Source organism: Salvelinus sp. IW2-2015, linkage group LG5 (genome assembly GCF_002910315.2).
Source record: "Salvelinus sp. IW2-2015 linkage group LG5, ASM291031v2, whole genome shotgun sequence".
In the NCBI taxonomy this organism is placed as follows: Eukaryota; Metazoa; Chordata; class Actinopteri; order Salmoniformes; family Salmonidae; genus Salvelinus; species Salvelinus sp. IW2-2015.
The window spans coordinates 30,622,500-30,694,588 of NC_036844.1; the positions used below are offsets into that span (position 1 = coordinate 30,622,500).

The 72,089-nt window shown below is 44.0% G+C and overlaps 1 protein-coding gene and 1 long non-coding RNA gene across 3 annotated transcripts in view; one reads left to right on the forward strand and one right to left on the reverse strand.

Moving 5' to 3' along the window:
- Window positions 1–6,863, forward strand: part of LOC111964300 (actin-binding protein WASF3-like) — an 8,881-nt gene extending 2,018 nt beyond the window's left edge. For both annotated transcript variants that reach the window (XM_023988144.2, XM_023988145.2), the window contains exons 3-9: window positions 1,393–1,527; window positions 4,626–4,779; window positions 4,868–4,985; window positions 5,178–5,359; window positions 5,491–5,724; window positions 5,840–6,141; window positions 6,272–6,863. In XM_023988144.2, the coding sequence (XP_023843912.1) occupies window positions 1,393–1,527; window positions 4,626–4,779; window positions 4,868–4,985; window positions 5,178–5,359; window positions 5,491–5,724; window positions 5,840–6,141; window positions 6,272–6,429 (1,283 nt within the window). In that variant the 3' untranslated portion in view covers window positions 6,430–6,863. The remainder of the gene's footprint in view (window positions 1–1,392; window positions 1,528–4,625; window positions 4,780–4,867; window positions 4,986–5,177; window positions 5,360–5,490; window positions 5,725–5,839; window positions 6,142–6,271) is intronic.
- A 20,184-nt stretch (window positions 6,864–27,047) lies between these two features.
- LOC139027779 (uncharacterized) lies at window positions 27,048–57,737 on the reverse strand. Its single transcript, XR_011479941.1, has 5 exons — window positions 57,477–57,737; window positions 56,612–56,753; window positions 56,406–56,476; window positions 27,227–27,290; window positions 27,048–27,083 (listed from the first exon to the last, which is right to left on the reverse strand). It is a non-coding gene; the product is annotated as an uncharacterized lncRNA (long non-coding RNA).
- Window positions 57,738–72,089: the final 14,352 nt, after the last annotated feature.

Genomic DNA, 72,089 nt, shown 5'->3' on the forward strand with positions numbered 1-72,089 from the left:
TATTTCTTTCATCACATTCCCCGTTGGTCAGTAGTTTACATGCACTCAATTAGTATTTGGTAGCATTGCCTTTAAATTGTTTAACTTGGGTTAAATGTATCGGGATTGAGGTCAGGGCTTTGTGATGGCCACTCCAATACCTTGACTTTGTTGTCCTTAAGCCATTTTGCAACAACTTTGGAAGTATGCTAGGGGTCATTGTTCATTTGGAAGACCCATTTGCGACCAAGCTTTAACTTCCTGGCTGATGTCTTGAGATGTTGCTTCAATATATCCACATAATTTTCCTCCCTCATGATGCCAACTATTTTGAAGTGCACCAGTCCCTCCTGCAGCAAAGCACCCCCACAACATGATGCTGCCACCCCCATGCTTCACAGTTGAGATGGTGTTCTTCAGCTTGCAAGCCTCCCCCTTTTTCCTCCAAACATAACGATGGTCATTATGGCCAAACAGTTCTATTTTTGTTTCATCAGACCAGAGGACTTTTCTCCAAAAAGTATGATCTTTGTCCCCATGTGCAGTTGCAAACCATAGTCTGATTTTTTTTATGGCGGTTTTGGAGCAGTTGCTTCTTCCTTGCTGAGCGGCCTTTCAGGTTATGTCGATATAGGACTCGTTTTACTGTGGATATGGATACTTTTGTACCTGTTTCCTCCAGCATCTTCACAAGGTCTTTTGCTGTTTTGGGATTGATTTGCACTTTTCGCACCGAAATATGTTCATCTCTAGGAAACAGAAAGCATCTCCTTCTTGAGCGGTATAACGGCTGCGTGGTCCCATGGTGTTTATACTTGCGTATTATTGTTTGTACAGATGAACGTGGTACCTTCAGGCGTTTGGAAATTGCTCCCAAGAATGAACCAGACTTGTGGAGGTCTACAATTTTTTTTTTCTGAGGCCTTGGCTGATTTCGCCATGATGTCAAGCAAAGAGGCACTGAGTTTGAAGGTAGGCCTTGAAATACATCCACAGGTACACCTCCAATTGACTCAGGCTAATTGACATCATTTATCAGAAGCTTCATGACATAATTTTCTGGAATTTTCCAAGCTGTTTAAAGGTACAGTCAACTTAGTGTATGTAAACTTCTGACCCACTGGAATTGTAATACAGTGAAATAATCTGTAAACAATTGTTGGAAAAATTACTTGTCATGCGCAAAGTAGATGTCCTAACCGACTTGCTAAAATTATAGTTTGTTAACAAGAAATTTGTGGAGTGGTTGAAAAACACTTAGGTTGGAGTCATTAAAACTCGTATGTAAACTTCCGACTTCAACTGTATCTCTTTGCTCTTTTCTGTGTAGTATGAAGTGTACTTCTCCATTCATCTTGTCCGACCAGTTGGACACGGTGAAAGTCTGTAGTAATGACTCCTCTCTGTCCTCAGGTAAACATGCAGAGGATGTCTTTGGAGAGTTGTTTAGTGAGGCTAACACCTTTTACCTGCGTGCAAACGGTCTCCAAGACCGCATCGACCGCTTGGCCGTCAAGGTCACCCAGCTGGATTCCACTGTGGAAGAAGGTCAGTTGGTGTCAGGGGATAAGGGTAAAAAATGAATCTCTAATGTTGAATGAGAATAACCAAGTCATTAGTTATCCTCCAAATCAAATTTTATTTGTCACATACACATGGTTAGCAGATGTTAATGCGAGTGTAGCGAAATGCTTGTGCTTCTAGTTCCGACAATGCAGTAATAACCAACGAGTAATCTAACCTAAAAATTCCACAACAACTACCTTATACACACAAAGGAATTAAATAATATGTACATAAAAATATGAATGAGCGATGGTACAGAACGGCATAGGCAAGATGCAGTAGATGGTATCGAGTACAGTATATACAGATGAGTAATGTAGGGTATGTAAACATTATATGAAGTGGCATTTTTTTAAGTGGCTAGTGATACATTTTTTACATTATTAAAGTGAGCTGGAGTTGAGTCAGTATGTTGGCAGCAGCCACTCAATGTTAGTAGTGGCTGTTTAACAGTCTGATGGCCTTGAGATAGAAGCTGTTTTTCAGTCTCTCGGTCCCTGCGTTGATGCACTTGTACTGACCTCGCCTTCTGGATGAAAGCAGGGTGAACAGAACAGGCAGTGGCTCGGGTGGTTGTTGTCCTTGATGATCTTTATGGCCTTCCTGTGACATTGGGTGGTGTGGGTGTCCTGGAGGGCAGGTAGTTTGCCCCCGGTGATGCGTTGTGTAGATCTCACTACCCTCTGGAGAGCCTTACGGTTGTGGGCGGAGCAGTTGCTGTACCGGACGGTGATACAGCCCGACAGGATGTTCTCGATTGTGCATCTGTAAAAGTTTGTGTGCTTTTGGTGATAAGCCGAATTTCTTCAGCCTCCTGAGGTTGAAGAGGCGCTGCTGCGCCTTCTTCACCACACTGTCTGTGTGGGTGGACCAATTCAGTTTGTTATGTGTACGCCGAGGAACTTAACTTTCGACCCTCTCCACTACTGTCCCGTCGATGTGGATAGGGGGGTGCTCCCTCTGCTGTTTCCTGAAGTCCACGATCATCTCTTTTGTTTTGTTGACGTTGAGTGTGAGGTTATTTTCCTGACACCACACTCCGAGGGCCCTCGCCTCCTCCCTGTAGGCCGTCTCGTCGTTGTTGGTAATCAAGCCTACCACTGTAGTGTCGTCTGCAAACATGATTGAGTTGGAGGCATGCATGGCCACGCAGTCGTGGGTGAACAGGGAGTACAGGAGAGGGCTCAGAATGCACCCTTGTGGGGCTCCATTGTTGAGGATCAGCGGGGTGGAGATGTTGTTACCTACCTTCACCACCCGGGGGCAGCCCGTCAGGAAGTCCAGTACCCGCCCCCACAGGGTGGGGTTGAGACCCAGGGTCTCGAGCTTGATGACGGGTTTGGAGGGTACTATGGTTAACACCTTTAAATGTTTTACGTCGGCTGGAGTGACGGACGTTCCGCAGGTTTTGGTAGCGGGCCGTGTCAGTGGCACTATTGTCCTCAAAGCGAGCAAAGAAGTTGTTTAGTCTGTCTGGGAGCAAGACATCCTGGTCCGCGACGGGGCTGGTTTTCTTTTTGCAATCCGTGATTGACTGTAGACCCTGCCACATACCTCTCGTGTCTGAGCTGTTGAATTGCGACTTTACTTTGTCTCTATACTGACGCTTAGCTAGTTTGATTGCCTTGTGGAGGGAATAGCTACACTGTATTCGGTTATGTTTCCGGTCACCTTGCCCTGATTTAAAAGCAGTGGTTCGCGCTTTCAGTTTAGCGTGAATGCTGCCATCAATCCACGGTTTCTGGTTGGGGAATGTTTTAATAAACGCTGTGGGTACAACATCACCGATGCACTTGCTAATAAACTCGCTCACCGAATCAGCGTATTCGTCAATGTTTGACGCAATGCGGAACATATCCCAGTCCACGTGATCGAAGCAATCTTGAAGCGTGGAATCAGATTGGTCGGACCAGCGTTGAACAGACCTGAGTGCGGGAGCTTCCTGTTTTAGTTTCTGTCTATAGGCTGGAAGCAACAAAATGGAGTCGTGGTCAGCTTTTCCGAAAGGAGGGCAGGGGAGGGCCTTATATGCGTTGCGCAAGTTAGAATAACAATGATCCAGGGTTTTACCAGCCCTGGTTGCACAATCGATACGCTGATAGAATTTAGGGAGTCTTGTTTTCAGATTAGCCTTGTTAAAATCCTCAGCTACAATGAATGCAGCCTCGGGATATGTGGTTTACATAGAGTGAAATTAAGTTCGTTCAGGGCCATCGATGTGTCTGCTTGGGGGTGAATATATGCGGCTGTGATTATAATCGAAGGGAATTCTCTTGGTAGATAATGCGGTCGGCATTTGATTGTGAGGAATTCTAAGTCAGGTGAACAGAAGGACTTGAGTTCCTGTATGTTGTTATGATCACACCACGTCTCGTTAATCATAAGGCATACACCCCCGCCCTTCTTCTTACCAGAAAGATGCTTGTTTCTGTCGGCGAGATGCGTGAAGAAACCAGCTGGCTGTACCGACGCCGATAGCGTGTCTCGTGAGCCATGTTTCCGTGAAACAAAGAACGTTACAGTCTCTTATGTCTCTCTGGAATGCTACCCTTGCTTGGATTTCATCTACCTTGTTGTCAAGAGACTGGACATTGGTGAGTAGTATGCTCGGGAGCGGTGCGCGATGTGCCCGTCTCCGGAGCCTGACCAGAAGACCGCTGCCTGACAGAAGATCGTCTGCCCCTTTTACGGCGTTGTTGTTTTGGTTCGCCGGCTGGGATCCGATCCATTGTCCTGGGTGGTGGGCAAAACAGAGGATCCGCTTCGGGAAATTTATATTCCTGGTCGTAATGTTGGTGAGTTGACGTTGCTCTTATATCCAATAGTTCCTCCCGACTGTATGTAATAAACCTAAGATTACCTGGGGTAACAATGTAAGAAATGACACGTAAAAAAACTAAATACTGCATAGTTTCCTAGCAACGCGAAGCGAGGTGGCCATCTCTGTTGGCGCCGGAATAATGGACCCGTCCTCCTTGTCTCTGGTTCTGCATGGCCCATAATGTTTATTATTTTCTATCTCAGTATCTTCTAATTGCTTACCTTTCTATCAATCTCACATTCTCTGTTTTGATCTCCAGTCTCTCTGCAGGACATCAACATGAGGAAGGCATTTAAGAGTTCCACAGTCCAGGACCAGCAGGTGGTGTCCAATAGCAGCACGTCCAACCCTGTGGCAGAGATGTACAACACCAGCGACAAGCCTCCTCCTCTCAGCATCCTCTCTGCCTACAGGTTCACTGTGTGGATGCATCACAATCACCAGACGAGCTTTAACCTCAAGGTCGTGACGAATAGCTAACTAGTCTCTGTTTTGACACAGAGATGACCACACTGATGGGATGAAGTTCTACACAGACCCGTCCTACTTCTTTGACCTGTGGAGAGAGAAGATGCTGCAGGACACGGAGGACAAGAGAAAGGAGAGAAGAAGACAACGGGTGAAAGACTCTTAATATCACACTTTTAAAAAAAGACTCTTGTATTTTGCTTCTGAACAGCTAATTTCTTCTGAGCAACTTGTGTATACAATATCCTGTAACTCCACACCTATTTGCAAAATGACCTCTCTCTCTCTCTCTCTCTCTCTCTCTCTCTCTCTCTCTCTCTCTCTCTCTCTCTCTCTCTCTCAGGAGCAGAAGCGATGTGTTGACAGCACACTTCAGCGTGAGGTGAAGAAGGTTCGTAAAGCCCGAAACCGCCGTCACGAGTGGAACATGATGGCGTTCGACAAAGAGCTCCGCCCAGACCATCGCCACCCTCACTCTCTCCACCGGGGGGTGTCGTCTGAGGGCTCCCTCTCCCCGGAGAGCAGGTCAGTGGTTCCATCCCCCACTAGGACTATATTCATCTCTCCTGAGCAAAGGATTCCTTCACCGTTTGTTTTTTAAATGGCATATTAAAATGTTATCAGTGTAGAGTTAATTATGACTTTTTGTTGTCTAGATATGATCTGCCAGACTACCCAACTGCTCCAGGCCTTCCCCATGCTACATCCAACCACACCCTGGCTCACCCCTACCAGCCTGCAGACATCCATGAGTCTGTAGAGCATGAGTACCACAGCATCGGAGTCGGCTACAGAGAAGGGACTCTCAACCACACACAGTACCCCAACCCTCTGCATCACCCCACTGAGAGAATGAATGGCACTATAACGCTTCCACCTGCAGACTACAGGTATTGTTACTGTAACAATAAGAAATCTGTAATATAGATTAGTGAATCTGATTTGTTTATACTAATTGTTACCTCAAATGTAGAGTTCTAAAACTGAACATCTTCTTTCTCTCAGTATAATGGAGTACTATGCCAGTTCTGGACCACCACCTCCTCCTCCCCCAGCCCCTCTTATCCCATCTGCACAGACAGCCTTTGGCTCTCCCATGGTGTCCCCCACCCCACTTACTGGATCCTCAGGCTGTTGTCCCCCAATGCTATCTCCCCCAGGACCCCATATGATTCCACCTCCCCCAGGTCCTCCACCACCAGTCCCTCCCGCTCCCCCCCAAGTGGCAGGACTCGGTGATTGGAAGAGACAGGACACCCAGCCTGTCACTGGTACACGAAGTGACCTTCTGTCAGCTATTCGCATGGGTAAGTTTAGCTGTACTTAGATGTTTACCATTCTTCTGGAGACAGCAGAGGTAAAAAAATATATACAAAGAAGTATTTGCACAGAAGTTCATGTTTAGACTGTGTGTGTGACTGGGTTTGTGTTGCTCAGGTATCCAGCTGAAGAAGGGGCAGGAGCAGCAGGAGCAGCAGGCCAAGCGGGAGCCTGTGGGGAACGACGTGGCCACCATCCTGTCCCGACGCATCGCAGTGGACTACAGCGACTCAGAGGACGACTCCGAACTGGAGGACAACGACTGGTCAGACTGACCCTGACACCGCCCACACACGGTGACCAAACACCATGGACACATCTCTCCTCCAGCCCAACTATCCCACAACGGATATGATGTGGTACAGCTGTACAGATGAATGAGAGTCTCATATGCGGTCAGGGACACTGTTTTTACAGACCGATGACCATATTATGGTTCATAGTGATTAGTGGGCATAGGCTGAGGACACAGTTTCATTTTAGTTTTAGCCATTTTGTCCAGTAGGTGAATGAACTTAATGTTAAGGCAAATTAGTTTCCTGATGAACTGAGATTCAGCTGAAATCACTCAAAGGTATGTGGACCAAATAACCAAGTGGCGAATTTCCCCCTTTTCCTACTGTACCTACAGAGCTGTCAGCTCTTTTACTCAGACACCAACATGATCATTTCATCTAAATAAATCACCAACACTGTACTCTCAATGTCACTAATCATCATTTATATGATTTTATCTGAATTTGTCATCTTCTTTTGCTTACTCCCATGTTTGTGTCACGACCTGTGTCAATGTGTACACTCCTGATAAGACAATTACCGTGTAGGCTACTTATTGTCTTATGCCCTTAAATGTTAACGTCAATAAAATTCCAACATACTTAGCTGATCTTCATGTGACTTCTCATCACCTCTGAACTGTCTTAGTCGACCATTAGAAAGATGAGGTTCTCGCTGTAGCATATGAGACCGTCTCTGAACAGACATTCCAGCTCGACTGTTTAAAATGGGATGGAGTATAACCAATGACACACATTAGGAATGGCTTGTCAATTCCTCGTCAAATGTATTCTAGAGATATATTTGAGATGATATGCAAGCTGACCCGAGTGACACTGTGCTCATGTTTAATGCACCTTATACTGAACAAAAATATAAACAACAAACGTTAGTTCATATGGCAACTTAAATAAATTCATTAGGCCCTAATCTATGGATTTCACGTGACTGGGAATGCAGATATGCATCTGTTTGTCACATACCTTAAACAAGGTAGGGGCGTGGATCTGAAAACCAGTCAGTATCTGGTGTGACCACCCTTTGCCTCATGCAGCGTGACATCTCCTTTGCATAGAGTTGATCAGGCTGATTGTGGCCTGTTGTCCCACTTCTTCAATGGCTGTGCGAAGTTTGCTGGATATTGGCAGGAACTGGAACATGCTGTCATATGTGGATCCAGAGCATCCCAAACATGCTCAATGGGTAACATGTCTGGTGAAAATGGAAGTACTGGGACATTTTCAGCTTCCAGGATTTGTGTACAGATCCTTGCGACATGGGGCCGTGCATTATCATGCTGAAACTTGAGGTGATGGCAGGGGATGAATGGCATGACAATGGGCCTCAATCTCATCACGGTACCTCTGTGCATTCAAATTGCCATAGATAAAATGCAATTGTGTTTGTTGTCCACAGCTTATGCCTGCCCATACCATAACCCCACCACGGGACACTCTGTTCACAACGACATCAGCAAACTGCTTGCCATACATGCTTTCTGCCATCTCCCTGATACAGTTCAAAGTGGGATTCATCCAGCATGCCAGTGGCCATCAAAAGGTGAGCATTTGCCCACTAAAGTTGTTTACGACGCAGAACTGCAGTCAGGTGAAGACCCTGGTGAAGATGACGAGCACACAGATGAGCTTTCCTGAGACGGTTTCTGACAGTTCTTTGGTAGTGCAAACCCACAGTTTCATTAGCAGCCTGGGTTGCTGGTCTCTGATGATCCCGTAGGTTGAAGAAGTCGGATGTGGAGGTCCTGGGCTGTCATGGTTAAGTGCAGTCTGCGGTTGTGAGGCCGGTTGGACATACTGCCAAATTCTCTAATACGATGTTGAAGGTGACATATGGTAGAGAAATTAACATAACATTATTTGACAACAGCTCTGGTGGACATTCTTGCAGTCAGCATGCCAATTGCACTCTCCCTCAACTTGAGACATCGGTGGCATTGTGTGATAAAACTGCACATTTTAGAGTCGTGTTTTATTGTCCCCAGCACAAGGTGCACCTGTATATTGATCATGCTGTTTAATCAGCTTCTTGATATGCCACACCTGATAGGTGGATGGACTATCTTGACAAAGGAGAAACGCTCAGTAACAGGGATGTAAACAAATTTGGGCACAAAATTTGAGAGAAATAAGCTTTTTGTGCATGGACAATTTCTGGGATATTTTATTTCAGCTCATGAAACATGGGACCAACACTTTTTACATGTTGCTTTTGTATTTTTGTTCAGTGTAGATTGATTCATTCTTAATGTTGGGATTAAGATATGAATGATAGATTTCTCGCTATCAACAAACTGCAAATGTTTATCATGCTGAAATGTTATGACAACTGTAACTATCAGGGAAGAATCCACTCTATATGATGACTCCTAAATAGTTATGTACTTGAAGAGAGGAAACCATTTCCTGTATCATTCGGAATGGGATTGCCCACTGCTGAAGGTACTCTGTATCTTTACTGCTGCCAGACTGAACAGGTAAACAAAGAGACACAATTTAGGTCAGGAGTAGACATGAATGAAGAGTGACAGTGTGAGTAGAAGACCTCAAGTAGACTGCAGACTAGTCAAGGACTTCATACAGCGTGAGCTGTCTAATGTACTGACTGTATGGACAGGCTCCTATGACAATGACACCTGTGCATGAATTCTATATGAGGCGTCAGTAGGGTTGCACATTTTGGGGAATATTCAGAGGTGGAAACTTTCCGTGGGAATTAACAGGAATATGGGAATTAACGGAAATATGCAAATTAATCATTTAAATGTAGCTGTTTTTTGCACTGGATATATTTACTGTATCATATGGAGACAAACTTTTTACCTTATCATAAGTAGACATAATTGCAAATGATTAAATCCTTCCAATAGAAAAACAATTGTTACGAATTGAACTTTAATTAAATGAGTTGACTCTAAACGACAAAAGGGAATATTGAATGATCCCCAATTATCCATCACATCTCCCAAAAACTTTTTCAACATACATCTGTAAAATGCTAGTTTCTAGACTAAAGGTTTGGTTGTCTTCCTGTCAGGATTCTGTGTCTTCTCCCTGGACCTCCTCATTGTCCACCTCTTGAACATCAGACTGACCTCATCTTCACTGTCACTTTCCAATCTTGTTGAGGATGGCTCGTTGTCAGGCTCAAAAAGCCTCATTTGCCCCGATGGCCACCAATTTTTCAACCCTTGTATTGGTCAGCATGTTACATGCTTTGGTGTGTGTGTTCCCAAGCAAGGACCAGTTGCGCTCTGAGGAGGCTGGTGTTGGTGGGATTTGGAGGATGATGGAGGCAACAGGGGAAAGAGCCTCAGATCCAGAAAGTCCCTTCCACCAGGTGGCTGATGAGATATGTTGGGACGACTGCCATATTGCATCTCCATCCCAAAGCCCTTGCTTGAAAGTGCACTTCGCCAGACTGCCAAGAACCTTACCCTCATCCAGGCCAAGGTAGCGAGACACGGTAGTGATGACACCACAGGCCTTGTTGATCTCTGCACCAGACAGGATGCACTTGCCAGCATACTTGGGGTTCTGCTTCAGGCAGAAGTCTTCACGCTTTTGATGTATTTCAGAACTGCAGTTTCCTCTGCATGAAGCAACAGTGAAGTGGACAGGGCAGTACGGATTTCTTCTCTTACATCTGCAAGCAGTCTGAACATCAGACAGGATGGATTTGTCACCCTCAATCCATGCAATGGCTACTGCTATAGGTTTCAGGCTGCTTACCACGCTCTCCCAAAATACATCATCCAGGAGGATCCTCTTGATGGGGCTGTCCATATCGGCAGACTGATATGGCCATTTCTTGGAGAGACTCCTTCCCCTCCAGGAGACTGTCAAACATGATGACAACACCACCCCAATGGGTGTTGCTGGGCAGCTTCAATGTGGTGCTCTTATTCTTCTCACTTTGCTTGGTGAGGTAGATTGCTGCTATAACTTACTTGATGACCCTTCACATACCTAACCATTTCCTTGGCTCTCTTGTAGTGTATCCATTGTTTTCAGTGTCATGATGTCCTTGAGGAGCAGATTCAATGCATGAGCAGCACAGCCAATGGGTGGGATGTGAGGGTAGGACTCCTCCACTGTAGACCAAGCAGCCTTCTTGTTTACAGCATTGTCTGTCACCAGTGCAAATACCTTCTGTGGTCCAAGGTAATTGATGACTGCCTTCAGCTCATCTGCAATGTAGAGACCGGTGTGTTTGTTGTCCCTTGTGTCTGTGCTATTGTAGAATACTGGTTGAGGGGTGGAGATGTAGTTAATTATTCCTTGCCCACGAACATTCGACCACCCATCAGAGATGATTGCAATACAGTCTGCTTTCTCTAGGATTTGTTTGACCTTCACTTGAACTCTGTTGAATTCTGCATCCAGCAAATGAGTAGATAACGCATGTCTGGTTGGAGGGGTGTATGCTGGGCGAAGAACATTCAGAAATATCTTCTAATACACATCCCTGTGAGCATCAGAGGTGAACCAGTTGCATACACAGTTTGAACAAGTCATTCATCAGCATTTCTCTGACTACGTTCCTCCATTGAGTCAAAAACACTTCTGATTCCAGGAGGACCATGAGCTGTTGCTATCGATAAGTTGTCGGATTCATCATTTTCACCCCAAATAGAAGTAGAGGGACTTTTGTCAGAGGTTGCTTGTTGTGAGCGCTGAGGGAACTTTATGCACTTGTCCAGATGATTCTGTATCTTTGTTGCATTCTTCACATATGATTTGGCACAGTATTTGCAAATGTACACAGCTTTTCCTTCTACATTAGCTGCAGTGACATGTCTCCACACATTAGATAGTGCCCGTGGCATTTTCATGTAAAGATTTAAAAATAATGTTTAAAAAAAAATCAAATTCCATGTACAGGTAAATAGTTAAGCAGTTAGATTAAATAACTCCTTTTGTAAGAAACGTTTTAAAATGAAACACTCCTCAGTTAGCAGGCTCAAGCAAGCTAAAACCCACATGGTAGCAAAAACTAGTTATAAATGATTTAAACACACTTTGCTGTAGGCTACTATTTACTAGTTAACAAAAAAATGGTCATATAAAATATATTCACCCCACCCAGTATTGTAATCAAAACTTACCAGAAAGCAAGTAGTCCTTGGCTCAGACAGTAGTGTAGGCTCAATGGCATCTCATAATACCCCGACTACACCGCTTCGTTGCGTGCGCAAGCGTTGCAAAATACATTTAGAAATCTATTATTCGATTATTGCACCCACACTGCTCGCACGCGTCAACGAGCGTCTGCGTTGTCAAGGGCTAAAATGGAAGATCTTTCTATTTCTTACGCAGATCGCATTGCAAGTCCTGCCTCTCCCATTTCCTCATTGGTTTATAGAAGCAGGTACCCACGTGCCATCTCCTCATTGGTTATACCCACTTGGGTGATTGAAAGACGAACTGTGTTGCCAGTCGTCGTGGTAATACTATGAAAGTTTAGATGCCAATCACCATATAAGTTCAAAGATGAAAAAGCTGGGAAGGAGGAGAGATGACAAGAAACGATTCGGTTGACCGTTTTATGTGTGGATTAATTGTCGGAGTAGAGGACCTTGTGCATTTCAGGTAAAATAGCTAAATGTTTATATCCCAGGACAAATTAGCTAGCAACAGCAAGCTAGCTAAATAGGACAAATTAGCTAGCAAGTGCAAGCTAAATTGCTATAAATGTTTAATGCTTTTTGACCTGTCCCCAAATTAATGTCATTGGTTCAGAGTTTGTTTTGATATTTTAACCTGCGTGTCGTGATCACGTTTGGTGATCACGTTTGACTTGTATTAACAAGTCTCCCTACAGGTACACAATGTAAACTCCTGCCATCTCTCCACTCCTAATGCCTCTTCCGCTGTGGGAGGGGTAATCCCTCTAAGCACAGACAGACCTATACAAGTATTAGGTAACTCTGAGTGCATATTGCACACTCAGATAGCGTGAGACTCTTGGATAAAACGCAGATACAGACCTCTGTGTTCACTTTTTGATGGAATGTGCCTTCCACTGTACTCCTTTGTTACAAAGATGAGGATGAGACATTAACTATGTTCAGCTCTTGTTGCTGGTTCTGCTGTGGAGGTGGTGCACTGGTTGTACCATTGTTAAGCTGGTAGGTGCATCAGCTCTGTGGAGGTTGCCAACCTATAGGTGAAAGTGCTCATAGCCATACCGCTTCCGTGTTTGGCGCTGTTGGACTGGGCGTCCTGCCCGTATGTGTCACACCCTGGCCTTAGTTATCTTTGTTTTCATTATTATTTTAGTTAGGTCAGGGTGTGACATGGGGTATGTATGTGTTTTTGTAGTGTCTAGGGGTTGTTGTATGTGTATGGGGCAGTGTCTAGTGTAGTTGTCTATGGTTGCCTGAGTGGTTCTCAATCAGAGACAGATGTCTTTCATTTGTCTCTGATTGGGAGCCATATTTAAGGCAGCCATAGGCATCATGCGTTTGTGGGTAATTGTCTATGTCTATGTTCTATGTTGCATGTGTGCACTTAGTTCTTCTTAGCGTCACGATCGGTTGTTTTGTTCATTTTGTAAGTGTTTGTTTTTTCCTTCATTAAAAGAAGATGTCTTATTTTTCACACGCTGCGTTTTGGTCCTCCATTCAAAGTCAAGACGATCGTGACAGAATTACCCACCAAAACGGGACCAAGCAGCGTGTCAAGCGGCAACAGGAGCAATGCACACAGGATTTATGGCAATGGGAGCAGGATCTGGGCTACACTACGTGGGAGGAGATCGACAGGTGGGCGATCGACCCAGGGCGAGTGCCGGAGCCCGCCTGGGATTCTCTGGCGCAGTGCGAGGAGGGATACCGGCGAATGGAGGCAGCACGAAGACGCGGTAGGAAGCCTGTGAGTCAGCGCCCCAAAAAATTATTGGGGGGGGGATGGCTAAAAGGGAGTGTGGCGAAGTCAGGTAGAGACCTGCGCATACTCCCGTACTTACCGTGGAGAGCGAGAGTACGGGCAGACACCGTGTTACGCAGTAGAGCGCATGGTGTCTCCTGTACGTGTTCATAGCCCGGTGCGGGTTATTCCACCTCCCTGCACTGGCAGGGCTAGATTGAGGATTGAGCCGGATGTCATAAGCCGGCCCAACGCATCTGGCCACCAGTGCGTCTCCTCGGGCCGGCTTACATGGCACCAGCCTTACGCATGGTGTCCCCGGTTCGCCTACATAGCCCGGTGCGGGTTATTCCACCTCCCCGCACTGGTCGGGCGACGGGAGCATACAACCAGGTAAGGTTGGGCAGGCTCAGTGCTCAAGGGAGCCAGTACGCCTGCACGGTCCGGTATTTCCGGCGCCACCTCCCCGCCCCAACCCAGTACACCAGTGCCTACACCACGCACCAGGCTTCCTGTGCGTCTCCAGAGCCCTGTTCCTCCTCCACGCACTAGCCCTATGGTGCGTGTCTCCAGCCCAGTACCACCAGTTCCGGCACCACGCACCAAGCCTCCTGTGCGTCTCCAGAGTCCTGTGCGTCCTGTTGCTGCTCCCCGCACTAGCCCTGAGATGCGTGTCCCCAGCCCGGTACCACCAGTTCCGGCACCACGCACTAGGCCTAATGTGCGTCTCCAGGGTCCAGTATGCCCTGTTCCTTCTCCCCGCACAGCCTTCAGGTGCGTGTCCCCAGCCCGGTACCACCAGTTCCGGCACCACGCACCAGGCCTACAGTGCGCCTCAGCCGGCCAGAGTCTGCCGTCTGCCCAGCGGCGCCTGAACTGCCCGTCTGCCAAGCACCGTCTGTCCCGAGCCGTCAGAGCCGTCCGCCAGACAGGATCAGCCCGAGCCGTCCGCCAGCCAGGATCAGCCCGAGCCGTCCGCAGCCAGGAATCCAGCCCGAGCCGTCCGCCAGCCAGGATCAGCCCGAGCCGTCCGCCAGCCAGGATCAGCCCGAGCCGTCCGCCAGCCAGGATCAGCCCGAGCCGTCCGCCAGCCAGGATCAGCCCGAGCGTCCGCCAGCCAGGATCAGCCCGAGCCGTCCGCCAGCCAGGATCAGCCGAGCCGTCCGCCAGCAGATCAGCCGACGTCGCCAGCCAGGATCAGCCCGAGCCGTCCGCCAGCCAGGATCAGCCCGAGCCGTCCGCCAGCCATGAGCAGCCCGAGTCGCCAGCCAGCCATGAGCAGCCCGAGTCGCCAGCCAGCCATGAGCAGCCCGAGTCGCCAGCCAGCCATGAGCAGCCCGAGTCGCCAGCCAGCCATGAGCAGCCCGAGTCGCCAGCCAGCCATGAGCAGCCCGAGTCGCCAGCCAGCCATGAGCAGCCAGAGTCGCCAGCAGCCATGAGCAGCCAGAGTCGCCAGCCGCCATGAGCAGCCAGAGTCGCCAGCCAGCCAGGATCTTCCAAAGCCGCCAGTCAGCCAGGATTACCAGAGCCACCAAAGCGGGTATTGACAATGGGTGAGTGGGGGCCACGTCCCGCACCCGAGCCGCCGCCATAATAAGGCCCACCCCGGACCCTCCCCTTCAATGTCAGGTTGTGCGGTCGGAGTCCGCACCTTTGGGGGGGGTACTGTCACACCCTGGCCTTAGTTATCTTTGTTTCATTATTATTTTTAGTTAGGTCAGGGGTGTGACATGGGTATGTATGTGTTTTTGTAGTGTCTAGGGGTTGTTGTATGTGTTATGGGGCAGTGTCTAGTGTAGTTGTCTATGTAAGTCTATGGTTGCCTGAGTGGTTCTCAATCAGAGACAGATGTCTTTCATGCGTTTTGTTGCTGTGCGTTTTGCTGCCAACTTTACTTTGCTAGCTGACAACTTTACGTTTTTTTGTTTTTGTGTTTTGTTTTAATTACCGTTTATATTTTAGTTTTTTTCCATCGCAACTTTTTTCCCTCATTCAACTTTTTCACTCCGGACGCTTTATCTGGACATGGTTCGTCAACACCTTCAACAGCCGAAGCTAAGTAGTAACATAAACATGATGTCTTCTAATTGCAGTCGCTGTACTCATAATATACAGGAGAACGATCGCCTTACGGCGAGAATAGCTGTGCTACAAGCCCAGCTTCAGACGCAATCGTTAGGCAAGGGTAATTTCAGTGTAGGAAAGGAAGAAACAGGCTCTGTGCCACCAGTAAGTACAGATAGTAGTATAAATCCCCCGCACAGTCCCCGCAGCCGGACAACTTTCTCATGGCTTCTGGAGGGAAACGCTGTAGGAATGCTCAACCGGTGTCGCTTATTCAGCCGACAGAAACTTTCAACCGGTGGTCTCCCCATTATGTAGCGAGTCGGAGTCTGAGTCTGAGTCTTCTCTTGTCTCTACTCCTCCCGTTACGGGGTCTGAGACGCCGAAGGCTCCCACCATTAGCTCTGACAAATTGAAAACCCTAGTCATTGGCGATTCCATTACCCGCAGTATTAGACTTAAAGCGAATCACCCAGCGATCATACACTGTTTACCAGGGGCAGGGCTACCGACGTTAAGGCTAATCTAAAGATGGTGCTGGCTAAAGCTAAATCTGGCGAGTGTAGAGAGTATAGAGATATTGTTATCCACGTCGGCACCAACGATGTTAGGATGAAACAGTGCAGAGGTCACCAAGTGCAACATAGCTTCAGCGTGTAAACAGCTAGAAAGATGTGTCGCATCGAGTAATTGTCTCTGGCCCCCTCCCAGTTAGGGGGAGTGACGAGCTCTACAGCAGAGTCTCAGCACTCAATCGCTGGTTGAAAACTGTTTCTGCCCCTCCCAAAAGATAGAATTTGTAGATAATTGGCCCTCTTTCTGGGACTCACCCACAACAGGACCAAGCCTGACCTGCTGAGGAGTGACGGACTCCATCCTAGCTGGAGGGGTGCTCTCATCTTATCTACCAACATAGACAGGGCTCTAACTCCTCTAGCCCCACAATGAAATAGGGTGCAGGCCAGGCACAGGCTGTTAGCCAACCTGCCAGCTTAGTGGAGTCTGCCAATAGCACAGTCAGTGTAGTCAGCTCAGCCATACCCATTGAGACTGTGTCTGTGCCTCGACCTAGGTTGGGCAAAACTAAACATGGCGGTGTTCGCCTTAGCAATCTTATTAGGATAAAGACCTCCTCCATTCCTGCCATCATTGAAAGAGATCGTGATACCTCACATCTCAAAATAGGGTTACTTAATGTTAGATCCCTCACTTCAAAGGCGCGTCATAGTCAATGAACTAATCACTGATCATAATCTTGATGTGATTGGCCTGACTGAAACATGGCTTAAGCCTGATGAATTTACTGTGTTAAATGAGGCCTCACCTCCTGGTTACACTAGTGACCATATCCCCCGTGCATCCCGCAAAGCGGAGGTGTTGCTAACATTTACGATAGCAAATTTCAATTTACCCCCCAAAAAATGGCTTTTCGTCTTTTGAGCTTCTAGTCATGAAATCTATGCAGCCTACTCAATCACTTTTTATAGCTACTGTTTACAGGCCTCCTGGGCCATATACAGCGTTCCTCTCTGAGTTTCCTGAATTCCTATCAGACCTTGTAGTCATAGCAGATCATATTCTAATTTTTTGGTGATTTTAATATTCACATGGAGAAGTCCACAGACCCACTCCAAAAGTCTTTCGGAGCCATTATCGACTCAGTGGGTTTTGTCCAACATGTCTCTGGACCTACTCACTGCCACAGTCATACTCTGGACCTAGTTTTGTCCCATGGATAAATGTTGATATCTTAATGTTTTTCCACATAATCCTGGACTATCGGACCACCATTTTATTACGTTTGCAATCGCAACAAATAATCTGCTCAGACCCCAACCAAGGAGCATCAAAAGTCGTGCTATAAATTCTCAGACAACACAAAAATTCCTTGATGCCCTTCCAGACTCCTTCTGCCTACCCAAGGACGTCAGAGGACAAAAATCAGTTAACCACCTAACTGAGGAACTCAATTTAACCTTGCGCAATACCCTAGATGCAGTTGCACCCCTAAAAACGAAAAACATTTCATAAGAAATTAGCTCCCTGGTATACAGAAAATACCCGAGCTTTGAAGCAAGCTTCCAGGAAATTGGAACGGAAATGGCGGCCACACCAAACTGGAAGTCTTCCGACTAGCTTGGAAAGACAGTACCGTGCAGTACCGAAGAGCCCTCACTGCTGCTCGCTCATCCACTTTTCCAACTTAATCGAGGAAAATAAGAACAATCCAAAATTTCTTTTTGATACTGTTGCGAAACTAACTAAAAAGCAGCATTCCCCAAGAGAGGATGGCTTTCACTTCAGCAGTAATAAATTCATGAACTTCTTTGAGGAAAAGATCATGACCATTAGAAAGCAAATTACGGACTCCTCTTTGAATCTGCGTATTCCTCCAGGGCTTAGCTGTCCTGGATCTGCACAGCTCTGCGAGGGCCTGGGATCGGGAGAGACACTTAAGTGTTTTAGTACTATATCTCTTGACACAATGATGAAAATAATTATGGCCTCTAAACCTTCAAGCTGCATACTGGATCCTATTCCTACTAAACTGCTGAAGGAGCTGCTTCCTGTGCTTGGCCCTCCTATGTTGAACATAATAAACAGCTCTCTATCCACCGGATGTGTACCAAACTCACTAAAAGTGGCAGTGATAAAGCCTCTCTTGAAAAAGCCAAACCTTGACCCGGAAAATATAAAAAACTATCGGCCTATATCGAATCTTCCATTCCTCTCAAAGATTTTAGAAAAAGCTGTTGCGCAGCAACTCACTGCCTTTCTGAAGACAAATAATGTATACGAAATGCTTCAGTCTGGTTTTAGACCCCATCATAGCACTGAGACTGCACTTGTGAAGGTGGTAAATGACCTTTTAATGGCGTCAGACCGAGGCTCTGCATCTGTCCTCGTGCTACTAGACCTTAGTGCTGCCTTTGACACCATCGATCACCACATTCTTTTGGAGAGACTGGAAACCCAAATTGGTCTACACGGACAAGTTCTGGCCTGGTTTAGATCTTACCTGTCGGAAAGATATCAGTTTGTCTCTGTGAATGGTCTGTCCTCTGACAAATCAACTGTACATTTCGGTGTTCCTCAAGGTTCCGTTTTAGGACCACTATTGTTTTCACTATATATTTACCTCTTGGGGATGTTATTCGAAAACATAATGTTAACTTTCACTGCTATGCGGATGACACACAGCTGTACATTTCAATGAAACATGGTGAAGCCCCAAAATTGCCCTCGCTAGAAGCTGTGTTTCAGACATAAGGAAGTGGATGGCTGAAAACTTTCTACTTTTAAACTCGGACAAAACAGAGATGCTTGTTCTAGGTCCCAAGAAACAAAGAGATCTTCTGTTAAATCTGACAATTCATCTTGATGGTTGTAAAGTCGTCTCAAATAAAACTGTGAAGGACCTCGGCGTTACTCTTGACCCTGATCTCTCTTTTGACGAACATATCAAGACTGTTTCAAGGACAGCTTTTTTCCATCTACGTAACATTGCTAAAATCAGAAATTTTCTGTCCAAAAATGATGCAGAAAAATTAATCCATGCATTTGTTACTTCTAGGTTAGACTACTGCAATGCTCTACTTTCCGGCTACCGGATAAAGCACTAAATAAACTTCAGTTAGTGCTAAATACGGCTGCTAGAATCCTGACTAGAACCAAGAAATTTGATCATATTACTCCAGTGCTAGCTTCCCTACACTGGCTTCCTGTTAAGGCAAGGGCTGATTTCAAGGTTTTACTGTTAACCTATAAAGCGTTACATGGGCTTGCTCCTACTATCTTTCCGAGTTGGTCCTGCCGTACATACCAATACGTACGCTACGGTCACAAGACGCAGGCCTCCTAATTGTCCCAGAATTTCTAAGCAAACAGCGGGAGGCAGGGCTTTCTCCTATAGATCTCCATTTTTATGGAACAGTCTGCCTACCCATGTGAGAGACGCAGACTCGGTCTCAACCTTTAAGTCTTTACTGAAGACTTATCTCTTCAGTAGGTCATATGATTGAGTGTAGCCTGGCCCAGGAGTGTGAAGGTGAACGGAAAGGCTCTGGAGCAACGAACCGCCCTTGCTGTCTCTGCCAGGCCGGTTCCCCCCTCTCCACTGGGATTCTCGCCTCTAACCCTGTTACAGGGGCTGATCACTGGCTTGCTGGTGCTCTTTCATGCCGTCCCTAGGAGGGTGCGTCACTTGAGTGGGTTGAGTTACTGACGTGATCTTCCTGTCTGGGTTGGCGCCCCCCTTGGTTTGTGCTGTGGTGGAGACCTTTGTGGGCTATACTCGGCCTTGTCTCAGGATTGTAAGTTGGTGGTTGAGGATTACCCTCTAGTGGTGCGGGGGCTGTGCTGGCAAAGTGGTGGGGTTATATCCTTCCTATTTGGCCCTGTCCGGGGGTTTCTTCGGATGGGGCCACAGTGTCTCCTGACCGCTCCTGTCTCAGCCTCCAGTATTTATGCTGCAGTAGTTTGTGTCGGGGGCTAGGGTCAGTTGGTTACCTGGAGTACTTCTCCTGTCTTATCCAGTGTCCTGTGTGAATTTTAAGTATGCTCTCTCTAATTCTCTCGTTCTATCTTTCTCTCTGAGAACCTGAGCCCTAGGACCATACGTCAGGACTACCGGGCATGATGACACCTTGCTGTCCCCAGTCCGCCTGGCCTTGCTGCTATTCCAGTTTCAACTGTTTCTGCCTGTGGTTACGGAACCCCTACCTGTCCCAGACCTGCTGTTTTCAACTCTTAATGATCGGCTATGAAAAGCCAACTGAGATTTATTCCTGATTATTATTTGACCATGCTTGTCATTTATGAACATTTTGAAAATCTTGGCTCTCTCTAATTTTCTCCTTCTCTCTTTCTTTCTCTCGGAGGACCTGAGCCCTAGGACCATACGTCGGGACTACCGGCCGTGTGACTCCTTGCTGTCCCCAGTCCGCCTGGCCTTGCTGCTATTCCAGTTTCAACTGTTCTGCCTGCGGTTATGGAACCCTTACCTGTCCCAGACCGCTGCTTTTTCAACTCTTAATGATCGGCTATGAAAAGCCAACTGAGATTTATTCCTGATTATTATTTGACCATGCTTGTCATTTATGGAAATTTTGAAAATCTTGGCTCTCTCTAATTTTCTCCTTCTCTCTTTCTTTCTCTCGGAGGACCTGGGCCCTAGGACCATGCGTCGGGACTGCCGCCCGTGGTGACTCCTTGCTGTCCCCAGTCCGCCTGGCCTTGCTGCTATTCCAGTTTCAGCTGTTCTGCCTGCGGTTATGGAACCGCTACCTGTCCCAGACCTGTTGTTTTTCAACTCTTGATGATCGGCTATGAAAAGCCAACTGAAAATTATTCATGATTATTATTTGACCATGCTTGCACTTATGAACATTTTTGAACATCTTGGCATAGTTCTGTTATAATCTCCACCCGGCACAGCCAGAAGAGGACTGGCCACCCCTTCATAGCCTGGTTCCTCTCTAGGTTTCTTCCTAGGTTTTGGCCTTTCTAGGGAGTTTTTCCTAGCCACCGTGCTTCTACACCTGCATTACTAGCTGTTTGGGGTTTTAGGCTGGGTGTCTGTACAGCACTTCGAGATATTAGCTGATGTACGAAGGGCTATATAAAATAAAATTGATTGATTGATTGATTGGGAGCCATATTTAAGGCAGCCATAGGCATCATGCGTTTGTGGGTAATTGTCTATGTTCTATGTTGCATGTGTGCACTTAGTTCTTCTTAGCTTCACGATCGGTTGTTTTTGTTCATTTTGTAAGTGTTTGTTTTTTCCTTCATTAAAAGAAGATGTCTTATTTTTCACACGCTGCGTTTTGGTCCTCCATTCAAAGTCAAGACGATCGTGACAGTATGTCTTACAGAGAGCTGGCTAAATGAGAATGTCTTCTATACAGTCTTTTTGGGTAGCCACCAAATCCGCTTGAAGGACCATGTAAGAAATGGTCTAGTTTTGAAAGGACTGTATGGCTGGTTTTAGTGAACGGTGATGCCCTTCCCCCCCAAGGGCTCCTGTCATAGAGATTCAAAACTTCTCTTTGATCCGTTTTATTTGTGCAGGTCAATCAGAGGACATTTAAGTTATAAAAAATGTATTATGTATGGTTCAAAGGAAACAAGTGACAGTGATTAACATAAATCCACAATAAGCTACAATTACCAAAGGCACAATTCATCAAGACATTTTCCATATAATGCTAAACAAAGGGTGGTATAAGTAGCAATACTGAAATGGCTTAAACTTAAATGAACAAAATGCTAACGCTAAATAGCCACAGGCAAACAATAAGCCGATTACAGCATCAAAAGTAAAGTTCAAGAACATCATCTGATAAGTCAGAAACTATAGGACAAATCAAAGTACATAGTAAGACAAAACATCAGATCACTCACTTTTGGTTAGTGATGCATACTGCTGGTCTTCAGATGATGGCTGCTGTTCTTCTTCGAGGTTTATTGGCAGACTACACTCATAAAGTGTATTGCCGCCACCTACTGTACGAAGTAGTAAAAAAATCCCCCAAAAACGAAATCTGTTTTGGATGATCAAATTCATACTGATTACCCAAAACACAAACAATTTCACTCTACTACCCTGAATTTCAGTCAGATTTACATGTCTATTCAGATACCTGCACAGGAGGGGGAACCTCTATAGTCAGTACTCCCTGTAACATTCCGGCTGTAAAGTCCTGGAGATCCAGAAATCTATTTTCCGCCTTCCCAATGATGTCTAGCTTCTTTGATTTATTAGTTTGACTAGTGCAATTTATCACTTGCGCTATAAAACGCAACAAAGTCCACCTTCTTTTCCTACATGGCATTCACTGCAGACTGTGGGACGTCCACTACCATCTCATCTCTATTCACTCCTTCAGCTATTTTCACAGCTACCACATAGGAGACCTGCTGGATAGCCCTGACCCTTGCTACTGCAACCTCCTTCATCCTTACAGGGCACTCTGGGAACGTGATTCCCATCACAATTACAGTAACATGATTCATCTGACTCTTCAACTATGACATTTATTCCTAAAACAAACACTTGCCACATGTCCAAACTTTTTACAATTGTAACACTGCAGCGGCTTCTGTACATATGGTCTCACCTCATATCTCACATACCCAAGTTTTACATAAGTCGGGAGAACCACTTCATCAAAAAACAGTAAAACTGATTGGCATTGCTCCTTCTTTCTGTCTATCATTCAATTCAAGCGACGGGATTCTACCACTCCTGGCATGTTATCCCTAAACCACACAGCCACTATGTCCAACGACACACCAGAGATGACACCTTTAACCGGTGCGCTACTCTGAAAATCATTGGACTACAAGATACTTTGATATCTTGTAGAGCCACAGAGCTTTCTCCTTTTGCGCTTTTGACACATACAAAATGCACATCAAACCACTCCTGGTCACACTGACCGATTCCACTTTTCCCAATTCGTCCTTCACCAACTTCGAGAGACTAAACGTGTCACCCCCAAAAATCATCCTTGCTTGTGAATCGCTCTCCAACCATAAACTGATGTTCTTTTCCAACTTTAGCCCTTTTTACTCCAATCTTCTTCACCATCATCCCCTCATTCTCACCAACTGTACTCGCTCCAACAGAATCACACAATACTTCCGCTATTGCTACCCCCATCTCATCCAGCTGTGTTCCTCTCTTCGCCTCAAGGATAATGTGCTTTTCATCAATGACTGCTGTTCAATTCATTGTTGTGGTGTGTGTGTGGCGGCCATCTTAATATGGTCAGCTGGTGACACCTGAGCTGTCAGGTGACTGGACGGACCTTTTGGAGAAGCACTTTGCCACTGTGATAGTGAGTTTGATAGTGAACTGGCATTTACTTCAGAATATCAGCAACAGTATACATTCCAACAGTCTATGCTGATTATTACATACACTGGGGTCCAAAATTATTGACACCCTTGATAAAGATGAGCAATAATGACTGTATAAAATAAATAATTAAAATACTGAGCTATATTGTATGCTCCGAACAAATTTACAATTATATTATTTTGTACTAACACAATTGCTGAGAGAAACATATTTAGTTTTTTATTCTTACAAATAAAGTAGTCAAATGTTTAGTATTTAGTCCCAAATTCCTATAATTCTTGTGACTCTACAAACGTGTTGGATGCATTTGCAGTTAATTTTGGTTGTGTGACACACTATCCTGAATGAATAGTGAATGATGATAAGTGAAAAAGTTACAGAGGGTCAAACATCATACCCCCAAGACATGCTAACCTCTCACCGTTACTAATAACAGGGGAGGTTAGCATGTCTTGGGCATATGATCTTTGACCCTCTAACTTTATCACTCATCATTATTCACAATTCATTCAGGATTATCCGTAATCATGGTGGTATCCATGTAACAGTATAACTTTAGTACCGTCCCCTCGCCCCGGGCGCGAACCAGGGACCTTCTGCACACATCGACAACAGTCACCCACGAAGCGTCGTTACCCATCGCTCCACAAAAGCCGCGGCCCTTGCAGAGCAAGGGGAAACCCTACTTAAGTCTCAGAGCAAGTGACGTAACTGATTGAAACGCTACTAGCGCGTACCCGCTAACTAGCTAGCCATTTCACATCCGTTACACTCACCCCCCTTTCAACCTCCTCCTTTTCCGCAGCAACCAGTGATCCGGGTCAACAGCATCAATGTAACAGTATAACTTTAGTACCGTCCCCTCGCCCCAACACGGGCGCGAACCAGGGACCTTCTGCACACATCGACAACAGTCACCCACGAAGCGTCGTTACCCATCGCTCCACAAAAGCCGCGGGCCTTGCAGAGCAAGGGGAAACCCTACTTAAGTCTCAGAGCAAGTGACGTAACTGATTGAAACGCTACTAGCGCGTACCCGCTAACTAGCTAGCCATTTCACATCCGTTACATCCACATGAATGTAGAAGTGTTTAGAAACATATTCTTATTTACAATAAAAGTGACTACAAAATGACACAATACATTATATACCATACATTTTTATTGGGAACAAAATAATCTAAAACACAACCAAAACGAACTGCAAAGTGCCTCGCTCAAGGGCACATTGACAGATTTTACACCATGTCGGATCGGGGATTTAAACTAGCAACCTTTTGGTTACTGGTCCACCTCTCTAACCACTAGGCTAGGGAAGGGAACATTTTGCTCATATGCCCCCCAATATAATAAAGTGTTTGGGGAAAAAAGGAGAAAAAAAAGATGACAACACCAACCCATGACAACACCAACCTATGACATAACTGCAGTAACAGAATTAGGCCATAGCTTGATGTTTTAATTATGCCATGTCAAATAAAAAAATCTAATCAAATGTAATTTGTTACTTGCAACGAGTACAACAGGTGTAGACCTTACTGTGAAATGCTTACTTACAAGCCCTTAACCAACAATGCAGTTCATGGATGGGAAAGCGGGAGTGAAGATAACTCTCCCAGCATTTTGAGACTGTCTCTCTGTTCTGTGTTTTTAGCTAGAGCAGTCAGCAATGGATGGGTGGAAACCATAGACAACTTTGTCCAGCCCTGTAAACTATCACAAAGGAATCCTACAAGAGGAGGGCTGCTTCTGGAATGGATTAGAGAATAAACCAGGAAATTGCATGCCCAAATTGGGAAGGGGCGCGAAGGCTGGAGGGTATCACAGTAAAATTTAAGACCGCATATTCGAACCAGAGGCCAAAAGCTGGCATTGTTGCTGAGGTGTCCCTGCTGTGTGTATAAGTGAAGGCCAAGGTGGCGCTCGTGAGTGCATCGGCATCCGCCGGGCCATTGAAGATCAAGATGGGTGGGGCCATTGACACTGGCGTCAAATGGGATCAATATCGAGGTGCTGGGATCTTTCCTATACGCTAGCCAACACAATATGTTAAATGCAGCTTTTCACGGGCTTTTCAACCAAAAATATGTATTTTCAATGTCTTTTGCTCATTTTCAGGTCCTCTCATGCATGCATAAGTGTGTGTGTGTGTGTGTGTCAGACCCGGCACTAGGATAAAGTGATGTATGCGTTAGATGCTCTGTGTTAGGGGACCAGTGCTCTGGATCTCTCTCATGATGGACTGGACCACATCAGAGGTTGACCCCTGACCTCCCAAATTAGCTGTATGGAGCTAGAGAGAGAGAGAGAAGGGAGAGAGAGGAGATGGAGGAGATGGAGGGAGGGAGAGAGAGAGAGGGAGAAGGAGAGGGACAGAAAGGTATATATCAGTTTTTTCATTTGTTATGCGAAGTTATAGTAATGGGTCTAGGGAAAATCTAATCAGTTGCACAACTAAATGCATTCAACGCAAATTCTTCTTCCATATTTAACCCGACCCTTCTTAATCAGAGCGGTGCGGCGGGCCTACCTTAATCGATGTCATCGGTGCCCGGGGAGCAGTTGTTGTAACGGCCTTGCTCAAGACCATAACAGCAGATTTTTCCACCTTGCCGGCTTGGGGATTCGGACTAGCAACCTAACCGCTACGCTATCTGTCGGCCCTGCCTTCTAGTCGATGTAGCTGCTATTAACATGGAGCTAGTCTGATCTCAGATCTCAGATTCAGAAATCACTGTGCAACAAAGTGCATGTGTGTGTCCACGCGTGTGTGTGCGTGTGTATGCGGATGAATCCAGTCCCAAAAGAAACAAAGTGGCCTGTCCTGTTCTGCAGCAGCTCAGTTTGACCACTAGGGGGTGAAATTGTGCTGTGGGGGAGAAGAGGCTTCTGTGATACATGTATAGGTTGATTAGTTAGCAACAATACCGATGTATGTGCAACTATGGGGCAAAACAGACAGGGTTGGCTTAGAATATTGACAACATGCAAATTATACTTAGCCTCAAGTTTGTTGAAAACATAAATACATTTGCACAATGAGCACTTGAATGTCTCTCAGATACATCGTTACAGTTGTTGGTTAGCTAGCTAGTGAATTTGAGCCATATTAGCAATAACATGAAATCCGTCAACACACCTCAAAACATGGTATCAAGAACAAGATAAAACTAGCTGAAACAAGCCACTTACGATTCCCCACATGGAAGTTTCTTGTCATTGTTGCTAGCCATCTGGCTATCCACAACAACTCACAGACTTCTGCCCAATTGAAGAGTGCAAGTTGTTTTTGTGATGTTGTCAGCTAACCCATCTATACATATACATAACTGTGTCTGTGTGTGTGTGTGTGTGTGCATAAAAAAGAACAGTCCCCAATAAAGTTTATAATGTATTATAAATACAGTCCACTGATTAAGTACAATACATCAAGATGTTTTCATTAAGTGTAAAAGAAGCCAAGCACATCTGTGGCCCAGAAGCCTTGTCTGTAGACTATAAGAGAACTAAACAGGTGTAATTAATACATCTCCAAAGAAGTGGACCTCTGGGCTCTGAGTGGTGGTGTGTCACCAGAGTTTGAACTCCAACTTGCTACCAAACAGAGAAACAGATGTTGTCCTCCCGACAGAGAAGCCTGTACCCAAAACTTGTGCCCCGACCCCTTCCTTGCCTATATCAAAGCCGGTGGTAGCTGCTAGACCCAATGTGGCCTTCGTCGGCCCGGCGGTTGCAGAGACACTTCCAACCTCATATGTCTGCATTACTTTTTTATGGTCATCCGACCACTCAACATCGGTGCTGATCTTGGGCCCGTTCACCTCTATGCCGTCAACTGTGAACACAGAACAGAGAGACAGTCTTAAAAAGCTGAGAGAGTTATTGTCACTCCGCATTCCCAACCTCTATATTCCATTATTCTAAATAGGATTATTTTAGCTTGCTCCTGTCCTGTCCTGTGTGATTCATAAAACATACCTTCAGGCTGGTTTCTTGAAATCGTTCTGGTAACAGGGCTGTCAGTAGGGAGTGAGGAGAGTCACTGGGAAACAGCCAGTGTAAAAAAGAAACTGAAAGTTAAAAGTTTGCTGATTTGACACAGTTTACAATATTCAATCATTTATCTATTGAGTTTTTCTAGTTTAAAATCAGTCCAGTTGCTGTGATACCATGACTGTGTCAGGGCCTGGGGAGAGGCCAGTGCCACAGACCATCTAAAGTTCATTACTATAATAATAACATCTGTTTCACTACATCAACACTTTATTACATATACACTACCGTTCAAAAGTTTGAGGTCACTTCGAAATTTCCTTGTTTTGATAGAAAAGCTTCTTTTTTTTGTCCATTAAAATAACATCAAATTGATCAGAAATACGGTGTAGACATTGTTAATGTTGTAAATGACTGTTGTAGCTGGAAATGGCAGATTTAATGGAATATCTACATAGGCCCGTTATCAGCAACCATCACTCCTGTGTTCCAATGGCATGCCGGTCCTTCCCTATTCAGGGTGGCAGGTAGCCTAGCGGTAACAGAGTTTGGGCAAGTAACCGAAAGGTCTCCAGATTAAATCTTAGAGCCAAAAAGTTGAAAAGCAAGGCACTTAACCCTGACTGCTCCAGGGTCGTAGTTGATAATGGCAGACCCTGGCAGACCCTGGCCGTGACCCCTCTCTCTGAGGGTGTCTCAGGGGGGAGTTGGGATACGCAAAAAACACATTTACAATTCACATACATATATTAATACACACTTGTACATGTGTGAAATAGGGCAAATATAAGCACCCACCGAATCCATTGTATTTTTTATTTGTATATCCCTGTTGTGTGATTGTCTTTCTTGCCAAATTGTCAAATATGTAATAATACTAATAAACAGCATAGACTGCTGGAAGGTACACTATATAAGACAATACTTTAGATCATGATGCTATATCTTTGAATGGACCAAGGGACACATATCTGGAATGTGCACATGTTTGCATTCCATGTATTCTACATAGAGACACTGTACTATGGCTCCAACACACAGAAACCAGCTGAGATTCTCCACTGAGTTTGCCACAGGTGAGATACATTACACATAAACCAGAATCACTTGCCTCCAACGAAATGTAGGACTCTATTCTATCCATATTGCGGATGTTCAGAATTACAGCATGATTGCGTTAGTGGAGACTGCATGCCCAGTAAACAATGTTCCCACGTTAGTGGAGACTGCATTCACAGTAAACAATGTTCCCACGTTAGTGGAGACTGCATTCACAGTAAACAATGTTCCCAGTTAGTGCGACTGCATTCCACAGTAAACAATGTTCCCACGTTAGTGGAGACTGCATTCCAGTAACAATGTTCCCACGTTAGTGGAGACTGCATTCCCAGTAAACAATGTTCCACGTTAGTGGAGACTGCATTCACAGTAAACAATGTTCCCACGTTAGTGGAGACTGCATTCCCAAGTAAACAATGTTCCACGTTAGGAGATTGCATTCCCAGTAAACAATGTTCCACGTTAGTGAGACTGCATTCACAGTAAACAATGTTCCACGTTAGTGGAGAACTGCATTCCAGTAAACAATGTTCCACGTTAGTGGAGACTGCATTCCAGTAAACAATGTTCCCACGTTAGTGGAAGACTGCATTCACAGTAACAATGTTCCCACGTTAGTGAAGACTGCATTCACAGTAAACAATGTTCCCCACGTTCGTTGAAGACTGCATTCACAGTAAACAATGTTCCACGTTAGTGAAGACTGCATTCCCAGTAAACAATGTTCCACGTTAGTGGAAGAACTGCATTCACAGTAAACAATGTTCCACGTTAGTGGAGACTGCATTCCAGTAAACATGTTCCCACGTTAGTGAAGACTGCATTCACAGTAAACATGTTCCCACGTTGAGTGAGACTGCATTTCACAGTAAACAATGTTCCCACGTTAGTGAAGACTGCATTCACAGTAAACAATGTTCCCACGTTAGTGGAGACTGCATTCACAGTAAAAAAAAAATGCATACGGTGCCTTCTGAAAGTATTCAGACCCTTTGACTTTTTTCACATTGTTACGTTATAGCCTTATTCTAAAATTAATTTCATTGTTTTTCCCCCATCAATCTACACACAATACCCCATATTGACAAAGCAAAAACTGGTTATATACATTTTTGCAAATTTATTAAAAATACAAAACTTAATTTAGTCCATTTTAGAATAAGGCTGTAACGTAAACAAAATGTGGAAAAAGGGGATGGATCTGAATACCTTCCAAATGCACTGTATGTCAGCTCAATCAGAAATCACCTTAAATTACCTTCTTACTTTTTATCTTAATTACCTTTCAATTTCTAAGCTTCAGCGATTGAATAAATCCTTAATCCGGGCCATTTTACGACTTTGAAGGGAAAAATCTCAATTTCTGTTTTCATTTATTATAATTTTTGGTCCTGTGCAGTTATAAATCAAACAAATACTTGTGTGAACACCAAACATTTATTTAAATCGACTTTATTTTAAAATACATTTTATTTGCAGGATCTGTACATGGTTGCTTCAAGGGTGGAATCCCAAAACAAGTAGTAAAAATAAATGAAGCTAGTTATGCTAGACATTTTATATATAAAGCGATTAGTAGAGTATCATTGTTAACGTACGCATGCTTTTCTCCTCCGACAAAACAAGAGCTTATTCAAATGGGATGTGGTGGACCTCAAAACTCTTCCACGGAGGACTCAAGTAGGGTACTCTTGTGCTTCCTTGGCAGGAGGAGGAGAAGACACTCCTCCATTCGCCTACTAACGAATTGACCCTCTCCTCGACCACTCAACCACATCGGTTTTCCGGTCACGGAGGAGAGGAGGACGGAGGAGTCGAGGAGAGGACGGACTTTTACCCATCTGAGAATCTCCCATTGTTATTTTTGTTTGTGATCAGAAGGGTGGGAGCATATATTTCGCTCATATCCTAGCAGTGATCCATTTAGTTAAAGGCAGATATCAGAGGTTACGTGGTCGTAGAGCAGAGCATACACATGGATGTACAGCCCATGTGTAAAAAAAAATACCTATACAGATAGTCAGACATAATATATACCGTCATCCTTTTTATTGTTCACAACCCCAAGCTCACAAATACTTCTCCACATAGTCTGTGTGTGGTGACACTAAAAGTTTGTAGTTTCGTTTGATAATTACCTTTCTGCTCAGTCTGCAGGTGTTCTCAGAATTAGAATCTTGAAGTGGATGTGATGTCCTGCTGTTGCTGCTCAAACATTTATAGTTAAACTTCTCATCATTATTAGCCCATGAAGTCGAACCAACCAATTAGAGTACACGGTTTTATCCGAGGGGAGGGGGAGGGGGAGGGGGAAACGGATAGGCTGGGTACTAATATGTTTAGCTAACGTGCCACTATTTGTACAGTATAAACAGGAACAAAAAAACAAAAAAGAAGTCCTTCACCCCCAACCTCCCATCCTACCAGGACACCTACACCACCCGATGTCACAGGAAGGCCATAAAGATCATCAAGGACAACAACCACCCGAGCCACTGCCTGTTCACCCCGCTATCATCCAGAAGGCGAGGTCAGTACAGGTGCATCAAAGCAGGGACTGAGAGACTGAAAAACAGCTTCTATCTCAAGGCCATCAGAGTGTTAAACAGCCACCACTAACATTGAGTGGCTGCTGCCAACATACTGACTCAACTCCAGCTGACTTTAATAATGGAAATTGATGGAAATGTATCAAAAATGTATCACTAGCCACTTTAAACAATGCCACTTAATATATAATGTATATGTATATACTGTACTCTATATCATCTACTGCATCTTGCCATCTTTATGTAATACATGTATCACTAGCCACTTTAAACTATGCCACTTTTATGTTTACATATCCTACTTTACTCATCTCATATGTATATACTGTACTCGATACCATCTACTGCATCTTGTCTATGCCGTTCTGTACCATCACTCATTCATATATCTTTATGTACATATTCTTTATCCCTTTACACTTGTGTGTATAAGGTAGTAGTTGTGGAATTGTTAGGTTAGATTACTCGTTGGTTATTACTGCATTGTCGGAACCTAGAAGCGACAAGCATTTCGCTACACGCATTAACAACTGCTAACCATGTGTATGTGCAACAAATAAAATTTGATTTATTTACTCCTCCAACCCAACCTCCCATCTCACTCCTCCAATCCCAACCTCCATTCACTCCTCCAACCCCAACCTCCCATCTCCCATCTCACCTCCTCCAACCCCAACCTCCCATCTCACTCCTGCCAACCCCAACCTCCCATCTCACTCCTCCCAACCCCAACCTCCCAATCTCACTCCTCCAAACCCACACCTCCCATCTCACTCTCCAATCCCCAACCTCCATCCACTCCTCCAATCCCAACTCCCCCATTCTCACTCATCCAACCCCAACTCCCATCCCACTAATCCAACGCCACCCAGCCAACATGTCTCCATCGCCTCCAGCCCTATGTATAAACACGCTTGAGTCTGTGTCTTAGGCAAAACTATGAACTTAGACTCTTACAATAACTCAGTAAACGTCGCAGCAGTTATAAGAAGTAGAAAGTGAAAGTGTGGGAGCATCAGACTCTCCTTGGGGTCTTTGACAAGAATTTATTTGTTTTTGTCATTGTTTCGTATGGGGGGGAGGTTACAGGTACATTACACCATTTATATGTTTTTATAAAACCTATACCTGTAGGCTGCCAATCAAAATAAAATAAAAACATCAGAAATACATAGAGTTTAAAAATAATACAATTCAGTATTGAAATATTGTAAATTGCTGTTTTTCGTGTAGTGTTAGGTTTAAGCTCTTTGTGTATGTACAGTCATGGCACAAGTTCGTTAGAATGACACATATTAATTTTCCAAAGTCTGCTGCCCAGTTTGATGAAGGCAATTCTGCATATACTCCAGAATTATTGAAGAGTGATCAGATGAATTGCAATTAATTGCAACAGTCCTCTTTGCCATGTGCAATGAACTGTAAATCCCCCCCAAAAACCATTTCCACTGCATTTCAGCCCTGCCACTGAACAAGGCCAGCTGACATCATGTCAGTGATTCTCTCGTTAAACAGGTGGTGAGGGTGACGAGGACAAGGCTGGAGATCACTGTCATGCTGATTAAGTTCGAATAACAGACTGGAAGCTTCAAAAGGAGGTGTTACCGAATCAGTTTTTCCTCTGTCAATCATGGTTACCTGCAAGGAACACGTGCGTCATCATTGCTTTGCACAAAAGGGTCTCACAGGCAAGGATATTGCTGCCAGTAGATTCACCTAATCAACCATTTATCGGATCATCAAGAACTTCAAGGAGAGCGTTCAATGTTGTGAAGAAGGCTTCAGTGCGCCCAAGAAGAGTCCAGCAAGCGCCAGGACCGTCTCCTAAAGTGTGATTCAGCTGAGGTGATCGGGGCCCACCAGTACAGGCTTGCCTCAGGAATGGCCAGCAGGTAGGTGTGAGTGCATCTGCACGCACAGTGGGTGAAGAATTTTGAGGATGCCTGGTGTCAAGAAGGGCAGCAAAGAAGTCACTTCTCTCCAGGAAAACATCAGGACAGACTGATATTCTGCAAAAGGTACGAGGATTGAACTGCTGAGGACTGGGGTAAAGTCATTGTCTCTGATGAATCCCCTTTCCGATTGTTTGGGGCATCCGGAAAAAAGCTTGTCTGGAGAAGACAAGGTGAGCGCTCCATCAGTCCTGTGTCATGCCAACAGTAAAGCATCCTGAGACCATTCATGTGAGGGTTGCTTCTTAGCCAAGGAGTGGCTCACTCACAATTTTGCCTAAGAAACACAGCCATGAATAAAGAATGGTACCAACAACATCCTCCGAGAGCAACTTCTCCCAACCATCCAGGAACAATTTTGAACAATGCCTTTTCCAGCATGATGGAGCACCTTGCCATAAGGCAAAAGTGATAACTAAGTGGCTCGGGAACAAAACATCAATATTTTCAATCCATGGCCAGAAACTCCCCAGACTTTAATCCCATTGAGAACGTGTGGTCAATCCTCAAGAGGCGGGTGAACAACAAAAATCCACAAATTCTGACAAACTCCAAGCATTGATTATGCAAGAATGGGCTGCCATCAGTCAGATGTGGCCAGAAGTTAATTGACAGCATGCCAGGGCGGATTGCAGAGGTCTTGAAAAGAAAGGGTCAACACTGCAAATATTGACTCTTTGCATCAACTTCATGTAATTGTCCATAAAAGCCTTTGACACTTATGAAATGCTTGTAATTATACTTCACGTATTCCATAGTAACATCTGACAAAAATATCTAAAGACACTGAAGCAGCAAACTTTGTGGAAATTAATTTTTGTGTCATTCTCAAAACTTTTGGCCACGACTGTACATGTTTACAACCTACGACTCAGTATTGAACTTTGAACTCACTGTTACAATAACTCAGTCAAATCCAGCAGCGATTTCTAAGAAGTGGAAAGTGAAAGTGTGAGAGCAGCACCAGACTCTCTTATGTGTGTGTACATGTTTAACTATACTTGTGGGGACCAAACATACTTTGACACAATGTGAAGGGTTTCTCATATGTAAAATAGCTTAAAGTCTGGGTAGGATGTTACACAATGGGTATGTCTGCAAGAAAATAATGGGAGGGTAGCCTTTTGACCTTTTATTGAAACAGGTTTGTTGGTCTTTTGTAGGCTTCAAATGATGAGAAATGTCACAGCTGATGAAAGATGGTGATGTCTAGGCACATGGTAAAATAAGGGCAAACATCTCAATCTAAAATATTCCAAACACTACAGTGTTACACAGTTAGCAAATACAAGAAGTGCACTTACATGCACAACAATATAAATCCACATACCAACAATGAGAATGAAATACCTTGGCCGCCAAAAACCACACTCATGTAATACTCAGTTAATAACACATCTCTAGTGGTCCGTGCTGATTGGTTGAAAGAGTACTAATGACTGCAGGTGGGGCATTTAAAGCAGGAGCCCTGCCTCTTTCAGGTGGACGTGATTGTTCTTAACTAGCTTTGATGGAGGTGTGTGGCGACCAATGAGGGGAGGGCTCCCCTCCAGGTAGGATGGGAGTGGGAGGGGTTTTACACAGCCACCCCTCAAATGTGCATGCACATGGTGGTGTGCCTTAGTGGGTAGAGGAGCCAATGTCCGCCCCATAGGGGAGTGTAGGTGGTGGCTCTGGCGGAGCTGACCATCAGGGTTCGGGGGTTCGGGATGACTGACTGGGTTCGGAGGACCGGGATTGCCTTCTGGGGGGCCGGGATGGCCGGTGGACTCTGGGGGACCGGGATGGCCGATGGTCTCTGGGGGGCCAAGATGGCCATCTGGAATTGGGGATTCGGTGGGTGAGCTTTAGGGGGGGCAAAGGCCACTGTACAGTGAGTGTTCAGGGGGCATGACACACTGGTCGTTGTAGAGGGAGCGCTCTGGGAGTTTGGTCCAATGACCACTGGAGGTAGAGCGCTTGACACTGGCCACTGGAGGGGGAACACTCTGGAAAGGTGACACGTTGGGTTCATGACTAGGTGTCTGGTATCCATCCCATCTTGGCTGGGGATGGTTGTAGCTGGCTGGCTGCTCAGGGTAGGCATAGGGAGCCTGGTAATGCTGAGCTGGTTGTTGGACTTGGGCCTGGTAATGCTGAGCTGGTTTCTAAGCTGGAGCCACTGGGCTTGGCGCTAAATAAGGTTGGGCTGGTAGCTGAGCTGGGGCCTGGGCTAGGGACTAACATGGCTGGGCCGGAGGCTAATGGGGCTGAGCTGGAGTCAATGACTCTCCCTTCTTTTTTTGAGTGTTAACCTGGGTGTCCTCTTGAGCCTTGTCTACAAGGCTTGCTGCCACCAAATGCGCCTCGGTTCAGGCATGTTAAAAACACTTTTTCTGAGGGCTCTTTGTTTTGTTTAATCCCTCCAGTCGAACCAAACTCCAAAACTTTTTGGATGTTGTACAGCCCAACTTTGAATTCTGCATGACAAGCAACTTGCACCTGCTCCGAGCACTTCATCGGTGGATGCACTGCCCCCCTCCCCCCAGCTCCCTGTCTGCCTCTCCTGCTGAGTCTGACACACACACACACACACACACACACACACAAAAGACCCAGAGAGAGTCTGATGATTTCACACTTTCACTTTCCACTTCTTAGAAATCACTACTAGGTTTTTCTGAGTTATTGTAAGAGTCAAAGTTAACATATTTGTCTAAGACACGGACTACAAGCATGTTGATACAATAGGGCTGGAGCAAGGGGATATGTTGGCTGGGTTGGGGCGATTTGATAGTGTCACGTTCTGACCATAGTTCTTGTGTGTTTTGCTTGTTTTAGTGTTGGTCAGGACGTGAGCTGGGTGGGCATTCTATGTTGTGTGTCTTGTTTGTCCGTTTCTATGTTTGGCCTAATATGGTTCTCAATCAGAGGCAGATGTTTTGTGTTGTCTCTGATTGGGAATCATATATAGGTGGCTTGTTTTGTGTTGGGGATTGTGGGTGGTTGTTTCCTGTCTCTGTGTTTTCTCTGCACCAGATAGGGCTGTTTCGGTTTGCCACTTTTGTTATTTTGTAAGTGTTCACAGTTTCGTCTTGTTTATTAAAAACATGTTGAACACGAGCTACGCTGCGTCTTGGTCCGATCCCTGCTACACCTCCTCTTCAGATGAAGAGGAGGAAGGCTGCCGTTACAGATAGGCTGTGGGTGGAGGCCCACTTCTTTTTCTGTTTATACTGTACAAGTATAGTGGCAGGTTAGCTAAACAGACGTCTTCCCAGCCTATCAGTTTCCCCCTTCGCCAAGGAACTTTAATCAAGATTCTGTTATATACCGCAGCACACATTAATCACTCAGTGGCGATTTTAGCATGTAAATCTTGGTGGGTCAAACTCAACATTTTGTTTTATGCATGCCAGCAAAGCCACAACACAACACATCACTAAACGATACATTAATTCCACTATAAAAGGTAACAAACGGTGCCCACAAACTGTTAGAGGTTAAATAAAGCTGTCCTGACAGCGGCGCTTTCCTTTCAGCATCATGGAGTGAATCCTTACCACCGTTACACCTGGCTATCAGCGGTGCCTCATCTGACAGAAAAACAGTTCATTCAGCCTAATTTACTGACTTTTTAAACAAATGTGGTTTCTACTGACTCCTTGTGGATTTGTGATTTGTGTAAGTCGATAAGAACCTCAATATCCTTCAATAATAACAAACGCCAACATGAGTTTTGAACCATACACAAACATTATTACTTTTATGTTCAGTAAATTCCTAATGTTTGTTCTTATATCATTAACACTTAGCTCTAAGTATAAGAAGTACAAGCAAACAAGCTGCGAAGATGTAGGCCTATTCGTGCAGCATTTTCAAAATGGACCCTGACAGAAATATAGATAGAGAGAGACGCGTTTAGCCTACCATTTGAAGTATTTTATTAGGCCTATGTGATTTAAAAAGGAAGGAAAATACAATACGAGGATCCACTTTTGTAGACAATATACCGACGCACAGACACCTCATTGCGCAAACGACAAAACAACTCTCGCAATATCAACTGGAATTACATGGTCTATTACTGAACTTTTTGTTGAAAACAAATATTTGAATGGTATTAGGTTCTTATTTTTCAGAGTAAATAACTCACGGACACTAGAGAAGCTTAACAAAGTAATTTTTTCCCCCAAAGGGTCATTACAGCTGTAATTCAGACAAAAAAAACATTTCACCCAAGCACTGATATTTAACCCTTTCTCCCAGGCTGAGTCTCCTCCTCCACAACCGAACAGCCAATGCATCCCTGTTGCTAGACAGAACCTTAGTGATATCTGTTCTTCCTCACTTCATCTGACCTGACCTCTACCCCAAAGTGCTCACTCCTACCCAACTCAAGGCTGTCATGGTTATTGATACCAGACTGTGTCTCTTCTCCTCCCAGAGGATCTCGGATGGCTAACAATAACATATCCTGACATAATGTAAACATTATACATTACTCTCTCTCCCTCAATGACATTTGTTAGTTTCCTCGAAAAGCACAAGCTAATTTATGCAGCAGAATACAATACATTTTTGGACTCACCTTTGTTGTGCTCACTTGAACAGCAAGGTGGCACAGCGGTCCTTCTTGTGGGCAAATTTTGTCATCAAAGGTGCTTTCAAGACAATTGGGAACTCTGTTCCTGGCTTGGAATTCCGAGTTGGATGACCTTTCAAAACGTATTTTCCCAGTCTGAGCTAGTTTTTTTCAGAGTTCCCAGTTGTCTTCAACTCACTGAGATTTCATCAGTTCCGAGTTTCCAGTTGTTTTGAACCTGACAAAAGTCATGCTGGATTGACAGCATGGCCAATGTATTCAACCTTTTCTGAAACATGGTGTTGCGAGTGGATGTTTATCCTTTTAAGAATGGAAAGAGACCATTTCAGGCAGATGTTTTAAATCCTTAAACCCAGACTTGGACCATTTACACCCTCTCCACAGAATATCAGGCAGGGCAAGCAAAATAGTGATTGCGGTTAGCCACTGATTCCTTCCAAACCACTCATTGTTGAATTTGCGATTTCCGACTTGTGTAATGTTTATGTCCAATGGCCGATGAGCACAGATACCTTTTATTTATAATTCATCTTCATATGACAAGGTTGGAATAGGATTTGCCAGTAGATTGTCGACGTGATTCATGATGATGACTGCTTGTGAAGCTTGCTAGCTAAGATTTTTAAAGTAACATGATCAGTCCAATCAAAGCTACGGTAGATACAAATCAAATCAAATTTATTTATATAGCCCTTCTTACATCAGCTGATATCTCAAAGTGCTGTACAGAAACCCAGCCTAAAACCCCAAACAGCAAGCAATGCAGGTATAGAAGCATGGTGGTTAGGAAAAACTCCCTAGAAAGGCCAAAACCTAGGAAGAAACCTAGAGAGAAACCAGGCTATGAGGAGTGGCCATTCCTCTTCTGGCTGTGCTGGGTGGAGATTATAACAGAACATGGCCAAGATGTTAAATAGTTGATAAATGACCAGCATGGTCAAATAATAATAATCACAGTAATTGTCGAGGGTGCAACAGGTCAGCACCTCAGGAGTAAATGTCAGTTGGCTTTTCATAGCCGATCATTCAGAGAATCTCTACCGCTCCTGCTGTCTCTAGAGAGTTGAAAACAGCAGGTCTGAGACAGGTAGCACATCCGGTGAACAGGTCAAGGTTCCATAGCCGCAGGCAGAACAGTTGAAACTGGAGCAGCAGCACGGCCAGTTGGACTGGGGACAACAAGGAGTCATCATGCCAGGTAGTCCTGAGGCATGGTCCTAGGGCTCAGGTCCTCCGAGAGAGAGAAAGAAAGAGAGAATTAGAGAGAGCATACTTAAATTCACACAGGACACCGGATAAGACAGGAGAAATACTCCAGAAATAACAGACTAACCCTAGCCCCCTGACACAAACTACTGCAGCATAAATACTGGAGGCTGAGACATATGTGATTTGACGTAATTTTATCTGTTGCCGATGACCTTAAGCCTTCTTGGATGGACACTTCTACTGTAAATCTATGGCAGTGCCCAAGGGTTCTTGAACTGCCTAGCTGTCACGGCCGTCATAAGGAGGAGACCAAGGCGCAGCGTGATAAGCGTACATTCTTCTTTATTTAAAGAATGAACACTGAACAAAACGAACAAAATAACAAAACGAACCGTGAAGCTAATTATGGCTAGTGCAGACAGGCAACTAAACATAGAATAAGAACCCACAAAATCAAAAGGGAAAATGGCAACCTAAATATGATCCCCAATCAGAGACAACGATAAACAGCTGCCTCTGATTGGGAACCAATTCAGGCCACCATAGACATACATATGCCTAGACTTACCAACACCCTAGACATACAAAAACCCTAGATAATACAAAACAAGCATACCCACCCTCGTCACACCCTGACCTAACCAAAATAATAAAGAAAACATAGATAACTAAGATCAGGGCGTGACACTAGCTTTCCCTGTATATTCTGCTGTGGCGTAGTTTCCCCATGAGTGACAGAACACTGAGCCAATCACAGCGCAACTAGAGAAGATTACCAATGCCTACGCTCTGTAAATTCCGCTGGTTGCCCCTCCACCACAGAAAGGACTGAGCTAGGCTGAAACACCTTCATTTTGGAGCTGCCTTACTCAAGAAAGTGAACCATGTTTGTATGCGGCTTTATTAACTCAATAAACATCAAAACAAATTATAATTGTAAAATGATATGTGACATGAATTAATGCCAAAATAACATGCTTTTTCTTTTTAGCTAAACAGGAGGGGCTCAAAACAGGTTGGGCTCAGCACTTGTTGGAACATATCAAGCACCTTAAACCAATCTCGTCACCTGAAACAAAACACAGGTTCATAGAAATTGACCTGTGTTCAAGTGTCTGAAAACACAAATGAGTTAACAGACTTTGTGGCATTTGCACGTTCTGAACAAGCTAAATCGTAACTCTTGACTATAGGCTAAAGATGAGACTCGTAGGGCCTTCAGATCCTCTAGGCCGCTGACTTCATCTTCGACAGCATAACCAGGCAGGGAAGATCCACTCAGTGCACATTCAATTTGACATAGAGCCAAGTGTATCCTAAGACATTCTCTCATACGAAATGAAGGTAAAAACTCCAGATTTTGGGCTGAAAAGCTTTTCACAATATTCAGTCGAATCCTCTGGTTGGAAAATGTATCCATATGACTACTAAGACTATCAGGTGCCTCATGAAGAATGTCCTCTATTGGTTTGTTGTTATGATTCAGACACGAAGGACACAGCACACCAAGAAAAAGTCTCAGTCATATTTGCAATATTGCATAAGTATCTGTTGAGGGTTTTTTCTCACACGTAGAGTTCACAGAACTTACAGGGCATTTGACACTTCTTCATAGTCAGGCAATTTCAGGCCTACGCGAAAATGACTTTTTACAACTCAATCTACACTGAACAAAAATATAAACGCAACATGTAAAGTGCCGGTACATTGTTTCATGAGCTCCAATAAAAGATCCCAGAAATGTTCCATATGCACAAAAAGCTTATTTCTCTCAATTTTTGTGCACAAATGTGTTTACATCCCTGTTAGTGAGCAATATAACCTGTCCACCTGACAGGTGTGGCATATCAAGAAGCCGATTAAACAGCATGATCATTACACAGGTGCACCTTGTGCTGGGAACAATAAAAGGCCACTCGGAAATGTGCAGTTTTGTCACACAACGCTGTGTCACAGATGTCTCAAGTGTTGAGGGAGTGTGCAATTGGTATGCTAACTAGGAATGTCCACTAGAGCTGTTGCCAGATCATTTAATGTTAATTTCTGTAACATAAGCCTCCTCCAACTTCGTTTTAGAGAATTTGGAAGTACGTCCAACTGGCCTCACAACCGCAGACTGCATGTAACCACGCCAGCCCAGGACCTCCACATCTGGCTTCCTCCCCTGCGGGATCATCTGAGACCATCCACCCGAACAGCTGATGAAACTGTGGGTTTGCACAACCGAAGAATTTCTGCACAAACTGTCAGAAACCGTCTCAGGGAAGCTCATCTGCGTGCTGGTCGTCCTCACCAGGGTCTTGACCTGACTGCAGTTTGGCGTTGTAACCAACTTCAGTGGGCAAATGCTCACCTTGGATGGCCACTGGTAAGCTATAGATGAATTCCGGTTTCAACTGGATGAATCCCGGTTTCAACTGTACGGCGTCTTGTGGGCGAGAGTTTTTCTGATGTCAAGGTTGTGAACAGAGTGCCCCATGGTGGCGGTGGGGTTATGGTATGGTATGGGCAGGCATAAGCTGCGGACAACAACCCAATTGCATTTTATCAAAATCAATTTAAATGCACAGAGATACGGTGCCATTCACTTTGCACAGCCATTGAAGAGTGGGACAACATTCCACAGGCCACAATCAACAGCCTGATCAACTCTATACGAATGGAAATGTGTTGCGCTGCATGAGGCAAATTGTGGTCATACCAGATACTGACTGGTTTTCTGATCCACGCCCCTACCTTTGAAGGTATCTGTGACAATGTGAAATCCATAGATTAGGGCCTAATACATGTATTTCAACTGCCTGATTTCTGTATATGAACTGTAACTCAGTAAAATCTTTGAAATTGTTGTATGTTGCGTTTATATTTTTGTTCAGTGTAGATTGTGTCATGCCTTTATCGATTTAATATTTTGTTTACTAGGCCTACTACTCTGTTTTGTACCTTACTAGGTACCTCTGTTTTGTTCTGTTCACATCTGTATTCTAAGCCAAATTACTATTCAATATTTTTGTTTGCATGCACGTATAACTAGGCTACTATTTTCAGCATTTACATTTAAGTCATTTAGCAGACGCTCTTATCCAGAGCGACTTACAAATTGGAAAGTTCATACATATTCATCCTGGTCCCCCCGTGGGGAATGAACCCACAACCCTGGCGTTGCAAGCGCCATGCTCTACCAACTGAGCCACACGGGACCACGGGACCATTTAGTTTGCATTATCTTGGTAAGTCAGCTGTGTGTATGGCTGCATTCACATAGGCTGTTTGTAATAGCGTAATTGCCCATCTAAACGGAATTTCTGTAGCGTGCTGTCCACTGTGCTGATCCAGCGCAGCAGAGCTATGCTATAGATTTCCAAAGCACTCAATAATCTTGGAGTCTTGGCATTTGAACTTTATGTTTATTATGGTATATAAGCAGAATTCAATATAATTAGAATGCAAGAATGTAAAAAATGTTTACCCCCTTTGTGATTTCAACTGCCCCCTTAGTTACTTTATCCTGGTGCCGGGTCTGACACACACACACACACACACACACACTCACACACCTGTCTCTTATACACATCTAGATGTGTATAAGAGACAGACACACCACACACCACACACACACAAAAAGACCCCGCGAGAGTCTGATACTTAAACCCTTTCTCTTTCCACTTCTTAGAAATCACTACTGGGTTTTAATGAGTTATTTTAAGAGACAAAGTTAACATATTTGTCTAAGAGTATCACGACTCAGGATATGACTCAGATGCAGACACAGGAGGCGGACAGTTCAGTTCTCAGATCATTTATTATAACACAGAGGGAAGGCAAACGGCAGGTCGAGGACAGGCAGAGGTTCGTAACCAGGTCAGAGTCCGACAGGCACAGGATGGCAGACAGGATCAGGGCAGGCAGAAGTTCCTGAATCAGGTCAGAATCAGGCAGGTACAGAACGGCTGGAAGGCTCAGAGTCAGGGCAGGCAGAAAGGTCAGAACCGGAAAGGCTAAAAACAAAAACTAGAACGCAGGGAAAAACAGGAAACACACTGGGACGACCTAACAAAATAAGATGAACTGGCAATAGGCCAACAGAAAATGCAGGTATAACTACACAGGGGATAATGGGGGAAAATGGGAGACACCTGGTGGGGGGTGGAGACAAGCACAAGATAGGTGAAACAGATTAGGGTGTGACAAAGACACAGACTACAAGCATGTTGATCATATCTGGCTGGAGGATGGAGATATGTTGGCTGGGTGGCGCTGGGGGAGTGGGATGGAAGGTTGGGTTTATGGGAGTGGGAAGGAAGGGTTGTGGGTGGAGGAATTGGATGGAAGTTGGGTTTATGGGAGTGGGAAGGAAGGTTGTGGGTGGAGGAATTGGATGGAAGGTTGGGTTTATGGGAGTGGGAAGGAAGGTTGAGGGTGGAGGAATTGGATGGAAGGTTGGGTTTATTGGGAGTGGGATGGAAGGTTGGGGTTATGGGAGTGGGAAGGAAGGTTGTGGGTGGAGAATTGGATGGAAGGTTGGGGTTATGGGAGTGGGAAGGAAGGTTGAGGGTGGAGGAATTGGATGGAAGGTTGGGGTTATGGGAGTGGGAAGGAAGGTTGGGGTTATGGGAGTGGGAAGGAAGGTTGAGGGTGGAGGAATTGGATGGAAGGTTGGGGTTATGGGAGTGGGAAGGAAGGTTGGGGTTATGGGAGTGGGAAGGAAGGTTGAGGGTGGAGGGAATTGGATGGAAGGTTGGGGTTATGGGAGTGGGAAGGAAGGTTGAGGGTGGAGGAATTGGATGGAAGGTTGGGGTTATGGGAGTGGGAAGGAAGGTTGAGGGTGGAGGAATTGGATGGAAGGTTGGGGTTATGGAGTGGGAAGGAAGGTTGGGGTGGAGGAATTGGATGGAAGGTTGGGGGTAGAAGCCCACTTCTTTTTATTTTTTATTTTTTATAATGTAGAAGTAGTGGATGTTAGCTGTTCTCTCTCTTAACGCATGGAAAGCGATACCGGAGCGCCAAGTCTAGGTCCAAAGGCTTCTTAACAGCTTCTACCCCCAATTTTTTTAATTTAACCTTTATTTAACTAGGCAAGTCAGTTAAGAACACATTCTTATTTACAATGACGGCCTAGGAACAGTGGGTTAACTGCCTTGTTCAAGGGCTTGATTTTTACCTTGTCTACTCGGGGATTCGCTCTAGCAACCTTTCAGTTACTGGCCCAACGTGCTAAAACACTAGGCTACCTGCCGCCCTATGCCATAAGACTCCTGAACAGGACTTCATGAGCTAATAATGATAGAGAAGTTTAGCTATAAATGTTTGAGCAGTAACAACAGGACATCAAATCAAATGTTATTTGTCACATGCGGCGAATACAACAGGTGAAACAACCTTACAGTGAAATGCTTACTTACAAGCCCTTAACCAACAGTTTTAAGAAAATACCCCCCAAAAAGTAAGAGATAAGAAAAACAAATAATTAAGGAGCAGCAGTAAATTACAATAGCAGGGCTATATACAGGGGTACCGGTTCAGAGTCAATGTGTCACTGTGCGGGGGCACCATTGTCGAGGTAATTGAGGTAATTATGTACATGCAGGTAGGGTTATTAAAGTGCTGGGCATAGATAATAACAGAGAGAAGCAGCAACGTGAGGGGGGGGGGGGGGGGGGGTTGCAAATAGTCTGGGTAGCCATTTGATTAGCTGTACAGGAGTCTTATAGCTTAGAAGCTGTTTAGAAGCCTCTTGGACCTAGACGTGGCGCTCCATTACCTCTGCTGTGCGATAGCAGAGAGAACAGTCTATGACTAGTGTGGCTGGGGTCTTTGACAATTTTTAGGGCCTTCCTCTGACACTGCCGGTATAGAAGTCCTGGATGGCAGGAAGGTTGGCCCCGGTGATGTACTGGGCCATACGCACTACCCTCTGTAGTGCCTTGCGGTCAGAGGCCGAGCAGTTGCCATACCAGGCAGTGATGCAACCAGTCAGGATGCTCTCGATGGTGCAGCTGTATAACGTTTTGAGGATCTGGGACCCATGCCAAATATTTTCAGTCTCCTGAGGGGGAAAGGTGTTGTCATGCCCTCTTCACAACTGTCTTGGTGTGTTTGGACCATAATAGTTTGTTGGTGATGTGGACACCAAGGAACTTAACTCTCGACCCGATCCACTACAGCCCTGTCTATGTTAATGGTGGCCTATTCGGCCAGCCTTTTTCCTGTAGTCTACGATCATCTCCTTTGTCTTACTCACATTGAGGAAGAGGTTGTTGTCCTGGCAACACACTGGCAGGTCTCTCACCTCCTCCCTATAGGCTGTCTCATCATTGTCTGTAATGATCAGGCCTACCACTGTTGTGTCGTCAGCGAACTTAATGATGGTATTGGAGTCGTGTTTGGCCACTCAGTCATGGGTGAACAGGGAGTACAGGAGGGGACTAAGCACACACCCCTGAGGGGCCCCAGTGTTGAAGATCAGTGTGGCGGATGTGTTTTTGCCTACCCTTACCATCTGGGGGTGGTCCGTCAGGAAGTCCAGGATCCAGTTGCAGAGGGATGTGTTTAGTCCCAGGGTATTTAGCTTAGTGATGAGCTTTGTGGGCACTATGGTGTTGAACGCTGAGCTGTAGTCAATGAACAGCATTATCACATAGGTGTTCCTTTTGTCCAGGTGTGAAATGGCAGTGTGGAGTGCGATTGAGATTGCGTCATCTGTGGATCTGTTGGGGCCGTCTAGGGTTTCTGGGATGTTGGTGTAGATGTGAGCCATGTTTAGCCTTTCAAAGCAATTCATGGCAACCGACGTGAGTGCCACGGGGCGGTAAACATTTAGCCAGGTTACCTTCACTTCCTTGGGCAGAGGGATTATGGTGGTCTTCTTGAAACATGTACAGTTGAAGTCAGAAGTTTGCATACACCTTAGCCAAATACATTTAAACTCAGTTTTTCGCAATTCCTGACATTTAATCCTTGTAAAAATTCCCTGTCTTAGGTCAGTTAGGATCACCACTTTATTTTAAGAATGTGAAATGTCAGAATAATAGTAGAGAGAATGATTTAGTTCAGTTTTTATTTCTTTCATCACATTCCCAGTGGGTCAGAAGTTCACATACACTCAATTCGTTTTTGGTAGCATTGCCTTTAAATTGTTTAACTTGGTTCAAACGTTTCGGGTAGCCTTCCACACGCTTCCCACAATGAGTTGGGTGAATTTTTGCACACACTCTTTTAGTTCTGCCCACAAATGTTCTATAGGATTGAGGTCAGGGCTTTGTGATGGCCACTCCAATACCTTGACTTTGTTGTCCTTAAGCCAACAACTTTGGAAGTATGCTTGGGGTCATTGTCCATTTGGAAGACCCATTTGTGGCCAAGCTTTAACTTCCTGACTGATGTCTTGACATGTTGCTTCAATATAGCCACAATTTTCCTCCATCATGATGCCATCTATTTTGTGAAGTGCACCAGTCCCTCCTGCAGCAAAGCACCCCAACAACATGATGCTGCCACCCCCATGCTTCACGGTTGGGATGGTGTTCTTCGGCTTGCAAGCCTCCCCCTTTTTCCTCCAAACATAACGATGGTCATTATGGCCAAACAGTTTTATTTTTGTTTCATCAGACCAGAGGACATTTCTCCAAAAAGTACGATCTTTGTCACCATGTGCAGTTGCAAACCGTAGTCTGGCTTTTTAATGGCGGTTTTCAAGCAGTTGCTTCTTCCTTGCTGAGCGGCCTTTCAGTATATGTCGATATAGGACTCGTTTTACTGTGGATACAGATACTTTTGTACCTGTTTCCTCCAGCACTTTGACAAGGTCCTTTGCTGTTGCTCTGGGATTGATTGCACTTTTTGCACCAAAGTACGTTAATCTCTAGGAGACAGAACGCGTCTCCTTCCTGAGCGGTATGATGGCTGCGTGGTCCCATGGTGTTCATACTTGCGTGCTATTGTTTGTACAGATGAACGTGGTACCTTCAGGCGTTTGGAAATTCTCCCAAGGATGAACCAGACTTGTGGAGGTCTACATTTTTTTTTCTGAGGTCTTGGCTGATTTCTTTTGATTTTCCCATGAGTTTGGTAGTCTTGAAATACATTCACAGGTACACCTCATTGACTCAAGTTATGTCAATTAGCCTATCAGAAGCTTCCAAAGCCATGACATCATTTTCTGGAATTTTCCAAGCTGTTTAAAGGCACAGTCAACTTAGTGTATATAAACTTCTGACCCACTGGAATTGTGATACAGTGAATTATAAGTGAAATAATCTGTCTGTAAACAATTGTTGGAAAAATGACTTGTGTCATGCACAAAGCAGATGTCCTAACCAACTTGCCAAAACTATAGTTTGTTAACACGAATTCTGTGGAGTGGTTGAAAAACTAGTTTTAATGACTCCAACCTAAGTGTATGTAAACTTCCGACTTCAACTGTAGGTATTACAGACTCGGTCAGGAAGAGGTTGAAAATGTCAATGAAGACACTTGCCAGTTGGTCCACGCATGCTTTGAGTAGACGTTCTGGTAATCCGTCTGGCCCCGCGGCTTTGTAAATATTTACCTGTTTAAACGTCCTGCTCACATCGGCTACCGAGAGCGTGATCACACAGATGTCAGGAACAGCTGGTGCTCTCATGCATGCTTCAGTGTTGCTTACCTCGAAGCGAGCATGAAAGGCATTTAACTCGTCTGGAAGGCTTGCGTTACTGGTCAGCTTGCAGCTTGGTTTCCCTTTGTAGTCCATAATAATTTTAAAGCCCTGCCACATCTGACGAGCGTCAGAGCCGTTGTAGTAGGATTCAATCTTTATACTGTATTGACGCTTTGCCTGTTTGATGGTTAGTCTCAGGGCGTAGCGGGACTTCTTATAAGCGTCCGGATTAGTGTCCCGCTCCTTGAAAGCATTAGCTCTAGCCTTTAGCTCGATGCAGATGTGGCCTGTAATCCATGGCTTCTGGTTGAGAATTGTACACTCGGTCACTGTGGGGACGACATTGTAGATGCCGTGACTGAGGTGGTATACTCCTCAGGGCCATTGGATGAATCCCAGAACATATTCCAGTCTGTGCCAGCAAAACAGTCCTGTAGTGTAGCATCCGTGTCATCTGACCACTTCTGTATTGAGCGAGTCACTGGTACTTCCTGCTTTAGTTTTTGCTTGTAAGCAGGAATCAGGAGAACAGAATTATGGTCAGATTTGCCAAATGGAGGGCGAGGTAGAGCCTTGTATGTGTCTCTGTGTGTGGAGTAAAGGTGTTCTAGAGTTTTTTTCCTCTGGCTGCACATGTGACATGCTGGTAGAAATGAGGTAAAACAGATTTAAGTTTACCTGCATTACAGTCCCCGACCACTAGGAGCACCGCTTCTGGATGAGCGTTTTCTTGTTTGCTTATGGCCTTATACATCTCGTTGAGTCCGGTCTTAGCGCCAGCATCGGTGTGTGGTGGTAAATAGACAGCTACGAGTAATATAGATGAGAACTCTTTCGATAGATAGTGTGGTCTACAGCTTATTATGAGGTACTCTACCTCAGGCGAGCAATACCTCGAGACTTCTTTAATATTAGACATCGCGCTCCAGCTGTTTTTGACAAATAAACACACACCCCCGCCCCTCGTCTTACCAGACGTAGCTTCTCTGTCCTGACAATACACATAAAACCCAGCCAGCTCTATATTATTACGACTCTGTGAAACATAATATATTACAGTTTTTAATGTCCTGTTGTTAGAATGGTCTTAATCGTAGATCGTCCATTTTATTTTCCAACGATTGCATGTTGGCCAATAGAACGGATGGCAGTGGAGGTTTACTACGAATTCTCAGAAGGCAGCCTGACCTCCGCCCCCTTTTTCTCTGTCTTTTCTTCATGCAAATGACTGGGATTTTTGGCCTGAACTCGAGAAAGCAGAATATCCTTTGCGTCGGACTCGTTAAAGAAAAAATCTTTGTCCAGTTCGAGGTGAGTAATTGCTGTTCTGATGTCAAGAAGCTATTTTCGGTCATAAGACACAGTAGCAGCAACATTATGTACAAAATAAGTAAAATAATAAGTTACAAACAACGCAGATTATTTTTTTTGCCTAGTTGGTTAGGGGCCCGTAAAACGACAGCCATCCCCTCCGGTGCCATCATGTTATACCGATTCAAAATACTGGGAATCGTTTGAATCGAGTGATTCCAGTGGCAGAGCCCCAGCTGTTTTGAGGCCCACCTGTTTAACTAAAAATATTTTTTAAATCATGTTATTTTGGCATTAATTCATGTCACATATCAGTTTGCAAACAATGTAAATAAAATTCAATTAAGTTAATAAAGCCACATACAAACATGGTCTCTTTCTTGAGTAAGGCAGCTCCAAAATGCAGGTGTTTCAGCGTAGCTCAGTCCTTTCTGTGGTGGAGGGTCAGCCAGAGGAATATAGGTGTTGGTAATCTTCTCTAGTTGTGCCGTGATTGGCTCAGTGTTCTGTCACTCACGGGGACAATACTTCACAGCAGAATCTACAGGGTGCTGCCATATATTTACATTAGAAGTGCCCGTCCAAGAAAGCACGAGGTAATTAGCTACAGATAAAATTACGTCAAATCACATTATATCTACCGTAGCTTTGATTGGATTGATCATGTTACTTTCAAAATCATAGCTACCACGCTAGACAAGCAGTCATCATCATGAATCACATCGACAGTCTACTGGCAAATCTTCTTTAATCATTGTCATATGAAGATTAATTATAGATAAAAGGTATCGGTAATCATTGGCCATTGGACATAAACATTACACAACAAGTCGGAAATCGCAAATACAAGAATGAGTGGTTTGGAAGGATTCAGTTGCTAACTGCAGGCGTTGCAAAACAATCACTATTTTGCTTGCCCTGCCTGATATTCTGTGGAGAGGGTGTAAATGGTCCAAGTCTGGGTTCAAGGATTTAAAACATCTGTCTGAAATGGTCTCTTTTCCATTCTTAAAAGGATAAACATTCACTCGCAACACCATGTTTCAGAAAAGGTGGAATACATTGGCCATGTTGTCAATCCATTATGACTTCTGCCGCGTTCAAAACAACTGGAAACTTGGAACTGAATCTCAGACTTCATTGAGTTCAAGACAACAGGGAACTCTGAAATAAATGGGGAAATTCCAAGCCGGGAACTCGGGCCTCTTTCTAGAGCACCGACCAAAAGATCACTGACATCATGATTCAACCTTGTTTTTTTCAGAGTTCCCAGTTCCCAGTGATGACTAAATTTGCCCACGAGAAGGACCGCTGCGCCACCTTCCTGTGCAAGTGAGCACAACAACGGTGAGTCCAAAAATGTCTTGTATGCTGCTGCATAAATTAGCTCGTGCTTTTCTTCACGAGGAGGGGATACTATATAATGTTGTTGAGTCTGTAACCATGTTTGCCAGTGACAGTCTCTTCTCATTAAAGTATTTGTTTTCAACAAAGAGTTCAGTAATAGACCCATGCAATTCCAGTTGATATTGCGAGAGTTGTTTTGTTTGTGCAATGCAATGTCTGTGCATCTGTATATTGTCTACGAAAGTGGATCCTCGTATTGTATTTTACTTCCTTTTTAAATCACATAGGCCTAATAAAATACTTCAAATGGTAGGCTAAGCGTGTCTCTCTCTCTCTCTCTCTGAATCTATCTGTATTTCGGTAGGTGTCCATTTTGAAATTGCTGAAGGAATAGGCCTACCTCATCGCAGCTTGTTTACTTGCTCTTGCTTCTACTGCGAGCTAAGTGTTAATGATATAAGAACATTATGAATTTACTGAACATAAATGTAATGTTTGTGTATAGTTCAAAACTCATGATGCCGTTCGTTTTTATTGAAGGACAATGAGGTTCTTATCGACTTACACAAATCCACAAGGAATCAGTAGAAACCACATTTGTTTAAGCAAGTCAGCCATAACAGCTATGGCTTTAAAAAGTCAGTAAATGAGGCTGAATGAACTGTTTCACTGTCAGATGAGGCGCCGCTGATAGCCAGGTTTAATTTTGGTAAGGAATCGCTCCGTTGTGCTGAAATGAAAGCTCCGCTGTCAGGACAGCTGTATTTAGTTTGTGGGCAAACGGTTGTCACCGTTATAGTGAAATTAATGTATTGTTTAGTGATGTGCTGTGTAGTGGCTTTGCTGGCATGCATCAAACAAAATGTTGAGTTTGCTCCACCAAGTTTAACATGCCAAAATCGCAACTGAGTGATTCATGTGTGCTGCGGCCTACAACAGAATCTTGATTAAAGTTCCTTGTCCAAATGCTGCATTGCAGTGTGCTGAACGTCACATGAGTTCCCAAGCCAAACACGTCAAAGATTTGGCCCACGTTTTAACACAAGCCTCGAAAAATAAGTACTCCATCTTCCAAAGCATTTCTCATAATTTGAAGCCTACAAAAGACCAACAAGCCTTTTTCAATAAAAGGTCAAAAGCAGTGCTTAATTTGAGCCAGATTCTGCCTCTCAGATTTGACTTTTTTTGTTCTATATCCTGAACCTCTCGCGGCATGATTCATTGATTATTTCACTGTTCGCACTGTAACATTCTAATAAAAGCGATCAGCATTAAATCAAATTGCCTCCTCGTTATTTCTCCCACCCCCCAGAAAGACCATCATGTTAAAGCCTTGTGATCCTTCTATGTAATCATCCTATCCTGCCACACTGATTCCAGACCTTCTCTTTGTACATTGAGGTTATGGAGAGGGCCAGTGGGGTAAGTAACTGATCTTGACACAGGTCATGGTAGTGGTGGTCAGTTAGTGAGGAGGTCCCTACGCAATCACGTCACGTAGCCTAGTCCTGTCATCTCCCTAATGAATTTGAATCGTGGTGAAACTAAATAAAAAGTTTATAAGAAAATAAAATCAAGTTTGACATTTGTGAAATCCAAAAATCCAGAGAAAGATGGTGAATCGAACCCAGAACGAGCCAGAGAACTGTCAGTGCTGGAGGAGAGGAATGAGGGGGAAACTGTTCCTGAAGGCGATGCTAATCCCACCAGTTCAGCATCACCACCGGCACCTACACTAGCTAATAGGCCTCCTAGCTAGTCAGACTCAGCGGGTGAGGGAGACAGGAGCTGGGAGGGAGGGAGGTAGGCAGTGCATCCACTGACAAAGTGCTCGGAGCAGGTGCAAGTTGCAGTTCAAGAACAAGCAAGCTAGAATTCGAAGTTGGGCTGTACAACATGCAAAAAGGTTGGGAGCTTTGGTCTAGAAATGACTGGAGGGATTAAACTAGCAAAAGAGTGGGTGGAATGTACAGTGAATTAACATCCTATGCATCAGATCTATAAAAAAACAAAAACAAAACAAAGAGCCCTCAGAAAACAGGTTTTTAACATGTCTGAACCAAGGCGCATTTGGTGGCAGCAAGCCTTGTAGACAAGGCTAAAGAGGATACCCAGGTTAACACTCAAAATAAAAATGTAAAATAGACACTACAGCCAGAGTCTTCAGAACAGCCTTAGAAGGAGGCTAAACATCACAGCCACATGCCCACTCATGGCCTTGAGCAAGTTGACTCTTAGGAGTTACAGTGGGGAGAACAAGTATTTGATACACTGCCGATTTTGCAGGTTTTCCTACTTACAAAGCATGTAGAGGTCTGTAATTTTTATCATAGGTACACTTCAACTGTGAGAGACGGAATCTAAAACAAAAATCCAGAAAATCAAATTGTATGATTTTTAAGTAATTAATTTGCATTTTATTGCATGACAAAGATATTCGAATACCATCAACGCAAAAGCACAACTTAATATTTGGTACAGAAACCTTTGTTTGCAATTACAGAGATCATACGTTTCCTGTAGTTCTGACCAGGTTGCACACACATGCAAGCAGGGATTTTGGCCCACTCCTCCATACAGACCTTCTCCAGATCCTTCAAGTTTCGGGCTGTCGCTGGGCAATACGGACTTTCAGCTCCCTCCAAAGATTTTTCTATTGGTTCAGGTCTGGAGACTGGCTAGGCCACTCCAGGACCTGAGATGCTTCTTACGGAGCCACTCTTAGTTGCCCTGGCTGTGTGTTTCGGGTCGTTGTCATGCTGGAAGACCCAGCCACGACCCATCTTCAATGCTCTTACTGAGGGAAGGAGGTTGTTGGCCAAGATCTCGCGATACATGGCCCCATCATCCTCCCCTCAATACGGTGCAGTTGTCCTGTCCCCTTTGCAGAAAGCATCCCCAAAGAATGATGTTTCCACCTCCATGCTTCACGGTTGGGATGGTGTTCTTGGGGTTGTACTCATCCTTCTTCTTCTCCAAACACGGCGAGTGAGTTTAGACCAAAAAGCTCAATTTCTGTCTTCATCAGACCACATGACCTTCTCCATTCCTCCTCTGGATCATCCAGATGTCATTGGCAAACTTCAGACGGGCCTGGACATGACGCTGGCTTGAGCAGGGGGACCTTGCTGCTGCCGCTGCAGGATTTTAATCCATGACGCTACGTAGTGTTTACTAATCGTTTTCTTTGAGACTGTGGTCCCAGCCTCTCTCCAGGTCATTGACCAGGTCCTGCCGTGTAGTTCTGGCTGATCCCTCACCTTCTCATGATCATTGATGCCCCACGAGGTGAGATCTTGCATGGAGCCCCAGACCGAGGTGATTGACCGTCATCTTGAACTTCTTCCATTTTCGCAATAATTGGCGCCAACATTGTTGCCTTCTCACCCAAGCTGCTTGCCTATTGTCCTTAGCCATCCCAGCCTTGTGCAGGTCTACAATCATTCCCTGATGTCCTTACACAGCTCTCTGGTCTTGGCCATTGTGGAGAGGTTGGAGTCTGTTTGATTGAGTGTGTGGACAGTGTCTTTTATACAGGTAACGAGTTCAAACAGGTGCAGTTAATACATGTAATGAGTGGAGAACAGGAGGGCTTCAAAGAAAGACTAACAGGTCTGTGAGAGCTGGAATTTCTTACTGGTTGGTAGAGGGATCAAATACTTATGTCATGCAATAAAATGCAAATTAATTACTTAAAAATCATACAATGTGATTTTCTGGATTTTTGTTTTAGATTCCGTCTTTCACAGTTGAAGTGTACCTATGATAAAAATTACAGACCTCTACATGCTTTGTAAGTAGGAAAACTTGCAAAATCGGCAGTGTATCAAATACTTGTTCTCCCCACTGTAAATGGACTTGTCATTGTGGGAGGTTTTGAAAACGAAGGTAGGACATTTTTTTCTTCATATTATCATATAGACAGGAGGCCTATATATTCTGTGTTCTGCTGTAGCCTACATTCATTTATTTTATTTGAAGTTATATTCTGATATTGTGATATTTGTTCTACTGCTACATTGATGTCTTGAAAATGATATGAAATTCGGGTCTTGTAAGCCCCACAGCTGAGTATTTGTGCATATGGCGGGTGTTCTGCAGTGTTATTTAAATGTCACTGTACATTGATGTCTAGAAAATTAGGCTATTAAAAAATGTGATTTGTGTAAGGTCCGCAGCTATACTCAAGTATGTGGCATACTGCAGTGACATCTAAAATGCTTTGAATTAATACTTTTTTTCTCAATGTGTTCCGGTACCTCAGCGCCCCCGGATATATCACATAACCCTCCAGAGACCCGTTTGCACCCCGAGTGGGGGTAGATCAAACCAGTCCTCCGGATTAAATAGCACTATACCCTAGTCCCATGGATCCCAGCCCAGCGGCCTACAGGCTCCACTCTTCATCCGCTACCTCGCCACCTTACCACCTGATCTGACCCAGGGGCTGCAGTAAAGGTCACAAAGTCAAGCCTACATACAGTATGCCGGACAGACCCACTTCTTCAATGGTATTCTAGAACCCAGTCTCCAGGTCAGCCCTACCCCGGCTCAGCTCTACCAGCTTCCAGCCATACCAGGCTCCAGCCCCCTGCTCAGTTCTAGCAGCACATGGCCCAGCTATACCAGGCTCCAGCCCACGCCCCAGTTCAGCCCCATCAGCCCCCGACCCAGCCATGCCAAGCCCTAGCCCAGGCCCCAGCTTAGCTACCAGCCCAACCTTACCTGACCCCAGCTCAGCATTACCAGTCCCAAGTCCAACAACCAGCTCAGCATTACCAGGCTCCCTATGCCTACCCTGAGTAGCCAGCCAGCTACTCCCATCCCCAGCCAAGATGGGATGGATACCAGACACCTAGTCATGAACCCAACGTGCCACCCCTCCAGAGTGTTCCCCCTCTACTTCCACTGGTCATTGGACCAAACCCCCAGAGCTTTCCCTCTACAATGACCAGCGTGTCATGCCCCCTGAACACTCCCTGTACAGTGGCCTTCGCCCTCGCACCCTACAGCTCATACACCCGGAACCCCAAATCCAGACGGCCATCCCGGCCCCCCAGAAGGCCATCCCGGCCCCCTCGAACCCAGACGGCCAGCCATTACTCATAATTTGAAGCCTACAAAAGACCAACAAAACTGTTTCAGTAAAAGGTCGAAAGGCCTACCCTCCCATTATGTTCTTGCAGACATTTATTTATTTTTATTTAACCCTTCTGGTACCAGGTAAGTTGACTGAGAACACATTCTCATTTACAACAACGACCTTGGGAATAGTTACAGGGGAGAGGATTCTACCCAGACTTTAAGCTATTTTTCACACGAGAAACCCTTATTGTGTCAAAGTATGTTTGGTCCCCACAAGTTAAACATGTCCACACACACGAGAGTCTGGTGCTGCTCTCACACTTTCACTTTCCACTTCTTAGAAATCACTGCTGGATTTGACTGAGTTATTGTAACAGTGAGTTCAAAGTTCAATACTGAGTCATAGGTGAAATTGCCACAGGGGATGGGGGGGACAGCCCCTGTGGCAAATAAATACTTGTTTAAAAAAAAGACCCCAAGAGAGTCTGATGCTCCCACACTTTCACTTTCAACTTAGAAATAACTAACACGACTGTACATACACAAAGAGCTTAAACCTAACACTACTATAAAACAGTCATTTACAATATTTCAATACTGAATGTATTATTGTTTAAACTCTATGTATTTCTGATGTTTTTATTTTGATTGGCAGCCTACAGGTACAGGTCTTATAAAAACGTATAAATGGGTAATGTACCTGTAACTTCCCCCCATACAAAACAATGACAAAACAAATAAATACTTGGTCAAAGACCCCAAGAGAGTCTGATGCTCCCAGACTTTCACTTTCAACTTAGAAATAACTGCTGTGTTTCACTGAGTTGTGGTAAGAGTCAAAGTCAACATATTTGTCTAAGACACAGACTACAAGTGTGTTGATACATTAGGGATGGAGACATGTTGGTTAGGTGGGTTTGGAGGATGGGAGGTTTGGGGCCCACTTCCTTTTGTTTCCTTTTCCTGTTTATACTGTACAAGTAGAGGTATGTTAGCTAAACCGTCTAGTACCCAGCCTATCCATTTCCTGTCCCCTCCTCTGATAAAACCATGTACTCTAATTGGTTGGTTCGACTTCATGGGCTAATAATGAGAGAGAATTTTAACTATAAATATTTGAGCAGCAACAGCAGGACATCACATCCACTTCAAGATTCCAATTCTGAGAACACCTGCAGACTGAGCAGAAAGGTAATTATCAAACGAAACTACTCTGAACAAACTTTTAGTGTCACCACACACAGACTATGTGGAGAAGGTTTTGTGAGCTTGGGGTTGTGAACAAAAGAAAATAATGACTGTGTGTACACTGAGTATAAAGGAAGGAACACCTTCCTAATATTGAGTTGCATCTAGGGCTGTGGTAGTCATTTCATTTTGACAGCCGGTTATTGTCATGCAAAAGGCTGCCGGTCTCTCGGTAATTTACCTTTAACGTAAACGCATTTAGCATCTCCAGGTCTCTATGCATACAGCCGATGATGTGCGCGTTAGGAACATCTACATTTAAAAAGTAGAATACATTAATTTAATATACACCATCACAAGACATTCATTATTTATTTTAGTCAAGTCTAAATAAACGTTATGATGTGAATAAAATGTATTTCAGAAGAACAGAATGAGTTGGCCTACTGTATGTTAGTTATCTGTCTATGCTCCATGTCCAATGCTGTAGTCTTGTTCATTTAGCTGACAAGATATGCTTATAAGCAATGTTCCCTCCAAGCTGCGCGCCCACAGCTCCCTCGGACTGCTCTGCAGAAGAAATATGAGCCTGTGCAGAGAAGCACAAGATTGAACTTCACTCAACTTTCTACAGTTTTCCCCTTTAGTTAATTCTAGCAATGTTTTGCTCTACTGTGGGAATTGTGATCGAATGAACGCAATATTTGCCACTTTCAAATTAATATACCGAAACAAAATGAACTATTAACTGAATGACTACCGACCAGTAGCACTCACTTCCGTCCTCATGAAGTGCTTTGAGAGGCTAGTCAAATACCATATCACCACCGCCCTCACCGACACACTCAACCCTATATCACCACCCGCCAGCTAAAAAAAGCACCATTCTGCACTAACTGTAATTTTTATTCACCCCAAAAGACTCAATATATCACAAAAGATACAAAATATCAGCATAATATAGACATCTTCTAAGTTAGCCTACAGCATTGGAAATTCCCCTTAATGAGTTCAGGACCTAGTCAATACAATCACAGAAAACCTTTATGATGTCACCTCAATGAAAGTTAACTAAATCAATAATGTGCTAGTTAGGTTGTAATTGATTTGCTGCAGGCTACAAACATTATCATGATGAAACTGTGAAATTCTATCTAATGTTATATAAGCTAGTTGGACAGAAAACGGAATATTGTTGCCCTATGTGTAATAGCATAACAAGCAACAAAGGCTAACAAACATACGTGTTATACTAGCCTATTTTATTACATGCATAATATTATACTCATGAAGAGATTACATAGCTGCATACCTTTATCTTTTTCCGTGTTTCTCCTCTTCTTCTTTCCTCTTATTCCTAAACTGTACACCTGATTGCTTAGACCTTTTCTTATCCATTTGTGTTGATTTGGCACTCGAGTATCAATACATTACCCATCCCCCAACACTGTCAACCAAGAGTCAAGACTACATTACCCATCCCCCAACACTGTCAACCAAGAGTCAAGACTAAACCAATTCACCTTGGTGGTGTGCAAACTGATTTTATATTATTCTTAACAATTTCGCACAAACCAGAAAACAATTCAACAATATGTCTGTGAAACTATATATTCACAGTATTATGAATGAATTGTGGTTTATTTGGTAGCATTTTGTAGTGTGACTGATTTGACTAATTGCATTAGTACTCTACAAAGTTAGAGGTGCGCTATTTGATAGATTCTCCCGCTCCCCCTACCTCGGGCTTCCAGTGGGGAGACCAGAGGTCAACCTACACCCGCCCCCCTCCCCATCTCGTACTTCTGAGTGGGAGACCTTCCCAGGCAGTAGCCTGCCTAGCTCACAAACTAGAATCAGGGCACCCACTCCGACAAGGTTAATTGACCCACAGTCCCACACGGTGACATGATATCATTGACGTGATGTGCAAATGAGCGATAGAAAACCGATCGCGCAAATGTCACCATTCCAAATATTTTTTTATTTGTTTTTAATTTTTATTTTTGGGCTGGCGCCCCGGGCGGCTGCCCATGTCGCCTGTACCTAAGTCCACCAATGGCCCTGACAGATCCACAGACAATGCAATAGCCATTGCACTGCACACTGCCCTTACCCACCTGAACAAAAATAATGCATATGTGAGGATGCTGTTCATCGACTACAGCTCTGCCTTCAATACCATAGTGCCCAGTTGCTGTCGGTACTGTTTAAGATGAGGGAGGATGATATATATGTTTTATGAACATGGCCTTATTTATATTAAAACATATTGTATGACTGTCATTCATATTTCATTTACCCAGCTCAATGTAGTGTCGATAGGTTTAGGCTACTACATGATACTCAAATTTTTCCTGTACCCATCGTGAGGTTGCTACAACCAAGTTGAGAGAATTTTGAGTAATCAAGGTGACAGACCGTGATACATTCAATACCGCCTTGCACACTCTTGCCTGCATCTACTGTAGCTGATCTAGAGTGCAATCAGTAATCAACTGTTGCAAACGAGAGTTTCTATTGGACAAATTCAGGTATGTTAATCCACATATTGTTCCGTTTAAGAAATGTTTTTCAACAGAATCGGTGCAATGAATACACCTCTGATCACAGTCAAACACTTTCATACCAGACACATACAAACAGCTCTTGGTATATATAGTGCATTCGGAAAGTATTCACACTCTTTGACTTTTTCCAGACTTTGTTACGTTACAGCTTATTCTAAAATGGATTTAAATAAAACATGTTCTTCGTCAATCTACACACAATACCCCATAATAACACAGCAAAAACAGGTTTTTAGATTATTTTTCAAATGTATTACAAATAAAAACAGAAATACTTTATTTACATGAGTATTCAGACCCTTTGCGATGAGACTCGAAATTGAGCTCAGGTGCATCCTGTTTCCATTGACCATCCTTGAGATGTTTCTAGAACTTGATTGGAGTCCACCTGTGGTAAATTCAATTGATTGGACATGATTTGGGAAGGCACACACCTGTCTATATAAGGTCCCACCGTTGACAGTGCAGGTCAGAGCAAAAACAAAGCAATGAGGTGGAAAGAATTGTCCAGAGAGTTCCGAGACAGGATTGTGTCGAGAAACAGATCTTGGGATGGGTACCAAAATATTTCTGCAGCATTGAAGACCCCAAAAACACAGTGGCCTCCATCATTCTTAAATGGAAGAAGTTTGGGACCACCAAAACTCTTCCTAGAGCTGGCCGCCCGGCCAAACTGAACAATCGGGGGAGAAGCGTCTTGGTCAGGGAAAGCAGTTTAGCAGTTACACTGGCAGGCCTCGATGGCAATAAATTAATAAAGCCAAAAGCATACCTTGAATTGGAAGAGTTCCAGCTCAAACACCCTCTCTGTTTGAGCTCGGTGTTTGATTTGTCACTAGCTAAGTAAGTAAAAGTGAAAGTGGAAAAAAATAATAAGAAATACATAGCTAGCTCTCTCATTCTCCCTCTCTTGCTTTTCCTTAAAACTGTTCAACTATTGTCTTTCTCTCTCTGAGCCAACTACCACATGTTATGCAGTGCTAGCTAGCTGTAGCATTATTTCTCTGATTCTTTGATTGGGTGGACAACCTGTCAGTTCATGGTACAAGAGCTCTGATAGGTTGGAGGACATCCTCCGGAAGTTGTCATAATTACTGTGTAAGTCTATGGAAGGGGGTGAGAACCATGAGCCTCCTAGGTTTTGAATTGAAGTCAATATACCCAGAGGAGGACAGAAGCTATCTGTCCTCCGGGTACACCATGGTGATACCCTACGGAGTGCTGCTGAGGCTGCTGTAGAACTTCATTGCACACACTGTGTTTTAATAAATTATTTTGTGACATGAATATATTTAGTATAGTTTTATCTAAAAAGGATAGCTTTTTTAATGTCTCACTATTTTTATGAAATTTACTGAGGAGGATGGTCCTCCCCTTCCTCCTCTTAGGAGCCTCCATTAATAGTGCCCTATGGGCTCATTACAATTATACAGCCCTGGGTCTGAACTCCCGATGCAGCTGGGTCCTAATCTTTACAACGGGCCGCCCCCAGGTGGTGAAAGTAGGCAGCATTACCTCCGCGCCACTGATCCTGAACACGCCCCCACAAGGGTCCGTCCTCAGTCCCCTCCTGTATCTCTGTAAACCCACGACTGCGTGGCCTCACACGGTTCTAACATAATCATAATCTTCGCTGACGACACAACAGTAGTAGACCTGATCACCAACAACGACGAGACAGCCTACAGGGACGAGGTACGCACTCTGACGGCGTAGTGCCAGGTAAACAACCTCTCCCTCAACGTTAGCAAAACAAAGGAGCTGATTGTGGACTTCAGGAGGAACCAGGCTGGACACACCCCCATCCTCGTCAATGGAGATGGTTAATAACTTGAAATTCAACTGCGTACACATCTCAGAGAAGCTGAAATGGTCTAGCCACATGGACAACGTAGTGAAGGCACAACAGCGACTCTTCAACCTCAGGATGCTGAAGAAATTCGACCTGTCCACGAGGGACCTTACAGTGTTCTACAGGAGCAACATCGAGAGCATACTGTCGGGCTGCATCAGAGCTGGTACGGCAACTCCCCCACCACGGACAGCAAGGCTCTTCAGAGAGTAATACGAACGCACCATAGGGTGCACGCTGCCTGCCCTACAGGACACCTACAACACCAGGTGTTGCAGGAAGGCAAAGAAGATCCTCAGGGACCCAGGCCATGCCCTGTTTTCCTCACTTCAATCACTCAGACGCGGGCAGTACAGGAGCATCATGGCAAAAACTGAAAGACTGGCCAATTGTTTCTACGCTCAGACCATCAGGCTGCTAAATAGCCACCACTACACACAATATCCCATAACGACAAAGTGAAAATTCCATTTGAATATTTTGCATATTAAATTAAATACAGAAATATCTGATTTACACACGTATTCATACCCATGTGTGCATACATTCTTCCTTCTTTTCACTTTGTCATTTAGGTTAAAATTGTGAAGTACCTACAATGTTGTTGATCCATCCTCACTTTTCTATCACAGCTATTAAACTCTGTAACTGTTTAAAAGTCCTCCATTGGCCTCATAGTAAAATCGCTGAGCGGTTTATTTCCTCTCCGGCAACTGAGTTAGGAAGGACGCATGCATCTTAGTAGTGACTGGGTGTATTGATACACCATCCAAAGTGTAATTAATAACTTCACCATGCTCAAAGGAATATTCAATGGCTGCTTTTTTATTTTTACTCATCTACCAATATGTGCCCATCTTTGCGAGGTATTAGAAAACCTCCCTGGTCTTTGTAGTTGAATTGGTGTTTGAAATTTACTTCTCGACTAAGGGACCTAACAGATCATTTTATGTGTGGGGTACAGAGATGAGGTAGACATTCAAAAATCATGTTTAAACATGAGTCTTGTGACTTGTTAAGCACATCTTTACTCCTGAACTTATTTAGGCTTGCCATAACAAAGGGGTTGAATACTTATTGACTCAATACATTTTAGCTTTTCATTTTTAATTAAGTTGTAAAAATAATAATAATAATTCCACTTTTACATTATGTTTTATTATGTGTAGGCCAGTGACACAAAATCTACATTTTATTCATTTAAAATTCAAGCTGTAACACAACAAAATGTGGAAAAAGTCTAGGGGTGTGAATACTGTCTGAAGGCACTGTAAATGCTCCCACCCTTCTGATCACTAACAAAAATAACAATGGGAGATTCTTAATTGGGAAAAAGTATGTTCTTTCCTCGACTCCTCCGTCCTCCTTTCCTTCGTGACCGGGAAACTTAAAAGTGGTTGAGTGGTCAAGGAGAGGGTCAATTTGTTAGTAAGCGAATGGAGGAGTGTCCTCATCTCCTCAATAGCCTCCTCCCGCCATGGAAGCACAAGAGTATCCTACCTTTGTCCTCCGTGGAAGAATTTTGAGATCCGCCACATCACCTTTGAATCAGCTGTTTTGTTGTAAAATATTCTACTTTCATCTATAAAATGTCTAGCACAACTAGCCTAATTTATTTGTACTACTTTACATTTATTTTGGGATTCAATCCTTGTAAACATCATTTGCATGGTGACTCGCGAGTGGGGAATTATTCTCATTACATACAAGCACAATTTCGTTCACGTTCCCTCGTCGCCTCTCCTTGATTACCTTTGACCTTTTTCAAAAGGAATCGAGGATGGAGGATGGAGGAGGTAAGATTATTTGTATTTTTAAATCACCCATAGATATTCCTTACGTCAGTGGATAGATGAGCCTTGAGACAGAGCATCAACATACTGTATGTCTGAGTGCTATTGTATTTGTACATATGCATGTTAATTTATGTCTGTATCTGTATACTTATAGATACAGCCACATGGAGATTTGAGTACCTGTGTGTGTAACAGTATTGTTTCCATCCCTTTCCACTTCCCAACTTGGGATTAAACCAGGGACCCTCTGAACACATCAACAACTGCCTCCCACAAAGCACCGTTACATATCCCTAACAAAAGCTGCAGTCCATGCAGAGCAAGGGAAATGCTACTAGCGCGCACCGCTAACTAGCTAGCCATTTCACACCGGTTCCACTCATCCCCCTTTGACCGCCTCCTTCTCCTTACCTATCGCATCCTTACCTATCGCGACACATACTCTACATGACCAAAAGTATTTGGACACCTGCTTGTCGAATATCTTATTCCAAAATCATGGGCATTATTATGGAGTTGGTCCCCCCTTTGCTGCTACAACAGCCTCCACTCTTCTGGGAAGACTTTCCACTAGATGTTGGAACTTTGCTGCAGGGACTTGTTTCCATTCAGCCACAAGCGCATTAGTGAGGTCAGGCACTGATGTTGGGCGATTAGGCCTGGCTCACAGTCAGCGTTCAAATTCATCCCAAAGGTGTTTGATGTGGCGCCTAGCCAGAACCATGAAAAACAACCTCAGACCATTATTCCTCTTCCACCAAACTTTACAGTTGGCACTATGCATTCAGGAAGGTAACGTTCTCCTGGCAAACCCAGATTCGTCCGTCGGACTGTTAGATGGTGAAGCGTGATTCATCACTACAGAGAATGCGTTTCCACTAATCCAGAGTCCAATGGCGGCGAGCTTTACACCACTCCAGCCGGCGCTTGGCATTGCGCATGGTGATCTTAGGCTTGTGTGCGGCTGCTCGGCCATGGAAACCCATTTCATGAAGCTGCCTCTGGAAGCATGATGGCGCTTCCAGAGGCAGTTTGGAAAAGGTAGTGAGTGTTGCAACCAAGGACAGACGATTTTTACTTTCTTCAGTGGTAGGCGAAGTGGCCTTCGTGGCTGAGCCGTCGTTGCTCCTAGACGTTTCCACTTCACAGCAACAGCACTTTCATTATTAACAAACAATGTTGATCTCATAGACTGTCCATTCTTTTATCCATAATATAATTCTCTCTCTCTCTCTCTCTCTCTCTCTCTCTCTCTCTCTCTCTCTCTCTCTCTCTCTCTCTCTCTCTCTCTCTCTCTCTCTCTCTCTCTCCTCCTCTCGTTCTCTCTCTCTCTCGTCTCTCTCTTCTCTCTCTCTCTCGCTCTCTTTCTCTCTCTCATCTTCTCTCTCCTCTCGTCTTCTCTGTGCTCTCTCTCGTCTCTCTTCTAGTCATCACTGCCATTGAAGAGATGAAAAGGAGCGAGGAAACAAGTATACCTGTAAAGGCATCGATTGAGACGATGTATATGGGTGGTGGTATGGCATCGAAGGAAAACGGAGTTAGTGGGCACCTTGACTACAAACTGGGGAAAGCTCAATTAGACCTTGGTGGTGAGTTGATGGTGGAGGGCAGGTTGCCCAACGCCGGTGTTGCTGCTGGGATAACTAACGAAGGAGTTAAAGCCATGGCCACAGCTGAGCTCATAGGTGCCTCTGTGTCCCACGGGAAGGCGACAGCCACAATGCGTCTGGCAGCTGATACAGGCTTTGGAGTTGGCAAGGATGGGATCGAGGCACAATTTCTGGGTACAGGATTCTCTATCGGGAAGAAAACATCCATTTCTCTGTTTGGTTCCAAGTTTGAATGGGACTTCAGCAAGTGACACACCACCACTCAGAGCCCAGAGTTCCACTTCTTTGGAGATGTATTAATTTAGTTCTCTTATAGTCTACAGACAAGGCTTCAGGGTCACAGATGTGTTTGGTTTCTTTTAAACTTAATGAAAACATATGTATTGTAGTTAATCAGTGGACTGTATTTACAATATATTATCAACTCTATTGGTGACTGTTCTTTTTTATGCACACACACACACACAGACCCTCACAAAGGTATAGGTCACAGAAGCCTTGTCTCCTTCACAACACAATTGTCAGCCTCCAGTGGTCAACCTGAGCTACCACATTAGAGGACACTTGGCCCTCCCTACAGAAACGTGTGTGAGAGATGAGGATACAATTAATAAATAACATTAATACAATATAGTAATATGAGATATTAATCTTAATAAATCCACATAAACAGAGTCAGTTACTATTAAAATAAATACTTAATATGTTCACTTTTAAATGGTTACTGCTAGTATATGACTAAAATAAATAATTGTGTTACATTAACTATATAACTAACCCCATGCATCTAGTCTGTATGTATTATGAAAAGTATATAGATACAAACTCTGCATGTTTACTCATGACTACAAAGTATATATTAGTGCTTCAAACTTTTTCCCTCATGCCCCCATTTCGTCACAAACACTGTCCATGACACAAACTTTTCACACCACTCTTGTTGGCATTTTAAAGCTTATTTCCTGTTCCTACACATTTTGCCATGTCTTATATGTGTTCATGGTTAACTGATTGACTCAAAAATTACAACAAAATCAATGGGCTACAAAAGCTAGCTAATTAAATATGGGCAAGTTGATTGGTTATACATACTGTATCTCTCTAAGGTTTGCAATGACTAACATGACAAGAGGAAAACAACTCATTCACTACCCAATTTCGAAATTGCACCTTGAGCATGCTACTATTACAATGTTCAAGAGTAAATTGAAAACCTGGCTGCGGTTCAAACTCGTAAAAAAACACACCCTCGTCCACTTAACCCTTTCCTTATTCCCTTGGGGGAATCCCCATCGCCATCACCAATACCCATCCCCATCAGCCTAGTTAAATAAAAGTTAAATAAAGATTACAATTAAAAATGTAAAATCTTGATTAGCCAAGCAAAGGAAATTTGCAACGTAAGCCCCTCAGCCCTCGTTTTTAGTCGAGTTTGCGAGTGTACAATTATGTTCACTCAGGGGCCTGAACCTCCCCATAATTCAAATTGCGACGATTGTACATCCACTAAGAAAATTCCTCCAAAACTTAAAAACAACATCAATGGAGAAGTCAACATACAAGTGTAGGTAAAAACGAATGCAAATAAGTTACAAATTGTGCTACTAATGCACATGACGGCACAAACACGTGTCGTAAAAAGTAAATATGTTTTTGTTTGGTTATCTTTTGGAAATTGTAGAAATAAAACATTTTCCTTCTTCAGAAGTTCCAGCTAGGCAGGCTAATGTTAGTGAGCTAATTAATTTGCTAGCTGTCATACAGTAGGTGTATATTAATAATTATATAGTGAATATTTTTTTAAATATTATTTATTTAACCTTTATTTAAAACTTCTCACGAGTCACCAACCCTGATCCGGTAGCACCCCCCAACTCACCCCACTGATTAGCACAGCTAGCATAGCGTCACAAGTAACTTGTAGCATCTAAATATCATTAAATCACAAGTCCAAGACACCAGATGAAAGATACAGGTCTTGTGAATAAAGCCACCATTTCAGATTTTTAAAATGTTTTACAGGGAAGACAGAATATGTAAATCTATTAGCTAACCACGTTAGCGGAGGACACGATATTTTTACCAGGCAGATTCGGCTAGGCGCCCACGTCCAGTTCACATGCACAATAGAATGATTAAAACGTAATTGGTCTACATGGGCTGATCTTATCAGAATGTTGACAAAGTGTCTTGTCAAGATGAGTCGTTGGTTCCGTTCAGAATTCTTCCTTGCCCCATTTAGCAACGTACGGTCGAGTGGCACGAATTTCCCTCAAACGCGTAAATACAATCCGACAACGGTACCAGACGAAAAACTCCCGGAAAAATTCAAATAATCTGATTAAACTATATTGAAAAAACATACATTACATGATATGGTCACATGTATCAAACAAAATTCGACACGAGATAGTTGCATACATAACGCAGCAAAACAGTACACCAACGCAGCTCAAATTCGAAAATTCAGATGTCGGAGAGTTGTCGGTCACGCCAAAAATGTGGTCTATTTCACGTCAGTCCAGATAAACAAAGATTTCTCCTCTGACGTCATCTTGACAACAGAGGAAGGCGAATGAGTTGTGTTCTTCGGTCATAGGGGCACGACCATCATATATAGGCAGAGCTTTGAAGCCAGCATACACATCTTGATTTTATGTTCTTGGTCATGAAAGTCTGTTGAATGACTTCTGTATCACTCAGAGACAAAATTGAAACGGTTTTAAGACTAGGGATTGTTTTCTTTCCAATGGTATGATTTATATGCATATAGTAAGAGCAATAATTGAATAAGAGGCAGTTTAATCTGTAGAGCAAATTATGCTAATGCGAAAATATTACCCCTGTATTTCAAGAGGTTATTTAATAGGCAACAAATCTTATTTACAATGACGGCCTACCAAAAGGAAAAGGCTCCTCTGACGTGGCTGGGATTAAAAATAAATTAAATATAAAATATGGACAAAACACAACAAACAACAAGAGACAAAACAGTTCATAAAGAAACCTAAGACAACCACAGCATGGTAGCAACATAATATAACAATCATGGTAGCAGCACAAAACATGGTACAAACATTATTGGGCACAGACAACAGCACAAAGGGCAAGAAGGTAGAGACAACAATACATAATGCAAAGCAGCCACAACTGTCAGTAAGAGTGTCCATGATTGAGTCTTTGAATGAAGAGATTGAGACAAAACTGTCCAGTTTGAGCGTTTGTTGCAGCTCGTTCCAGTCGCTAGCTGCAGCGAACTGAAAAGACAAGCGAACCGTGGATGTGTGTGCTCTGGGGACCTTTAACAGAATGTGACTGGCACAACGGGTGTTGAATGTGGAGAATGAGGGCTGCAGTAGATATCTCAGAAAGGGAGGAGTGAGGCCTAAGAGGGTTTTATAAATAAGCATCAACCAGTGGGTCTTGTGACGAGTATACAGAGATGACCAGTTTACAGCGGAGCATAGAGTGCAGTGATGTGTCCTATAAGGAGCATTGGTGGCAAATCTGATGGCCGAATGGTAAAGAACATCTAGCCGCTCGAGAGCACCCTTAACTGCTGATCTATAAATTACGTCTCCATAATCTAGCATGGGTAGGATGGTCATCTGAATCAGGGTTCGTTTGGCAGCTGGGGTGAAAAAGGAGCGATTACGATAGAGGAAACCAACTTTAGCCTGCTGAGAGAAGGACAGTGTACCATCTAGCCATACTCCCAAGTACTTGTATGAGGTGACTACCTCAAGCTCTAAACCCACAGAGGTAATAATCAACCTTAACAACACTTTATTGCACAGTGATTTCTGAATCAGAGATCCGAGATCAGTCTAGCTCCTTGTTAATAGCAGCTACATCAACTAGAAGGCAGGGGCGACAGGTAGCCTAGCGGTTAGTAACCGAAAGGTTGCAAGTTCGAATCTCTGATGCGCTCACGAGCTCCACATTGGCCTTCGCTTATACACACAGCAGGGTCACCTCAGCACCAATGCCAGCTTTTGGCCCCATGACCTCTGGTTCGAATATGTTGTCTTAATTTTGCTATGATACCCTCCAGCCTTCGCAGCCCTTCCCACTTTGAGCACTCATTTTCCTGGTTTATTATCTAATCCATTCCAGAATCAGCCCTCTTGTAAGATTCCTTTGTGGTAGTTTACAGGGCCGGACAAAGTTGTGTATGGTATCCACCCATCCATCGCTGACTGCTCTAGCTAAAACACAGAACGGAGAGACAGTCTCAAAACACTGGGAGAGTTATTTTCACTCCCGCTTTCCCACCTTCAATATTCCATTATTCCAAATGTTTATATTTGATCTTGCTCTTGTCCTGTTTGATTCCTGTAACACTTCTCCTTCTCCCGCTCTATCTCTTCTCCCTATCCCTTCAGGACAGTTTTTTGGCATCATTCTTGTAAGAGGGCTGTTTGTAGATAGAAAAGGTTCCACAAATACATATATGGCAGGAAATTTACCATATGTACAGGTCATAAACCTTTACTGTCTCTTGTCAATGAAATGAAGGCAGTTCCACAGATGGTGTCTCCCGAGAATAGCCATTGAATGACTACGCTTCACACTGGACCTGTTGAGTTATTATTAGGTGGTAGACTACGCTCCACACTGGACCTGTTGAGTTATTATTAGGTGGTAGACTACGCTCCACACTGGACTGTTGAGTTATTATTAGGTGGTAGACTACGCGCCACACTGGACCTGGTTGAGATGTTATTAGGTGGTAGTCTACGCTTCCACACTGGACCTGTTGAGATTGTTATTAGTGGTAGACTACGCTCCACACGGACTGTTGAGATGTTATTAGGTGGTAGACCGCTCACACTGGACCTGTTGAGATGTTATTAGGTGGTAGACTACGCTCCACACTGGACTGTTGAGATGTTATTAAGGTGGTAGACTACGCTCCACACTGGACCTGTTGAGATGTTATTAGGTTGTAGACTTCGCTCCACAGTGGACCTGCTGAAATGCTAGGTTGTGGACTATGCTCCACACTGGACCTGTTGAGATGTTATTAGGTGGTAGACTACACTCTGGACCTTTATTTAACCAGTTAGGCTAGTTGAGAACAAGTTCTTATTTACAACTGCGACCTGGCCAAGATAAAGCAAAGCAGTGTGACACAGACAACAACACAGAGTTACACATGGAATAAACAATAAACAAGCCAATAACACAATAAACAAGTCAATGACACAGTAGAAAAAAAATAAAGTCTATATACAGTGTGTGCAAAAGGCATGAGAAGGTAGGCAATAAATAGGCCATAGGAGCGAATAATCACAATTTAGCAGAATAACACTGGAGTGATAAATGAGCAGATGATGATGTGCAAGTAGAGATACTGGTGTGCAAAAGAGCAGAAAAGTAAATAAAAACAATATGGGGATGAGGTAGGTAGATTTGCTGGGCTATTTACAGATGGACAATGTACAGCTGCAGCGATCGGTCAGCTGCTCAGATAGCTGATGTTTAAAGTTGGTGAGGGAAATAAAAGTCTCCAACTTCAGDGATTTTTGCAATTCGTTCCAGTCACTGGCAGCAGAGAACTGGAAGGGAAGGCGGCCAAATGAGGTGTTGGCTTTAGGGATGATCAGTGAGATATACCTGCTGGAACGTGTGCTACGGGAGGGTGTTGTTACCGTGACCAGTGAACTGAGATAAGGCGGAGCTTTACCTAGCATAGACTTATAGATGACCTGGAGCCAGTGGGTCTGACGACGAACATGTAGCGAGGGCCAGCCGACTAGAGCATACAGGTCGCAGTGGTGGGTGGTGTAAGGTGATTTGGTAACAAAACGGATGGCACTGTGATAGACTGCATCCAGTTTGCTGAGTAGAGTATTGGAAGCTATTTTGTAGATGACATCGCCGAAGTCGAGGATCGGTAGGATAGTCAGTTTTACTAGGGTAAGTTTGGCGGCGTGAGTGAAGGAGGCTTTGTTGCGAAATAGAAAGCCGATTCTAGATTAGATTTTGGATTGGAGGTGGTTAATATGAGTCTGGAAGGAGAGTTTACAGTCTAGCCAGACACCTAGGTATTTATAGTTGTCCACATATTCTAGGTCGGCACCGTCTAGGGTGGAGATGCTAGTCGGGCGTGCGGGTGCAGGCAGCGAACGGTTGAAAAGCATGCATTTGGTTTTACTAGCGTTTAAGAGCAGTTGGAGGCCACGGAAGGAGTGTTGTATGGCATTGAAGCTCATTTGGAGGTTAGTTAGCACAATGTCCAAAGAAGGGCCAGAAGTATACAGAATGGTGTCATCTGCGTAGAGGTGGATCAGGGAATCGCCCGCAGCAAGAGCAACATCATTGATATATACAGAGAAAAGAGTCGGCCCGAGAATAGAACCCTGTGGCACCCCCATAGAGACTGCCAGAGGTCTCTATGGGGGTGTTCTATTCTATACAGAACTGAAAAGGAAAGTTGAACACAAACAAAAGACAGAAAGAGAACCTTGACAAACGTACTAAGGCAAAGTTTTAGAGAGGGGGGACCCTGTCCTTACCAGAAATGTAAGTCAGGAGCCAAAATGGATTCCTGGATTCATAGACTCGGTGACTGGTCCTGTCTCCTACAAGGTAATGTTGGGAGATGGTAAGGGGGTTTGCAGACATGTCGATCAGATTCTTGCCAGACAGGAAGGAACAACAAGTCAGATACTAGTTGTGATGGCAGAGGACATGCTGTTCTCTAGCTATCCAAGTGCTTCTGGGGTGCACCTTCCACAGACAGAGACTAACGAAGGAAACAGTTCGACAAGAGGAGAACCCAGTTTCAGTCAGACACTCTGAGCCCGACTTAGAAACAGCTGGTGGCTTTTCCACAGTTGAGAATGAACACTATCCCTAGTGTTCGTCGTTCACAGAGGCATGGAATGCTTCCAAGCCGTTTAAAAGACTGAACACTGAACAATAAAAAAAATTATCTGTGATATACAGTAAATAGTTTTTAAAAGATAACTATAAGACTCACAGTAAAATAAACTCAAGAGTGAAATACTTACAGTCACCCAAGCATGTGAAATGAAAACTCCTGTGAACATGTGAAATGTCATGTTTATTGTTTACACTGACTTGTTCATTGACGCAATAGAAGAGCAAAGGACACGCTCTTTGAAAGGAGGGAGTTGTGTAACAACCCTGGGTTTATAAGCGAGGATATCGACTCTGCCACTTGAGCATGCTTTTGGGGCACAGTCGATATCGCGCTGGACTTTGGGCTAAAAGGTTGAGGGTTCGAGACCTGCTCCCTGCCAGTTTCATTACAGTATCATTGTTAGAGTATTGGAATGCACCCTATACACATGACTGCCTGCCTGTTACACCATGCTCTGGGTTAGTAATAAAGTAATCAGTTTAGAAAGAGCTACTTCCTCACTCCTTCCAAGGTATAATGTGTTCCATGGGTTATTACACCATTATTCAAAATGTTGAAATGAAGACAAACCTGGTTGTGTCACGCCCTGACCATAGTTTGCGTTATATGTTTCTATGTTTTGTTTGGTCAGGGTGTGATATGAGTGGGCATTCTATGTTGTATGTCTAGTTTGTCTGTTTCTATGTGTTTGGCCTGATATGGTTCTCAATCAGAGGCAGGTGTTTGTCGTTGTCTCTGATTGGGAGCCATATTTAGGTAGCCTGTTTTGTCATTGTGGGTTGTGGGTGATTGTTCCAGTTCCTGTTCCTTTGTTCCTGTGTCTGTGTTGTTACCATACGGGACTGTTTCGTTTTCGTTCGTTTGTCAGTTTATTGTTTTGTTCGTTGTTTAAGTATTCTTATTAAAATGAATACTCGCCCGACGAAGAACGTTACAGGTTGACAATACATTTCTATTACACCAAACTACGGATAGGCCTACAGTGTGCTTTTGCCTCTACAGGTTTACTCATAATTAAAAAATAAATTCTAACCTAATAAAAATATTTAGACAACAGCACAGTAACACAAGTAAAATATTGTATTATTAATAGTATTAACATAAATTACAATCGATCAGGGAATTATTTTAACCTAATAATTAAAAACAGAACAATGGGCCTGGTGTCACGATCGTTATAATGAGTGGACCAAGGCAATCCTTTC